The following is a 72,089-nucleotide window of genomic DNA, read 5'->3' on the forward strand; positions in this document are numbered from 1 at the left end:
CTTAAGTTAATTAGAAAGCTATTCATTTATTTTATTTGTTTGAGTGTTATACGGTAAGGGTGGAGCCATAAGGATGCTGAATACAATATGTCGATTAGCTTCTTACTTACGTAATTAACCACTTTCATATGCCTATAAACTTCCTACCACTGAAAATGCAATGCAAATAATGAAGATTTATATTCATAAAAGCATTGTATTTATATTGTAAACCGGAGTGTAACTGGAAATCAGGTGTCGCTGCTAGTTAACTTTACACTGTTATTGACACACTGATCTATCAGTAATTTCGCTACAAATATTGCTATTTTCCACATTTCATTTACAATATTTCACGATTTATCCCCACAGAAAAGCAAAATCACTGAGAACCTACAATAACGCTTAAAAATGTAGCCTAAATCCAAACTATCTCAACCAATATAAATAAAATTAAAATTGTTACCTTTGAATTGGCGAAAGTATATTATTTTGTCGAACTTTCGATCACTGTACCCTTTCTGTGGTCTTCCGGAGGGTGTGCACTTTTTCCAAAAGAGTGCAGATCCTTCAGATATTGATAGTTCCTCTTGTTTCTTGAGGGCTAATAAGTATTTAATTTGTATGAATAACACGAAAGAACTAAAAGGATGTGGTATAAAATTAAAGTTTATGATTTACCATTAAAAAAAGAAAAGAAAAAAACTAAAACAAGTGTTTTTTTAAGTTCTTTTGATGTTATGCACACAAATTATAAACTTATTGGCCGAAGAAGAAAGAAGAGGAACCATGAATCTTTGAAGAATTCGCACTCCTTTGAAAGCAGTCCATACCCCGACAAAGACCACAGAAAAGGTACAGTGTTTGAAAATTCGGTACAAATAACATACTAAACGGAAATCAAAGGTAATAATTCTAATTTCGTTTATAAAATACAATTTGCGCAAAATGAAACTTGTCATATTTCAACTGAAATTTTAACAATTTTGGGTGTACTGCTAAAAAGTAAGAGAGTATATAACATTTTTAAGATTAAATAAACTTAAAGCTGAACTGGATGTATAAAATGCTTAATAATCTACAATTTATTCAAAAACGAAACCTTACACTTAAGTGGTATATTAAAGCTTATATGTATGACAAAATGCACAACGCCTGCTCATAATCTAATAGATACATGTCAGAACTATTGAGCACGAAAAAATTAAGCACACTTTATCTTATTGAGTCAACGCTTACGAATTTCAGCAAATTCTAAGGTTTTAATTAGAGAAAGTTGATTACTGAACAAAAACACAATAGTCCTGATCTGTACCTAGTTTGACAATCATATATAATTTTAATGCAAATCTTGAACTCAACCTACTACGTTAAACTAACGGAATAATATTGAATGTTTTGTTCCGAGATTTTATTTTAAATTCAACTATATAAAGGAGGAATTTGGGTGCGGAGTAAGGATTCTCTCGCATTTCTGGCAAATGGTTCATACCAAATAAGGGCATTTCTCCACTAACTTTAAACAAATACCCAGAAGTTCCTAGAAATATTTTCTAAAATTTTCCTAGCCACAAACTTTCGGTCCTACATTATTATTATTATTATTATTTTTTCACAAACAAACCATGTGTGTTGCCATAAATATATTAGAACTATTACATTTAGTATCAAATATACACAACTTTAAAAATGTATTAATTTAAGTAAATGTTTTAAAACCTACCGATTGAAACAAGTAATAAAAATAAATATAAAAACTAATGCGATACGCTCACATTCACTGGAACCGAATATGCAATTAATTCATGAATGTATGCTTAAAATACATAGAAGATACTTCCATCTTAACTATACATGTACAAAGAAGGGACAAACAAATACACGTTCCACTGAAACGAATCCTAAGGAAATATTTCATACATCACGACTGGCAACAAATTCACTCTCGTGTTTCAAACGTTGTCCAATCTCGACAATTCATTTATGCACAGAACTCTACTGGCTAACACACAGTAATTATCTATAAATATCGCTGCCTGAAACTTACAAGGAAATTCATGTAGTCACTAAATGCATATATGTGGAATTGATGAATACCACTACACTTCATTCACTATGCTGTGTTTCATACACTGAGGCGGAGGAGTCACTTTTTCTTTCCCGTTTTTCACTTCAATGAATATTACCATGACTTTTTGTGTATAAATAAAACTATTCCAACATTATAAGAACACAAATATATCACTAGTATACGCACACAAGAAATACCACAATACGAAAGTATTTCATCATTTATCTTGTCATTTCATTCGTTTCAGTTGGAAAACTAACAATGAACTCATCACTTCTTCATCCTTTTAGCGGCATTTTCACCATTCTTATCCTCTGGTTTTGGCTGAAATAAGAAATAGTTTGATCAAGTTAATTTTTTTGTTTTCAAATCAAATTTATTACTATTATTAAATACAGTCATACGTTTCTTCAGATTTTCTGATTAATATGAATTGTAATTAAGCAGACTATATTTTATATTTTATTACTTATTTGACAGGAAACCTGAGATAAGGCTGTGAAAATTATGAGATGAAAATAACTGCTAGAAAGATAAAGGCCATGGTGATCGGACCGAAGCAGTCGATGTCAAATATAAAAGTGGGAGGGAGGAAAATAGAACAAGTGAACAGTTTTCGATACCTGGGTAGTATTATTAGTGATGATTTGAAGTGCGAACGTGAAATAAAAAGATAGGAATGGCGAAAGAAGGCTTTAGGGAGAAGAAAAGTCTGATTTGTGAGACCTTGAATAAAGAACTGAGAAAAACTCATAAAATGCTTCGTGTGGAGTATCGTACTGTGTGGAGCAGAAACTTGGACATTACGTAAAAGTGATGAAAAATAACTGGAAGCTTTCGAAATGGATATGTGGAAAAGAATGGAGAGAATTAGTTGAGTGAAGCAGAAAACGAATGAGGGTATTAGAAATGGTGGGGGAGAAAAGAACACTTTTAGATATTATTGAGAAAAGAGAAACTGGTTGATACATTGCCTAAGAAGAAATTGTATGAGAAACGTGCTAGAGGGTATGGTGGCAGGAAGAGAAGGAGGGGATGAAGGAGACTACAATTAATGGGTGATATAAAAACAGAAAGATTATACGTGAAGACGTAAAGGTTAATTGAAGATATGGAACATGAAGCTTATCTGCTGCGGAAAATGACCTGCCAATAAGGGAAGAATATAACACTACAACAGTAAAAGATGCCAAATATAACAAATATAACAGTAAAAATGCAAAATTTTGACAAGCTAAAATTAATGCTATGTATACCGGTCCAGTTAAACAAATTAGCATAAATAAAAGGGAAAGAACAATTTCTTAAATGAAATGATGATGCAGTTATTACTGAAAGAGTTATTTATTCGATATCAAGAATATTATAATAAGAAATTTCGGTAAACTTCGCCGCGAGTAAACTCTCTCTTCTGGACTTTTTAAAATTTCTCTTTAAATGAGAAATGGCATACTATGCTGTTGGGTTGTTACCGAAATATTTATTCCTTATAATCTTCAAGAGAAGTGATTTATGCCATATTATAACGTAGTTAATAAAATATTTCTTTACAAAATATGAACAAAATTCTCCTCTACGAACAGTGTTCCGGAAACTTATACGAATTTTTTTTAAAATAATAAAAAAAACTCCCCCCCAAATAAACTACACTCTGTTGATCTTTTCAGGGGAAATAACAAATGCCACATTATAGGCTTGTTAATGAAGAATATACAAAATCGCTTGTATCGTACTTGGGAAAATTGTCCGAAAAGAATCTCACCCCGAGAATAAACCAACACTTGCGGACTTAATTTTATGACAAATAACACATCAAATTGTACTATTAGTAATTTAGTATGTATTTACAAAATATTAATTAAATCACTTGATTTTTGAGAAAATTGTCCGGAAAAAAACTCATCGACAAGAATAAACTATCCCTTGTGGACTTTCGAGAAGCCACTTACTTCACCGTGTAGTGTTATTAATAAAATACATATTTATAAAATATGAACAAAATGGATATAATAGTTGCTGAGAAAATGGTCCACAGATAACCAATCCTCAAAAGTAAATACCTCTTCTGGATTTTCCTAGAGAACTATCTATACCATACAGAATTAAGAAAAAAAAAAGAAAAAGAAAAGAAGTTTTACGTCCCACGATTATGCCGGCTAGGCTAAATGAGACGTTGATGTGAAATGAATGAAGAATGTGGAAACGGGAGAACCGCGAGGAAACCCACGCACACGGTATTTGTCCACAAGCTGGACAGCTGGCGTAAGCTGGGATCGAACTTAGGGACACCACGCACCAGAGGTGAACATTCTACCACTGAGCCACCGCGGCCCCTAGAATTGTTAAGAAACACTGATTTATTATGACCTATGAACAAAATTGTTAAACACAATCGCAAACTTTCATTTTCATCTTTAATGAACTAACGTTTTAGTTTAAAATTTGGTCTCCATACGTTGAATAGTATGGCCTCTAACCGAGAGAACATATTTACATCGAGGCGAACATACATTCAAAAATCATTTTTCCGGTATGTAGGGGTCACGAAAATTGTAAATCTAATGAAACTTTAAATTACCATATTCACTCTTCTATCCTACCGTCGCTCCAAAGTAAAAATTTCAAGTTCTATATAACATTTGTTTTCAAATTTTATGTATTTGCCTGTTTTATGAACGAATTCCGAGGCACCAATAATAATAATAATAATAATAATAATAATAATAATAATAATAATAATAATAATAATAATAATAATAATAATAATAATACGTCTAACAGCCTCAATGGCGTAGTTTTTTTTTCTTCAAAAAATAAAACTAGATCAAATACATACATATTTCTTAAATCCTTATTTTTTTTCTATTAGGATCGTTCGGAAAGTAACCTCCGACTGGTTAAAAAAGAAACACCAAACTAAATAAGAATGTATTATATATACACATCTGAAAACTACTTCTTTGCTTTGTTTTTCAACGTAGTTTCCATGAACATTCGAACACTTATATCTATGCACAAGGCAGCATAAGAATCTCCCGCCTGTGACCGCACTTTTTAGCTCCTCATCACCTTAGCGCTTAGATCCAAGCCACTTATTCATATACATGAAGAGACTATAATCACGAGTTTCACGAACTTTTCCTGCAATTTTTAAACGAGTTCATCGGCGATCCACTGATGTCCTGCCACTCCTCTCTTCGTCATGAATGTATGTTTGTGCATTTTTAAATGAACGAACCCATTCACTTAGTCCCTGTACGGTACAAAGTTCCCGATAAATAGTTGCTGCTGAACATTATTTTGCCGTAAGAAAACGTATAACAACTCGCACGTCGCACTTAGCGGGGTTTTCTATTGGAGCACACATTTTGAAAATGAAATGAAATCTCAGTTTAACGTCCCACGGTTATGCCGGCTAGGCTAAAGGAGACGGTGCTGATGAGAAATGAATGAAACGGTGGAATGAAGAAAGTGGTAGGAAACAGGAGAACCCAGAAAAGACGTACACAGACGGTGTTGGTCCACAAAGTTCACGTGGCGCGAGCTGGGATCGAACCAGGGGCCCCACAAGCACCATAGATGAACGATCTACCACTGAGCCATCGCAGCCCAGCACACATTTTGAGACGCTACAAAAACGGAACTAGTGATAAACAATCTTCACTCTACCACGGATAAATGCAGGCTTTTGATTCTCCAGAGCACTTTTTCCAACTTTCTTCCTACTCCCAAAATTTAAGGTACTTTACTGAAAGGTGAAAAAAAAAATCTCGAAAACGGTCTTAACGATTTTCTTTGTATTTCATACATCAATATTTCATTAGCACACACATAAGCAGTTTCTTAGGGGAAAATCCAGAAGGGGTAGTTTACCCCTGAGGTGAGTAGATGTGAGAGTGAGGCACCCAGACGATTTTGCTCAAAAACGATTCAGGCAATTTTGTTTATATTTCATAAATAAATGATCCATTAAGAAACCTACAGTGTGACATAAATAATTTTCCATTAACCTTTACACATCGGGCAGGGATTTGAACGAAACCATAGACTTCAATGTTGGGGGGCCTGGTAACCTCCGTAATTATCACAGATTCCAACGATTTAACAGTCTTCTAGGCCAATTCAATGAAAAGATACCTGGTCTTACATGGAATAGTCCAGAAAATAAATTTACGTAAAAAAAACACGTATTTTACCACTATGCCCCCACATATAAGCAACAAGTACTTTTGCAGGGTATTAGCGTGTAGTGGACTACTTCATTGCTTCACATACCAATTTTTATGACTGTACCCCCAAGGGGAGGAATGCCCCCCAAAAGAACAAATAAAAAAATGAATTTTACCCTCCCCCTCACCGCCGTGGTACTCCTCTCGCATACATAAAATGCATATCGGTGGCAAAATTCATCCTTCAGGAACACATTGATACAAAAACTATTTTTTCTAACTCAATTAGGGCTGAGCTATTAAGATTTAAATGTTAAGCTCAGCGTTTAAATGTTAAAAGATTCACAAGGAGTTGTTTACTATTGGGGTGAGTTTTTCCCGTAAAATTTTCCCTGTAATGACTCAGGGAGTTTTCTTCGTATTTCATATATAAGAGTCATTCCATGTGAAATCAACAAAGCCCACAACTCGACCATCTTAGATTTTTACCAGATTTTAGTATTTCGTAGAGATTGTCGAGATATGGAATTGTGCAAAGTTGTAGCTTTCTGTGTGACCAAGTTTCGTATGGGGTCTCAAAAATACGAAAAAATTGTCCACTTTGGTACATACACCCTACTTTCGGACAACACTGCTCTTGATCTATTTGGCGTAGAGAGCTGATTCTTGTTTTGTTTGAAAGAGCATAAAATACGCTTTCCAACGATATATCACATGCCTAGTTTGGGAAGAATATCTATTTAAGGCCACTCAGTATGACCTTTTAACCTTGAACTTTTTAGAATGCATATCTTCGATTTTTCTAAAACTCGCATATAATTTACACACAAGCTTACTCTATAACATAACGGAAAGACAAGTTGGGACAGTAATGGGAACTTTCAATAAAATTGTTTTTTTTTTTTTTTTTTAGTAACAATTTGTTTGTACCAGACAGTTTTAATGTATAAAGCAGTTTGCAACACTGCATTTAATGTAATAATAATAATAATAATAATAATAATAATAATAATAATAATAATAAAGCGACAGCTATCGTGTCCAAGCTGGAAAAGAGTTGTTTTCTTTAAAAAAAAAAACGTACCACGAAAGCCACAGGAGTGAAGCTTCCACTTCGTATTCCTTATTAGTGACATATTTTAAGGCCATATGTTTTATATTTTCACTTGCCCAATCATATAATTGTTTTGGTGTTATTATCTGGTCACTATAAGGTCTTTTCAAACTTGCTCTTGCAGCAAGTCTCTTGCAAGTTTTCCGAGTCCATCACACGTACTTTTTCCATGTGCGGCGGCAAAAAACCTTCAACAGGTACGGAAAAATCGCTTTAATGTATCTAATATTGATGAAGTTCTTGTGATTTCTGTAATGAGATGCTGCTCCATAGCAGAAATAGAATAATTTTGTTAGATCTTCAGAACCGAATTTCTCTCTCAGAAAGGTAATAAGTATTTTCTGCAATAGGTGCATTAAAATTGTATCATGTTTGAGGCAGTCATATCCGACGATCACATTGTCAGTTATAACTGTAGATGTCTGGGGATTTCTGGAGTATAAGCAAAATAGTTGCTTGACCGTTATTCCAGTGGAAACCTTGTGACGCTTCTAGGGAAACGGACGAATAATTTTCTGAAAAATCGGAAAGAACAATACACTGTTTATCAAGAAGTTTTTCTTTCAGATTCTTAAGATATGAAGATTGTTGATGAGTAAGTTCTTTTGCTTTACGAGCCATATAGTTAGTGCAGTGAAATTCTTGCTGATGTTTTCTAACAGGTCAACTTTTTGGAAGTACAGTTAGCAATTTTACTTGCACACTTCTATCCGCCGTTCGAATTTTTTCTTTCAACTGCATTATAATTTCACTTTCTGCTGCATTTTGCTTCCCATACTCTGTAGAAATGTCTAATAATTTTGTGGTCTTTTGGCTGCGGTTCAGATTCTAACGCACTTTCTTTGACGCACTGCTCAATATCACTATTTCCAGCATCGGTGATGCTAATTATCACACTCCCTGTTATTACAGGAGTCGCACTCGCATCACAAGGTGTTGCTAGATTCTTCCGACAGGAATCACAAATTTTAAATCCATCTTTAAGCGATGAACACTTTGAAATCATCCACAGCAACATATTTCTCAAATTTCTTTTGAGATTCCCATGACCTTCTATATTAAATGCATTGCAGCAAACTGTCTTCTTGAATCTTGAGGATGGCATTATTCTGATATAATAATTCGTTAAATAAGACTGCCCATTGGAACACTGACTTAACAGACACCACAATCAAGCTTCTGTTTTCAAGTACAAAGTCAGCACCAGCACATAAACACCTCAATCGTACATTTGAACGTGTGGACTCAGTCCTCTATCAACACATTCCTCTAATTAACGTATCCACACCTCTCAATCTTCCAAACCTTACTGTAGCAGAGGACTGCGCAATCTATCATGCTGTTGTGCAATGCTACAGTGTTGCAAACTGCTTTATACATTAAAACTCTGGTACAATCCACGGCAAAAAACCTGCAACATGAGGATGTAAGTTTATTGTGAAACTACGCCTAACAGTACAGGGAATGAACATAACGTATACGTGGAACGAATCACACCAGGATGAACTTCGGCCTCCTCCCGTGCACACACATTTTGGAGCAAAAGACTTCGTCGTTTCACAATAAACTTATATGCTCATGTTGCAGGTTTTTTGCCGCGGATTGTACAAACAAATTGTTACTAAAAAGCAATTTTATTGAAAGTTCCCATTACTGTCCGAACTTCTATTTCCGTTATGTTGTAGAGTTAGCTTGTGTGTAAATTATATGCAAGTTTTAGAAAAATCGAAGATATGCATCCTCAAAAGTTCAAGGTCAAAAGTCACACTGGCAGCCGTGTGCACCAACGAAGTTTAAACGAGCGTTCACTTAAACGCGTTCAACATTAAACTTTCAAGTTTAAACGTGGTTCCCGAACTTTCGTTGCACCATTGAAAATCGAAGTTCAGTAAACCTCGTTTAACCGGTTAACTGAAAAGCTCGAGTATATTCGAGATTTTAATTTTACAAATAATTTAAAACCTCGAGTATATTCGGGCATTATTACAATTGATCACTGTTGAACAGTACAAAGTTTACAAGCTCGAGTATATTCGAGGTTTTATTGAAAGCAAATTTTAGGCTTACGTAAATCATTGTTGCCTTCAGTAAAAATAATCACATTGTTGCCATTCGTTTTGTTCCTAAAATGTTAGAAGATGTTAGATGTTTGAATTTAACAGTAAAAAAATAGGTAAAAATTGAAAGGCTCCTTTGGAAATAATTGGTAAGTTAACCGGTTAAGTAAACTTCGGTCAATTTGTAAAATCGACTCTGATTGGTTGTCATCTTTTGTCTCTAACCTTCGTTTAACAAAGTAACAAATGAAGAAAGCATACCGCGTGCCAGGGTTCTCGACTCTCGAGATAGTGTGCATCTCGACTGAATACATAATCAAAGAATGGACTAATAAATTATACCTGTAATAAAATAAACGAGTGATACTTGGTGTTGCGATATTGGTAGTAGATTTTAGATTAGATTGTAGCGTGTACTTTTACTATACGAATCCATAGTATAAGTAGTAGTAGGAAAGGGTTAGAGGTCCCGCAGGGGTTTGTTGGGTTCTGTTCTCGATGCAATTTTACTATACGGATACACAGATTGCAAAATGTATAGAGAAATATGGGCAAGTCTTTAATTTTTCCATTTTATGTCGAGAACAGAAACCAACTAACCCCTGCGGGGCTTCTGACTCGTTCCTACTACTACTTATACTATGGATACGTATAGTATAACTGCACGTTGTTCTCGACATACAATGGACAAATTAAAGACGTCTGCAATTTTTTTCATATAGTTTACAATCTGTGGATCCGTAGCCCCTATAGTAAAACTGCACCATAAAGATTACACTAAACTTAAAGAACAAATATAATGTGAATCTATGTGGACCAGTGGTGATTTCATGAATTGACCGGGGGAAACTTCGCGACAACCATGAAATTCCCTCATGACCATATATCCTATCATCCTCAATGTGGATTCCTAGTACATTTCATCCCCAGTATATTAAAATTCGCCACCACTAGAAAATAAAAAATGACAAAAAAAACTTCTGGAATCCACTGATGAGGAAAACTGATTCAACAGTTATACATATTTCATCGTGAAAACGTTATTCTAATGCCTTTTACATCCCTTTCCCTGTTGGCGTTTCCTTACAATTCGTAGTTAGCGTAGGTAAAGTTGAGGAGCGCTACCATTTATTCTTTCCATTTATGATCTAACGACTTCTGCATTCTTCGTTTCTCGCCTGTCCACCAGCTACGCACATATTTATAATATGCCTTCAAACTTATATGTTATAAATACAATAAGTGCAAAAACCACGCACGAATCTGTGCTAAATGGCCAAAACAATCTAAGTTTGTATCTATTCTGATTCGAAGCAGAGCACAATTTGAGGGATCACTCGTGATTTTGTCCGCGAAAGCAGGCACATTAGCGATGGTGGTATGTGCATAAGGAAAGACCACTGTGGAAAATATCACCTTCCTGTTTTGCGGTGCAATTTCTCAAAATCCATTCGTTACACATGTAAGTAATCTGTGATTATAGAAACAGCTTTAAAACGTATTGTTCATAATTATGCAATTATAATGCAAAACTAGCTTGTAGGCCTAGTGATCACCTACTACAGATTGGTATGTATTTTTTGTACTGATTTGTTCATCACTCGAGCAGACGGTTCTACCAAATTTTGACGCTTTTTTACATTTTCAGGTTAGATTAGAGCTTTCTTTTAGCATAGTATGCACTAAATGAAGAGCTCCATTACTACTTGGGAATTGACTAGGATGGCTCAGTAACGTATAAATAAAGTGTAGGCGTATAGCATAAAAACTACTGTGTATAAAACACAAACCAAGTTATGCTAAGTGGCGACTAAAAAGCAATAATGCTATCTAACCGAGTTGGAGTAGGAACGTAGTAGGGAGGCCCGAGCGGTTGCGTCCATAGGGAGCAGGCGCGTCAGCGACGGAGTATACACATAAACGAGAACAGTGGAAGAGCACACTTACACATACAATAATTTCTTTATCACTAATAATTAACATCAATATGCTGTGATAGATGGTAATTACTTATATTCACACTTTCATTCCTTCATGAAAAATACTTCACGTCGATTTTTACCTATAAATTTTCTATTTGGTAGAACTTTCCGCTGGAGTGAACCCTTAGTTTGCTTACACGTATACCTACCATCACAAATTTGCCTGTTCACTACGTACGCATCTCGAATATAGCCCAGCAGTTTCACCTTGGCGTAAACCGTAATATGTTCAAAAATAGTTTGTAATGAGTAGCTTGCGAAGTTTGGTGCGTGGTTTTGAGACGTGTGGCTTTCACTATAGTAGCTAAATTTCTATGTGTCTTATACAATTGTACGCAATTGGTTGATAACACTCTAGAAATAGCTGGATAATGAGTTTTACGGGGAATAACTCGATAAGTTTTGCGCTGTTTGCATGGAATTTTGACAAGAATTTATAGACATAACTTGTATGCCCTCCTAACGTGAACCTTTACTGGAAAATTATTTAGAAAATACATTGTCAAAAATGCTGAGCTGATTTTGTCAAAAAACGCACAGTACTAGTTTATTTCTAGTGGGTTCTCTATTATAAAGCTACAGCCTCGCAGGTTTTCTAGCTACATATCCTCCTTATTTCTTTTTGCTAGTTAACAGACTTTACCTGAAAATTAAAAAAGAACTGTATTCCTAAAACTTCAGAACATTTATTTCATTTTATTGATATACATTGTATCTAGGAAAAAATAATGAAACCACGAGCAGAAAATTTCTCCGATCACGAGAATTGTAATTTCATTAGTGGAAAAATACAAAGATGTTATTAAATGTAAACAGACTGACTTGGATCAACGACGTTTAAACCCCCAAATTCGGCCGTTCAAGTTAAAACCAAGTTCATTCACCATTTGACCGAGACTTATCCTTGAACGTTGTTGGTGCAACAGACATTTTCACTGAACTTGGCTATGATCCTCGTTTAACAGTTGAACTTCGTTGGTGCACACGGCCGTGGGTGACCTTAAGTAGATATTCTTCCAAAATTAGGCATGCGATTATTCTTCCAAAATTAGGCATGCGATATATCGTTGGAAAGCTTATTTTATGCTCTTTCAAACAAAACAAGAATCAGATCTCTACGCCAATTAGATCAATAGCAGTGTTGTCCGAAAGTTTCCCGTATGTACCAAAGTGGGCGATTTTTTCGTATTTTTGAGCCCCCATAATTCAGAAACCTCGCCACACAGGAAGCTACAACTTTGCACAATTCCTACGAAATCTCAACCATCCCTACGAAATACTAAAATCTGGTAAAAATCTAAGATGGTCGGGTTAGAAATCCCTGTTTAATTTCTTGATTTCACATGGAATGACCCATAAAAGTTTTTCTAGCAACCCTGTAATACGGTATGAATAATTTTCCATGAAAAAATCCGCTGGTGTGGGTTTGGACAGTTTTCCGAAAGCGTCTATTATAATTTTATTTATGTTTCTCAAATAAAATGTTTTCGTACTAACTACAGAGCAAGGAAGTTTAGTGCAATGGCCCGTGCCTTTTATTTCTAGATTTTAACATTAAACCCATTTTTATTATAAATGATATTAACGTTTCTAGATGCATCTAAGAGGATTATAACAGTAAAAATACATATGGAAAACGTTGGGCTCTGTCCAAACTATTCACTGTCAATTGATGTCAAGCTGCTTGGTCAAGAAAATGGCCAACTGAAACAAAATTTGAAAATAATGACACAATCATACTAACCTTCCTTTTCACCAGATGAGAGATGTCAGACACGGGTTTCGATTGATTCACAGTAGTGCGATCTGGAGACACGTCATTAACATGGGTGGAAGAAGTCCCAGGCTCATTGACACCACTTCGCTTTGTCGCAGGATCATTCCACAGTTTTAACAAGCCCTGCTCCTGAAAAGAGAACAGTTTATAAAATATTAGTTTATTAAAAGAAAAATCAGCAGCTGTACAAATACATTATATATAAACCAAAATCGAAAATATATGATGGTATGACAAAATCATTAAATGGAAAGAAACAGCTTTCAGTCTAAAATTATTACTAGTCAACATCGTGTAGAGATGTACACTCATGTCCAAAATGATTGTTGCATATCTATAGCTCTCTTCTTGTAAGAATATAATTTGATAATAATTTTGCAGGGTACTTTTAATACTGGTACTATGTGTATAATAGGGAAATGTATATTTGTGGTAAATTTCATAGGAAAAGAATTATAAATACGAAAATTAGAATGAGTAAAACAAAATATTGCTAAATGAGCAAGAAAATTTTTATTTTCGTTTTATTGTTCTTATTTACTGCTCTTTTGACATGAAATTTTCCACATACATGTCTTTGCCGATTATACAAATACTAACATTATAAGAAATACCGGGCGAATTCGTTATCAAATTATATTCGTACAACAACATATTTATAGACATGCGACAATGATTTTGGACATGAGTGTGCATTACAAATAACAGACCTGATGGAAAGATGCCTAAGAGAGCAACCTACCACACCTTCCTTATTTTCAGTTCCTTTTTAGCCCTCTGCACCGAGTTAATTGCCTACCGCACGCATCTTTGGTACACGGGGGCCTGAGTTTCATTCCTGCTGGAAGAGCATTTGAAATTTGAACGCATTACTGTGGTCCGGATTCTACCTTGAAGATCCGCGTATCATACAGCCCCGGTGCTGAAAGGGATACCGTACACCAAGCAACCTTTCTTTCTTTGCTCTCTACGTTCCATCGATGAAGAATTCCGGAACTGGAAATTTATTTTACGTCCAAGAAGTTCTAATATGCGTGGCTAGATGAACGCCTATGTATCTAAACTAAAGCACGTGTTGCACATATGGTAAGAGCCGGCCCGGCACTCAGGGTCTAGCAGCCCATTTTTATTCTACATATGAAGTAAGTTTTCTATATAAGGTAACAGTTATGCTGTTTGCTACGAATGGAATTACATATCAATCACAGTAAAACATTATGACTGCTGTTTTCAATAATAGAAGTAATTATTGTAACAATTAGCTCTTCCTAACGAATGTTCTGTGTGAAAGTTTTAAGTTGTTTACGTTGCAACTATAGAATTACTGAATATATTGGTATTTGTGTAACCCCATCAAACTTGAATGTTCTATCATTTTAAGCTTCCGTTCCATGTTGAGTGTTCTGAATTTGTTTCACACATTGACAGCACATTCCTTACTGAAAAACTTTTCCCTCCATGTAAGAGAACTACCACACTACCCTAGTCTTGCACATAGAACAAATTATAGAAAGTAGCAAAAGACTTTGTTATGTTAGTAATTTTTGGACATCAGCTACATGGTTTGTCTTATTTGTATATTCTTTGGAAAGTGGATAGAAGCCTTGCCCGACATATTTTTAAATACTGTTCAAGAATAGCCTTGTTAGTGCTACTTGATTTAATCGTTGGTTGCGGAATCTGCTTTCAACACCGAATCTAAGCTGGCAAGAATTATTGTAAATGTAACAGAATACACAATTTTAACTTACCATTCTCTCTTTCAAATCTGCAGTTTCTGCCACTTTTTCTTTGATTTCTGCAATTAAAGCCTGAAGCTCCTTTATTTCACCTTCTACGGTGTAGAAGGGATCTTTAGAGTATTCCTCCTTAAGCGCGGCTTCTGCAGGAAAAAAGGAAAAAATAGTAACATTAGCTTATATTGCTCACCATTAGTTAAATAGGAAAGTGGCCAACTTACAGCAAATATGTGTGTTTTGCAGAAAGAACTATTATGTGGTAATAAGTACTTAAGTATCAGTTTATATTTTATAAATAATATATAGGAAAAATTAGTTATGCAATATAACTACTGTACATGATAAATATCGTAGGTTTTTATTTCCACACTATGATTTAAATTTTATAATTTTAACATGCTAACTACCTACAAAACGCTATGGGGCGTTCTTTTCTTTATTCCACTTATGAAGACCGATTCAGATTAGATAATTCCAGGAAATACGATACACATGCTGTCTCACTCTCTAAACAGTACACAAACCGTCCTTAGTTGTACATTTAGAAATAGTAATATCATCTTGCTAATCGGTGTTGGCCAGCGCTCTTTTCCCGATCGTCATTTGTTGTATATTTGCTGCAAACTCCTTCAGAAGGAAAAATATCCGAAAACATAACGAAAACACAGGCCATCCATAGATTAACAAGAGAGTCTGAGCTGGACTACAACTCTAAAATTTATATATCGAGCTTTTCAATCTATAACAAAGAATATATATAAATAACAATATCTTCCACATGTTCAGGAAGGAAAAGCTGGAAGAATGGCCTTAGTTACTGAGTTTGGACTAAGTTACAAATTTCCTATTTTTATAGGTATTAAAAGTATTAGTGTCCCTGCTACAGGGTTGGCATAAACCATGTTTTTTATTGAAAAAACCAAAAAACCAGTTTTTTTTTTTTTGGTTTCAATAATTTACTCTATGTATTCATATTAGATATGGACAGAAATTAGTTTGTTTCGTCTTGGTGTTATTATGCAACAACAAGGTTATGCTGGAAGGGGTCACATAAGCTTAAAGCAGAATCCAAACAGTTTCTCGGATTACATCCAAGAGAAATTGTCCATTTCGACACGAAACCGGGACTAATAGGTCACAAATGCGATTGCCGACTCACTCACAAAGGACTCCTGATAAAAATACGTTGTACTGATCTTTACATAGGCCTAGTTGTTAATATAATTGTCAAGAGTCATTTCAGAAGGACAAAATGATAAACAGTTACACAAGTAAATCGGGAAACTCCCGCATTAGCCATTGGGAAAATCCTGTTATTACTTTAAATGTATTTATATGTAAAAAATTTTAAGGTCAACGTATCATAATCACTACGCTAAAACTGAGGTATTAAATTACAAATTTGGTATGTAGATATCATTCAATACAATTAAAACAAAGTCGAATCCAAGCTGATGTTGGAAGCTACGTAGGCAGTTGATACATTTTACCAATTTCTATCAATATATTTAAGCAACCTTGGCTTCTTTATAAAGATCCATTTATTGCATCTTTAAAAGAGTCAAAAGTGTGCCAGGGAGCACGGTGGCCCAGTGGTAGAGCACTACCTATGAAGGGTGGGATCTCAGGTTTGATCCCCGGCCAAGTTAGTTTGTGGTGGATAACCCTGTGTCCGTGGGTTTTCTCGGGGTACTCTCATTTCTTCATTCCATCAATTGTTCCATAATCATTCACTTGCCTTAATCATAGTCTCCCTTAGCCTAAAGGGCATAATCGTGAGACGTTAAACTCAAAGATTTCATTTCATTTTTCAAAAGTGTGTGAACCTGAATCCAACTTTCATCTCCAGTGATACTGTGTGATCAAAAGATGTCTCATCGTCAGCTCCATACTGGCTCAGAAACTCCCTGCACCCACCAACCCCCTCTTTCATTTTCGATATCAAAAGTTTAGGAACCCACCTCGTACACATTTTGCTGAACCTCAAGTACGTCACGAACAATATGGTAGGCTCATAATGCATTATTTCCATTATCAAGCAGTTTCACTTGCAGTAGCAGTCGGTCTCCCGTATCAAGTCTTCCACTTTAACAATGTTCTGTGGTACTGTTTCGTGATTGCAGTGAAAAAGAAACATGATCACAGTCCTCCACAATCGTTATGCTCTGTTTGAACTTCTCACCTGCTATTTTGTATTATTAGCTGTATATACAGTTTGACTGAAGTGAAATAGTCAGTAAACACAATTTGTATGGGCTTAAGTGAAGTGAGAAGGTAAGATAGTATCCGGAAATTACACAGTATTCTATTCAGGTGGTTTTAGCCGGGAATGGTGTCGCAATAGCAAAGAAGAACGAAATAGCAAGGAGTGTGCAAAGTGGAATGGTGCAGTGATTTAGTGATTCTAATCCAGATAGTCTTAGAAAACTGATTGCTAATATATGGAACACTTCTAGACTACTATTTCTCAAACATTATCGTAGCTTCCAACAAATGTGTAAGTGGACACACAAGAATTCCGCTCAACCAAAATTGCACGGATTTATTTATATCATGATGATTTAGTTATTTTCTAAGCTTTCATATAATACCGCTGCTTACTAGAATATCGTATAGGAAATAACTGTAGCAGAAGTTTGGCTTTTCTTAGGTCATGTTGCTATTAAAGGACTAGAAATAAACAAACATTTTGTTAATACCAATTCACAGAATTTGAAAAGTTCAGAAACCACTACGGTGTTCAAATTCCAGTAGCAGCAACCTTTTATTACCCTACAAGGCATAAACCTGAGAAGTAAAAAGCTGCAGTAGAGATTGTAGTTTCCACCTGTGCTATAATAATAGCGAATTGCATCCCAGATAATGAAAAATTTGCCACAAAAGTTTTATCGAAATAATTAATTTACTTTAATTTTATTATAAATCTGATAACTGTGCCCCCTCTTGCATTTATCACAGTCTCCAGAATGTATACATCAGCATCCAGTTTCAGTTTCGTAAAGTAGAACTAAAATAATAACTACATATTAAAAGGAAGTTTCAAAGTAGTATAAAAACATTTTTGCAGAAAAGCAAACCTTACAAGAACAAAAGTTTGAGCACAAAACAACTAAATTTACTGTACCTTTTTCTTCTTCGGTTCTTTTCTCAAATTTCTGAATCCTCTTCTCCAAAACACTGATCGCTGCATTATAATGTGTGATTGCTTTATCATACTGGTTCTCTAGAACGTTCGCAGTCCCTAATTGGTAATGTGTCTGCGCCAGTAATCTGCTGTCTTCCTCAATGTACAACTGCTGCAGCTTTAGACACTGACTGATATCTTCAACCGCTTGCTTGTAGTTCTCCGATTCCAAACTTATTTCTCCAAGTTTCATGTACGTGTCTGCCAGTTTCAGTGAAATTTTTGGATTAGAATCTGCCTGCCTGCAAAATGGAATAAAATACACCATTTTTAATTCCAGAACTAACAAATTTCGAATCACGTAATTCATAAAATATGTTCAAAATAATAATATACAAGCTCAACTTTAGAAGGTAATTAAGTTAGAAACAGTATAGATACCAACATACCTATTCCGTTCTCTGGGGATTTCAGTAAAGATAGATTGAAAAAGCAAAATTTGTAAAATGACAAAAGTGGAAAAAATTGACTGGATAATAGAAGACTCAAATTTCAAATATACGAGAATGTTTCAAGTAGTTTAGAATGTTCATAAAAATTAAATGAAATCTTTGAGTTTTACGTCCCACGTTACGCCGGTTAGGCTAAAGGCGGTCATTATGAGAAATTAATGGAATAAAGAAAGTGGGAGGAAACGGAAGAACCCTGAGAAAACCCACGAGCACGGCGTTTGTCCACACAAAGTCCACACGGCGCGAGCTGGGATCGAACCAGCGACCCCAAGCACCGGAGGTGAACGCTCTTCCACTGAGCCACCGCGCCCCCCTTGGAATGATCATAATTTACCCGATAATCTATACTTCATTTTTGCTTGTAATGCGATCGACTGCTTCCGTTTCTAACATACCTTTTCAGTGCCGGGAGCATATGAGACTATGTACAGCTTAAAACTGCAGAGTTACATTTATTCTTACTGGATATCGGATCTGAGTTGTCCACATCGGCCAAGAAAGCTAAATCTTTCAGTTAACGTTGTTTCACGATGAAAACAAAGTGTTTTTCTTTGTCAATATGAGTCATCGTTCATTATGAAGCACAAAGAGAATATAACAGAAAAACATTGCGATATAAATGGAATTTAAAATCAAAAAGAAAAAGAAAAAATACCGGTACAGGTAGTATTAACTTGAAATATTTGTAATACGCACTGAAGTTTTCCCTTACCTTTCAAATATATTTTTGGCTACCTCTAAGACCTCCCATGCAAGCTGCAAAGTCGTTATATCTTCTTCACCTGCAACAACAAAATAAGCTAAATAAGTCCCTCCAGGTTTTTTTCCTTCTTTTCTTCAGAAATGTGCTGTCATTGTGTAAGAACATGTTCAAAACACTACGCGACACGATACCACATCACACCCCACACCACAACATTCACGTGGTGAATCTAAAGAAAGAACACCAGAGAAACATAAACGTGTTCTTTAAGCTGTACGTAAGCGAACGGCTAAAATGGGAATGTACAGTCAGCAGACCTAATTTCAAGTAAACCAAGAGGCAGTCAATAATAATAATAATAATAATAATAATAATAATAATAATAATAATAATAATAATAATAATAATAATAATAATCTTAACAAAAGGGCTGGGAAACCTATTTTTACAACGAAATCTAACCTCCTCTTCTCCCCCCTCAAAAAAAATATTTTTTTTTTAGTTTTACGTCCCACGCTTATGCCGGTGAGGCTAAAGGAGACGGTGATGATGAGTAATGAATAAAATGGTGAAATGAAGAAAGTGGGAGGAAACGGAAGAACCCCGAGAAACCCCACGCACACGGTGTTTGTCCACCACAAGGTTCACTTGGCGGGGGCTGGAATCGAACCCGGGACCCCAAGCGCCAGGGGTGAACGCTCTACCACTGAGCCACCGCCCCCCCCCCAAAAAAAAAAAAATCAAAATTACTAGTCATTACACTACCTTGGAGATTACAATCTCCGGCATCAAGATGAGCAAAAAGATTAAAAATGCGGAGGACCACTACATTGCAAGTTTTTCAAGATACTTTAAACTGGAATACAGAAGAATAGACAAAAATGCTGAATTTAGTGTAACGACCTTACTCGAGTTTTCATTGATAACTACTACTTTCCGGGTCCAGATGTCCAAATCTACATTTATCAATATTCTTGATCATGCGAACGCCATGGCAATCGAACATTTTGGTGAATTAATGGATGTTTGAGATGTGAAGTGTCGGATTAACTTGTGAACATTTGCTTAAAAAATAAAAGATGTGTCAAACTGACGCATTCATGAAATTAAGAAACGTGTGATTATTATTATTACTCCAAAAATCTGAAACTGGTGAAGATCCCTTGGTGTCACAAACGTGTTTCTATCTTAAGAAGCTCACACTGCATTCTGTCATACCAGAAAAACTGAATACATTCGAAACTCACTTTATACTTCCCAGAAATATTTATAGAGAGGAAATGAATGCATAGGACTTCATCGAGTTGACATGACAAATTCTTTTAACGTCTCTATGGACACCAAACCAAAATGTTCTTATAAAGGTCATGCAGATTCTGACAAAAAAAAAAAAAAAAAAAAAAAAAAAAAAAAAAAAACTGACTCTCCAATAGGGAATTCCTACGAAACAGTCTGTTACTCATCAGTAGTCGACCCTTTGTGGATAGCAATATATGCGTGGAAGTTGGCAATCTAAGAACAAGGTAACACAATCGCTAATTCAGTGAGCTTCTACCCCGCATTAAGCAGATCCTACAAAAATTGTCAATTTTTTATTTATTCGATTTCATTAAGTACTACAAAACAGGAGCAATCTGTAAAAGGCAAGAATGACGACCTAATGATTTAAAGATTAATTTACCTTCATATCTCCTCAGTGTAAATTTAAATCAAGTTAGGGTTAAAGCATGTTGTTTGAGGCTCAGACTTTATAATAATTGCGTCTGTATATTCTAAATCTAGGTTTACACATATCTCCACATTCAGCCCGGAGAGAATTTACGCGTTTTCACACGAGAAATGTGAACCCTTCGAAAGGAGTGGGGAAGATCCCTGTATTTTTTAAGATATTACAGGATTAAACAGCTTGTCGTTTGGAACTGACTTGTAAAATTCAATCCTTTGGTAGAGCTGCAATGAAAGTATTAGATGAAACGTGAAAGTATGGGTGGTGTAAACGTAAAAGTATTGCTTCAGCATACAACTTTTATTTATAAGGAGAGAAAGTCCTCTGGATTCTCTCTGTTCTAGTACTCAGGTTACAAAGAACTTATTGTGCTACCTGTTTTCGCATATCTTGTGAGTAATCTTGAAAATTAACAGTGGTGGCAATAATGGTCGGCAGTACGGGGTTCCTCCGAACTTCAGAGGCTCTCTTTAAGTCTTGAAACACGATTAATATAAGGCTTGTTTTCTAATTCTGGGGCGGGCGGGGGAAGAACAGTTTTCGCCATCACTGTTTAACAATATAAAATGAAATCTTTGAGTTTTACGTCCCACTGTTTAACAATATAAAATGAAATCTTTGAGTTTTACGTCCCACTGTTTAACAATATAGTGTTATCTTTGTATCCGTATTTCTTGACAAACGTTATAGTATTGAACATCTAGCTTTTTAATGGCATTTGCCGGTTGATTTAGAAGGATTACGTCAGCCAGAAAGGAAGACTGACTACAGCTTAAAATTATGGGATGCAGCCTTGTTTAATATGGCTGCACATCTGTCAAAGATGAATTGCCTTTTAAAGTATTAAAATATGCTACATACGGTTGAGAGAGTACGGGTGGATAGTTATTTTCAACTGGCGTATACTTAAGTGTTTAACATCCCTCTTCATGAATTAGTGTAAAAACCATGATTTCCGACCAACTGTGGAGCTCCTTCGTGGCTAAGCGGTTAGCATAAGTGCCTTTGGCGTGGGAGACCTGGGTTCGACTCCCTGTGGGAGCTCATGTGGTTCGGATTCCACGTTAATCAGTAGGTCCACGTCTGATATCGTCGCCTGAGAACCAGAGGAACGCAACTCCATTTTCGCAGGTTTACAGGCGAGAGGACAAAAATATTATTTTCTTAGAAAGATGTGCTTTTAATAAGATAGTAATTGAGCTACATTACAACAGATGATCGACAAGGAGAATAGATGGCGTTACGTTCCATTTACACCAACTGGTGCTTTCAAAATTGTGCTCAAACATGAAGAAAACGAAAACTTCATTTTTGGAGTTACGTTTCTCTGGTTCTCATGCGACGATATGTCCTCGCTCCTGAAAGGGGCGCTAAACTCAAATTCAACTCCCACCAGCTGTCTTATCAATGCTATTTTCGACCAAAGAGATTTCAAACACACCTCATATTTCACTATCTTCTTAATATTTCAATAACGTAAATATTACGTAAATTATTTTTTATGAAAATATCCACAAGGGAAGTTTACTTTTCAGGAATGAGTTTTTCCGGACGAAGTTTCCTTCGAAAGCGCATATAATTTTGTCCGTGTTTCGCTTGAAATTCCAATTTCCTCACCTCCGCAGCTTGTTTACTGAAGTCCTGGATAATATGTTTTTTTCTTTAAATTAAAATAATATTGCACACTGACAAACTTGAAAAGAGAGGACGTGATCTTCGCGTGCCATTTCAATGGAAAAGAACTCGGTCAGTCAGGACAATGTGTAGACAATCAGTCAGAAGCTGGAAAGCACCTTTAATATCTCAAGACTAATCAGCAGAACTAGGTTTTAACAATATAAGTGCACATGCCAATAACAATATAACTTATTCTCAAATAAGAACTTCAAGGTTTTAATAGAAAATACTAGTGATTTTTTATTTAAAACAATCAATTGCTGCGTTGTTTGTTGAGTTAGAAACGAATTACTTCAGCATTACGGAGAGGGTAACAGTAAAATTACGAAGCTCTCAAAATATCTTACAAACCGTCTGAAATTTTGACTTGAACATATCCGTGAGGTGGTTTATAGTTAACAGAAAAATAAGAACTGTAACACGTTAATTGGATGGTGACACTACTTTACATTTTTTCTACAAAACCGGCCGTTGAGTTATACACAATAATATTTACAAGATAAATTAAATTAAATTGAATGAAGAAAAAACAACAACAACAACAAAAAAGGAAATCTGAAACACAATTGAAGACTCTTGTTTTTACCTTCTTTTTCACTGGAATCATCCTGACTACTTTGTGAAGTCTCAGCACCGCTAGTGGTTGTAGCCTGAGAGGAGCTACCACCAGTTGAAGAACCACCGCTAGCGGGTGTCGTGGAAGAAGCATCATTTGTACGACTGCCAACTGAGGCGGAAATAGTGTTCTGAGAACTTTCGTCTTGGGAAGTCTCATCCTGCGACTCTTCTGTATCTCCGTCCTCTTCGCCTGCCTCTTCATCCTCATTATTTTCTCCTGAACAAATATATATATATTCATCAATCATCATATAATAATAATAATAATAATAATAATAATAATAATAATAAACAGAAAACAATTTCAAATTTTGATTCACCTGAATGGAAGTTCTCCTTAATTTCAAAATCAACATAATGTAGTTCCGAAGACTGTTACTGATTAGTGTTTATTTTTCACTTTTATTCCTTTTCATCTGACACCTCTGATATATGGTTCACATAATAATGAGTCTTAACGAGTATAACTTTGTATGAAACTCAATGAAAGCTATTAATAAAGATAAAATTCTACGATTTGATACTCATTCGTCTTATCAGTGGTTAGTTTTTAAGGTATTTACAAAAAGTATCTATCATTTACTAAACGAACTATAGTTTCCAAGCATTGGTGGGCAGTACATCTGGAAATCAATTATAATTACATACGTACCTCCATAGCGTACTAATTAGTTCCATTTAGTATTATACAAATAAATAATTAAAAAAAAACTTCGACAATCATTCTATTACTAGAGACCAATTCTAGACCAGAAATAGTACAAGTCACTAACTAAACAATTTCAGAAGAAAAACTACGGTTAAGTGCACATGTAGTAAGCGATACGTAATATACTGCGAACGCCGGTTCTTTGTTTCATGCCGATTTTAGCTTTGTGCATTCCAAAATATTTCAAAATCCAAATTTACAGCTATACCTTCTATCACTTAAGGTTAATCTTAGTCATAAGATCAAATTCATTCTTTAATACAAAAGCTATTGACAAAAGAAACTGTAGATTTTCAGTGCTCAAAAAGCATAACAAGGCAGGGTGCTATAAGAATTAAAAAGTGGCAAACTCTGCTTAACGCAGCCAGAAATAACAAAGATGGTAAATCGAATTAATCCCTGACTACCACTCTCGCTTTTTCCTCTCTGAAAAATATATATATATATTTGCTGCTTAAACATATTGTCCTTGGTCGAAAACTTAGTCTATCTCCATGACTACTAACCGACTTTAAATGCAAGTTGGGAAATATATAGCCTAGGACATGTAGGATTTTTCAGAGTACCTCTCGTGGAGCTGACAGTGGAGTCCCAATAGAAGTTAAAAAATATCTTTTTAAAGAAAAATTCTGAAGATCGTTACCCATGTGCGTGGAACTATTCGAAAGTGTGCTTTTCTGGAAGCAATGACGTGCAAACAATGAATGAACGATAATTAGGGTACGACCAAGAGCTTATTTTAAGTACTTTTACGTTTCAAAATGTTGCTATATATTTCAGAAAATCAAAATTATTAACTGTACTTCAACAAAACTTGGCAGAAATACAGTCTAAGATATGTAATAAAATACTAATCAAGAATCTAAGTTAACTAAGGTGAAAGTCTAAAAATTTCCTTTTAAAAATTCGTGATTTCCAAAGGCTAATACTATTTTATTGGCATTATTTTTAAATTAGAGGGTGCAGGACAAAAACTAAGTTTAGATTCTTTTTCGGAAGCTCAAAATCTGTACGTAACAACTAGTTTCATGCAATTCTTTTCAAAGATGAATTTTGCTGAGCAGTGTAATTACTAAATGAGAGATGTATACCAAAATTACTTTTTAAAAAAATATATTTGTAACTGTCATTTTAGTTTAACAAGATGTCATGGAATGTGGATTTGTTTCGGTTCTACAATTTTCCCTTGCAAATTTGGGGGAAAAAATTCGCTTTCCAAAATATCCCCTTGCACTTTTTGCGTGTGTGTAACTGAAGAGTGATGGAGTCCCTCAAGTATGTGATACCATTCTGGCGAAGGTAGTACAAACCCCCCAAAGCAGAACAATAGGCGACGATGCGACAATGTCGCAGAAGAAAATGCGCGCTGCAGAAAGATTGTCTAACCTCTAGACGAAAATTACTGCCTTAGAAAGGTTATCTACTCTGTAAATAAAATTACAGTTGCAGAAAGTTTCTTCTCGGAGAATAAGATACGATTCAGAGCAATTCAACGTTTGATACGATAATATACCGATGAATCTGAGAGGCACGAAAAGGAAGACTAAGCGATATGTACACTCGCCAGTGCTAAAGTGCATGCAGCAAAGTCGAAACCTAGCAGACAGCTGTCTGGTGGCGGGATGCTTGCTGAGCCATTGCGCATTCGTTGGTAGTGCTGCCGTCTTGGTTATAACATGATTGTGATACAAAATGGATACCTCACGACAATTTGTGAAAGCTGGGGATCTCATAACTAACCGCCCTGCAGCCACTGATTTTTCGTTAAAGAGATTGGCACAACATATATGTTGAATTTATCTTACATTCAAATAAATGAAGCACCTGCTGGTTACAAGGGAAATAGGAAATTTTTGAAAATGGCTTTAATGTCAGAAATATAGCAGTCAATACAACAGTCATTTCAAGCCTATTTCTGGAAACAAATTCATGTCTAAAGAGGTGACATTCAAAGTTCTAAGAAGGATGCAGGGATCCTTAAATGATTCATCGCTATGTTTTAATATGTACAAGAGAGAAAGACCAAGTACTTAGAGTAAATATATGTATGGGATTTTCTTGGTTACTAATTCAGTTACTATACAGCTTTATAAGCTCTCTTTATATTTTTCCATAAATAAAAAATCTAATTAAAAAAAGGTTAAGAAAAATAGGACTGTAAAAAGTGTTTTTTATTTATGCACTTGAAAATTTTGTTATAATTTAGTACGCCATTACTAAAATGGCTACAGAAAGTTTTTTTTTTTTTGTTTTTTAATTTTATTTTTTTATTTTTCGCTAAGTCGTTGCAGAAAATTGAAAAGCGTTCTGCTTCGGGGGTACAAACTACCGAAAATAGTTCAGACTAAGACTAATTAAGTACAGGATTCAATACTTGGTAAGCGCAGATCTTAATACGTAGTGCATTTAAAGTTTTCAATACCGTAATTAAAAAAAATACCGTACAAATATTTCATCAGGCTATTAACTTTACTCTATTTTCTCTCGCTTGTTACATACTATTGCCTTCATCAATTTTCCAAACCACTTCAAAGCTATTTTCATATGTACTTATTGCCAACATGTTTCGTAAACAATTTTCAGCACACTTGTACTTCTTCACGAAGATCACAATGAAAACAAACAGAAATTGAAATATTTAATGAACGGATAACAAGGTACAAGATAAATTGAATGCTGGTCATCACATCAACTCTCAAATTATTTCTGGCTTCTAACGGAGTTCGCTGCTTCTTAATTAGTTTTTGAATTTTCCTCACGATCTTAAGGCAATACGGAACACATACCCCAACTAAATAACGAGCCCTGATCACGTGAGATAACCATTCGACTACAGATAAAAAATTTCAGACTAAATGTACTCCAAAGATAATGATTTTTAAAAAAAGTGCAGCTGGGACAAAATGCCAATTATTGTGATCATTGGCCATATTTCTTCATTTTTAATGGTTACATACTGTTCGCCGTTATCGTGGAATGCAGATCAACAAGATATGGAATTTAACGCTTCTCACAGGGTCGACCATGAATGGTGGAATAAGAATCTGGGAGTAGTGATGTGAGGTGGAAAATTTTCCGCTATATTTTTCCGGAAAATTTTCCGTTCTAAAGAATATCAGTAACCAAATAAGAATTCCTCAGCAATCATAAAATTGGTTGAATTCATGTATAAAAAGTTAAAAAGTGAAAGATCGTTTAAAGAATCTGAAAATTTTCATGACTCAGAAAATTTTCAGTACTGTGTGGGAACAAGTTAAACAATTTTTCATGAATTGAAATATTTTCTGTCTTATATGGAAAAATTGAAGAACTTTTTATGAATCGGAAAATTTTCATCGTTCTGAAGCAAAAAGTAAAACAACTTTTTGTGAATCCGAAAGTTTTATTGCTCTGTAGAAACAAGTGAAAGTAATTTTCATAGATCGGAAAATTTTCATGACGATGTAGAAACAAGTGGAAAAACTTCATAAGCCGGACAATTTTGGATATTATGTATAGTGATGTTAGGTGGAAAATGTTCCACTATTTCACTATTTAACTGTACATAGAGCTACAAAATTGAATTTCTGTAGAGGAAAGTTAGTCAGCAACAAACTATAATTTTCCAATTAGCTTTGGGGAACCGGAAAATTCTCTAATATTTCAAGTTGGGAAGTAAAATTTTACACAGTGTTTCTCTCTTCCTCTGCGAGTTCCTTCGTTTCTAAGTGGTTAGCATACGCGCCTTGGCATGGAAAACCTGGCTTCCACTCCCAGTGGGAGCTCATGTAGTTCGGATTCCACCTTAATCAGCTGGTCCCGTCTTATATAGTCTCGCTGCTGAAAGGGACGTTAAACTCAAAGCAACTCAATTCGACTCCTCTCTCTCTCTGTGTGTGTAAGTGTGTATGCAAAGTGCAGAGAACATACATCGAGTTCGTAGAGTACAAATATCCCATTCTATTATTTAAAATTTCAATTTATTAAAAGTCATGAATATTTTTCGATTCATACAAACATACTCCACTTATTCCTACATCGTTGTTTAGCCGTAACATTTATTTGTAATAAATAATGTCTTAAAAAGTTTCATGAAGTGAAAATCTAATGATTCTTCATTTCAAGAATGTTTCAAAAACTTCAATGCGTTCTTCCCTCAGAATCCACCTTTGATCTTACAATATTAGATTTCGTCAGTTTAATACGCATAAGACGGTTTTCTCATAGCTTTACTACTTTTATAGATTTAGATACAGCAACATTTATAAATAAGCAGATATAATATAAAGTGCCTACTGTAAATTTTTGACTACCCAAAATTCGAGTTTAAGTAACTCATGAAAGCAAATACTGACCATTTTCTGGAAATAAACATATATTCATTCAGAAGAGAAAGTGAAATATAACTAATATGGAAGCTGATTTGAGTAGTTGTTCTTCCAATAAAATAATAAAAGAAACATAAAAAGCTGCACTATTAGCGCTGCGTTCTAAAAGCAACAAGTAATTTCATTTTAATTTACAAAATAAAAAACATTTCTTTTATATGTACTTGTTCTATCAAATCATCATTATTTCTAATAGATTTTTATACATAATAATGGCAGTTTTACAATACACATATCTGCTCTAAGATGTTGATTATACAAAATTCCAATATTAAAATTATGATTTACGAGTGTTAAACACAATAAAATCATTTTTTCTTATTTTCTGTTACAAAAATAATCTTCACAAGGAACTTTTATGTAGTTTTTTCATTACATAGGTAGGCCTACATGTGAAGAAAATGAAATATTGTGTTTCTGAAATTGATAAATTGACAAAGGTTTCTTTTCAATTTCTTGTTACATTTCAAATATTGGAATGGGATATTTGTTCTCTACGAACTCGATGTATGTTCCCTGCACTTATATATATATATATCAATCACTGCACCTAACATCACTATACATAATAACCAAAATTGTCCGGATTATGAAAAGTTTTTTCACTTGTTTCTACATCGTGATGAAAATTTTTCGATTCACAAAAAGTTATTTTTTCTTTTTGCTTCAAAATGATGAAAATTTTCCGACTCATAAAAAGTTCAATTTGTCCATACAAGACAAAATATTTCGATTAATGAAAAATTATTTCAGTTGTTCCTACATAGTACTGAAAATTTTCTGACCCATGAAAATTTTCAGATTCTCTAAACGATTTTTCACTTTTTAACATTTCTATACATGGTTTCTATCAATTTTATGAATACTGAGGAACTATTACTTGATCACTGATATTAAAGAACGGAAAATTTTCCGGAAAAATATAGAAGAAAATTTTCCACCTCACATCATGGCTAAACAACGATGTAGGAATAAATACATGGAGTATGTTTTTATGAATCGGAAAATTTTCATCACTGTCTGGGAGTACCCCGAGAAAACCTACGGACACGATGTTCTTCACCAAAAGCTTACTTAGTCGGGGATCAAAACAGGGACCCCACACACAAGAGGCAATTGCTCTACCAGTGAGCCATCGTGCCCCGTATTTAAATGCAGATTAACCCATTTAAGGTGAGCTAGTGGGTACTACTACTACCCCCCCCCCCCTTAAAAAAAAAGGGCTTTCGCAGCATAAAGTGAAACGTACATACAAATTATAAGTTGACACTAATTTTTAATGGTTCCAAAGTTATTTCAAAAGAAAAAAAATATGTATATAAGCTTCTCCATGCAACTGAATGATCCACTGTAAAGGATTTTTTTTTTTTTTTTTTTTTAATTTTTTTTTTTTTTATTCAACGATGTTAGCTAGGAAGCTTCAGCAAATAATACGTAAGACCAAATACGGGACCTGAAACTCAAGGCAATTTGAGAACATAATTAGGAATTAAAGAAAAAAAAAAAAAAAAAGCTTATGTTCAATCGCAAGAAATAACTCCCTGAGACATACCACAACGTATTAAAATATATTTAATAATTTAGATATTCACAATGACAAATAATTTCTTTCTTTGAACTGCTGTGTATAAAATACAAAAAACTTGGACACCTTATATAGTGGTAACATGTATATAATTAATATAAGAGATGTACAACGAAATAATTTCATTCTCCTTATTTTAAAGGTGTTCCGTATAAACAAAGATCACATTTCCAAATTATTTGCATCTAATAAATATTTAAGATAATATTTTGCATGTCATTGTGCGTTGATAGTCATTATTTCTAGTTAGATTTTACTGCCTATTTCTTGAATTATAAATGTATTTCCCGTGCCTAAATATCCAGCCAACAGGGCTTAAATTTACATGTGATGGCTTGTACTGCACAAAGAATAGATAAAATGATCCATGTCTTTAAGTGATATTTTCTTTCTCACTTTGAAATTTGCTTTGGACTTCCCAAAAAAAAGTATTGACAGTCCCTTTGACAATGGAAACATGCCTTAAACTACCTTTAAATCATTTGCAGATTTGCATGAGGACGTATAGGGCTCTCACAAATTGCACACTGCACTCCGATACAAAAATACATGAATTCTCATTACTACATATTTTCAGTGCACTCACCTCCGGAAATTGCATTGCCTAATACACCGGTCTCTTCACGAGCCATCTCTAACAGGGCTCGACCATAATCATAATAAGCATCTCCACATTCATTCGCAGTCTCGCCATATTGTTCTGATAATAGCCTACAAGCCTCTGCCAGCGATGTTACAGCAGAGCCATAATCACAAACTATCATATGGCGCTTGCCTTGCACCAGATGATTTAAAGCCTGTTGCGCTGTGTCACTGGTAAAAGAAAAAGCAATAATTTAAGTAAGGAACATCAATAAATCTACAAAAAATCAAAACTAATGGAAGTAATAGTAGGAAGGGGGGGGGAGTAGTAGTTTACTTAAAGATATAATTTAACATAATATGCTGCTTTGGCAAACACTAATCGCCTTCATCGATAGCTGTAATAACTAGTATGTCCGATTGAACAAGCCAAAGATGACAAACTTTCGTTAATTTAAATCCTTTGTACTTGAACAACCTTTTATTATTATTATTAATAACTAATCTATTCAAAAATTTCAGAAACCATAAAAAAGACCTGGCAACCAAAATAAAAACTATAATCGCCAATCCAACCAGAGGATAAAGTTAAAAAGCATGCAAACTTATGACAGTCCGAGGAAACAACAGTTGAATGTACCCTGAGCTACCGATGAAAATGACAGTGTCTGCCAAAATAGTACAGTAATATTACAATACAATTTAAATTCAGTATGTGCAAGTTTTCACAAAATAATCACACTACTCCTTCCTGATTCTCAGTATTGGCTTTTGACAACCGGTATAGTCAATACTTCATGTTTTGCCCAGAAGGAATGGAGCCAGTGTACTTTGCACACGAAGTAAACCTTTGAAATGAGTTCTTTACTTTCTAACTGGATCAGGAGGGGACGAAAAATAAAAAGCTGTCAAATGAGTCTTGAATCCACAGCTTTTCAAAGAAGGTTCAGCAGCGAGGATTCCTTGAACAAGACTACACATGTAATTCTTGTGTTTTTCAGTACGAAGTTTTGTCCTTACACACACGGACGTCACATTAAATTACCCTGGGTTCAATATACTCTTAGTTTGATGCTTTCCATCTGATTCACTGGATGATGGTCTTCAGCACTGAATCCCATCAGTTAAACCAGTAATGAAAACTAAGGTACTGTGAAGTGTGAAATCAGTCATGAAAATGGTAACCAGAGGAAACACAAATACAAGCAACCAACATTGGATTCATACACCACACCAAACATTACTCAATTTTCGTAACTACCATTTGTCACATACTGAGCGCATGCTAGTAGAATATCATGAAGCAAGATCAATTTTGACTTAAGTAGTTGAAAGTTCTCAACATATAAAGGAGTTCTGCTTTAGAATACCTGACCAGCAATTTGCTTACGGACGAAATTACCACTTAGGGAAATCAGTCACTATGACAGAGACAATATTCTCCAGTGGATCATGACTCAAGTGTATAAAAATTAGTTGAGAACAAGTTACCGAAAGAAGAGCTCGTAAGTAGCCTAGTTACTTTATAATTAGTACTGTGCCAACCATCACAAAACTGTTAACACTCCATTCAGACTGCATTTGTATGAGCTATGTTGTGACACGTGCCTTACAAAATTATTGCAGCACACCTTGTAGGGCAAAACGTTGTTTAGGTTTGCCAACATGCGCCAGTGATCTTTACTGTAGTTACTAAAATATAATTCGAAAGGGAAATAAGACTGACTTCATAGCACCCGCTCTGTGCCACTTGCTCGCTCACGCTCTATACCAGTGGTCGCCAAATTTACGAAGCTTCTGGGCTATTGTACAGTTTTCAAATCCTACTGTAAGCTACCAACCAAAAAAACTACCAACTTTTCTTTTTTTCTTTTCTTAAATCTTACATTAAGATGGTTCAGCTCAGTGGAGGAATCAAGGTTAGACAGCCGGAGCGTTAACGCGATCTACTGAAAATGTCCCCGCGAGCTACTAGTAGCTCACGATCGACGGTTTGGCGATCACTATTCTATACAGTGCGTTCCAATTCAAGCATACTAAGTAAAAGGTTAAAGTAGCTATAAAATAACCAGGTCAAGTTCGATAATAACTGGTATCCCGCTATACTAATCTGTACCATGAACAAAGTTTGCCCAAGTGGGCCCAGCCCGAAAAAAGCCGGTGGGTTTTCTCGGGTTATACCCACCTGGATTTTTGAGCTTATTGTTGGTATAACTAAGGTGATCACATTGAAAGTGATTTTTATCAGATTTTGGTTTTTCCTTGGGCGAACTAGATGCTTTCGCGTTAAGGTATACAACACCTTTCAACATAAGACATTCATAAAGGGTTCTGAATGAATCAGAAACCTTACATTGAGGTAATTAAAGAAAGCTGCATTTTCGAAGAAGAACCGTCGTGAAAGAAGTGCTCGGAAAATTCCCGCAATTCAACTCTCCAAGCATCGGAAGTGAACTTCAACAAAACATCTGGCGAATGTCACTGAGGCTCTTGAGATGATTCGACCTACATTTGTTCGTTTGTCTGCCACTAACAACACATACTACAGGGTACTACTTTCGGTCTTTTAAGATTAAATTTTCAGGGTACAAGCACGAGACACACCCAATTTCCTGTATAGATTTCGGTGACATACCAACGTAAAATTTCGAAATGGCGGCATTTTTTTTTTTTTCCAAAATAGTTGTTATCCACGCTACAGGGTGCAATTTTCGGAACTTTTAAGTTGAAATTTTGAGAGTACAAGCATGAGACATTCTAAATTTGCTGTATAGATTTTCTCGGCGATCCAATGTAAGATTTCAAAATGGCGGTCATTTTATTCAAAACAGCAGTGAATAGAAAATTGTAGCAACTTGTGACAACGATAATCTTGAAATATAAAGCACATTTTAACACACTTACTTCAAAGACATTGAAACATTTCGGAAAAAAAAAAAGAAATAACCCATATGGGCTTTTTTTTTTTTTTTTTTAATTTTTCAAACCCTGACCGTGAAGCAGTGATAATTTCAGAAAGAAAATCTATAAAATTAAAAGTAGAAAGGAAAGAAATTTACAAAAGAAATGAACCAGTTTGAAGCAGTGCAATACAAAATGTTGTAACACGGCAATGACCCTTGCTACTTTCATTTTGATTAATCTTTCAAAAACACAAGTAAAATACCACTATTTTACTACCAAATTTTAACTCGTGCACATTACGAATAAAGCAAACAAACAAAACGTTGAAACATGGCTTACGAAATTACAACATTGATCTCCGAAAATAAGTAAAAGAAAAACTACGTAATAGTCATCCGTAACCGAGTAACTTAAACATCGACATACACCGAGTATCTCGACTACATATTCAACAACCAATCACAATGCTTTAAAAACCATAAATCATCACCTTAAAATTCAAATAATAGACATTTTGAAAAATCTTAAAAACCTTAGGGGGATGTATGGAAAATTGACCTATTAGCCCCCTCCTCCCAGTACATGGTAGTGAAACATATTTTCTCCGAAATCCGGTGTTGCCAAGAAATTCAAGCTAGTTGACAATTCTCGGCCAGAGGAGTGAGTATTCTTCTCTGTCATTTGAGAAAGGTTTTGGCGGAGAAAAAAAAAAAAAAAAAAAAGCGTAGAAACTCCGTATGGCTTGTTGTTTTGTTATTTGACACTTTGAGTGGGAAAATCTTCCTCTTTTAGGAAGGGATGAACTATATGCAAGAAGATTCCTTACTTTGGAGTGTGCATTCTTTTCAAGTTATAAACATGAATACAGCTATTGAGAAAGAACGATTTAATTCTAATCAAATAAAAATATCTGAAATGTATGATGTAGAAGTGTCTAACTTTCTCATTTACAAGTAACTTTCTCATTTACTTGTGTTTTGTCTAACTTTCTCATTTACATAATAGATAAGGCAACAAGAGATCTTATGAATAGTGCATTTTAATTATATTTTGCATTTTATTACATTATATTTAATTACTTTATTACATAATTACACATTACATCATTATTTTTATCAAATTCTACACCAGAGCATAAGTCGTCCTAATCAATTTTCTTTAACTGATTTTCCTTGTGACACCAGAAGAACATTACTATAGTATTAAATTTTCTTCTTTCTCTACCTTATTCGATAAAGATAAGAAAGATGCCTAGTGCTGTGTTCAGGCCATGGTTGATAGAAAACTAGTCTGAAAATGAAAGAGTAAAACGAAGAGAATTCCATCCAGTTGTTAGTGTTAAGTGTTGGTAAAAATAGGGAAGAGAAGAAGAATGTTAAGTGCGTTCTGGAGAAGTTATATTATAATGAATACGAATGAACAAGAAGAAGAGAAAAAGTAATTACAATTGATATATGTTATTAAAGTGAATAATTATATTTCAGTGCTAAAATATTAGCAGATCACCGCGTAAGAAATCTTCACACTTTGTAGCAATTCTGTTAGCGATAGCCGGGGGTGCATCCAAAAAGGAGTCCACCGGATTCGGACCAAGAACCTAAGGACTTCGTACTTCTTTTTAATAATATACCGTACTTGTGTTTTGTCTAGAACAGGTATTTGAATCGAAATTAAATGATAAAAGCTTAGGTGACCCAGTGCCATTTTTAAAACTTGATTTTAAAGGGTTTAGCAGCTTTTGATATATTCTATTTTTGAATATATTCCCCCTAGGATATGATTTTAATGAAAGAAACCCGACTCGAGTCAACTGCTACCTACATTGCAAAATCCATTTGAAAGAATCTATCAGTTTTTCTCATGGTAATGGGATAAATAACAGATGAGCTTGAGTGTGGAGAAAAATACCTCTTAGGATACTCATAATGAAAGGGACATGAAAAATCCAGCTCGAGCCAACTGCTGTTTCGAAATTCTTTTCAAATGGTTCAGCAGTTTTCTAGTGATGAAGTGACAAGACAGTCTTGATTGTCTTCTTTCCAAAATTTTAATTTTACTTTCGAGCAACAATAGGAGAGAAGAAAGTATAGCAGCCATGAGAAAATGGATATTTAAACGAATTTGTAAGTTGAATCGCCTCTACATGCCTCAAAACGGAGTTCTGGGCGTCTGTTCGTCCCAATAAAAATATGTTTGGTCGCCTAGAAGGCATAACTACGATTCAACGTATCGAGACGTAATTTTAAATTTAAGGTTTTTATAAGATTCTCTAGCGGCTTTTTTCTCTAGCGGTGTTGGACAAACACCGTGTGCATGGGTTTCCTCGGAGTTCTCCTGTTTCCTCCCACTTTCTTCATTCCGCCATTTGATTTATCTCTCAATCACCGTCTCCTTTAGCCTAACCCGCATAAGCGTGGGACGTAAAAAAATTGAAGTGAGAAAATTTATTGGATTGGCCTATATCTTATATATTGAGAAAATAATTATAGAATTTTTCCTCTTCAAGCGGAATTTTACAAAATGCTGGAGCAAGTGTCCACTTTTAATAATGAGTTTATATACTGTTTCATCTCCCTAACATGTCGCGAAATATCCTATTTTTGACATACATTTTAAAACCTATTCCTCCACTTTCGCATATATATTTTGATGACATAACAAGTGAGTATCGTTTCACTGTAATTAAAACTTCCAAACTATGCGAATTCAAGGAGATCAAAACGTATTATTAGGACACTAAATCGATTGCAAAAAGCAGTTTCTTGTTTTACTCATTTAAAAACAAATATTTTCCTCATTGTCGGTATTTTAAAAATAAAAGTCGCGCACGAATAAATGTTTATTTCTTTTCAGGATTATGTTAAACCGGAGATACGGTTAAACGGAACGGTAGTACAGTTTCAGGGTGTCTATTAAAATTCCAAAATGAAATTTCGTGACTTTTTCGTGACCTTTTCTTTACCAAATCATAAGATTTCCTAACATTTTCAAGAGCGAATTTGGGTGCGAATTAGGCCGAATTTTCATCCATGCTATAGAAACGTACTTTGCTTGCGATTTGGTAGCGTCTAAAGCCGGCCATAGATATTTTTGATGGTGAATTTTGACGTTTTATAGAACAAAATCTTCCAATCTGTACTTACATTTGCACAGTTAAAAAAAATCGTGACCCAAAGGCTAAATTTCGTGACTTTCATGACCGTTTTCTGATTTCGCGACTTTTTCGTGACTTTCGTGACCGATAGACACCCTGAGTTTATTTAATTAATATTTTTAATTTTATTGAAACAAAGTTGAATAAGCAAAATAAATAATAACAGAATTCATTCTCCTTAATAGTTTAAAGTGGTGTATATTTTGTATTTTAAAACATGCTTTTAAGAATAAATTATGACATTTGCATTATATAATGAATATTACACATGATTTCTTGCTATATATAGATCAGACAATAAAAATATCGTGTACTCTGAAATATTAAAATATTGATGTGGTAGTGTACTTCCTTTTTTCTTTTTTTCTAGCATTAACACAAAATAGAGCATCTACCTTTCGTTGTCGGGGGAGAAAAGAGCAAAGTGGAATCCCAAACTCACGGCAAGGGAGAGAAAGTGACCTCTTAAACCCACATGTGTAAGTCATAAATCAGAGTATAACGGAGACCAGAACTATGGCAACGTCGGTGGATACACATTTACTTACAATGTCACTAGTAAGGGGATACGACTGTTCGGACATTGTCGGTACCACTCACGAAGAGCTTTATTGTTTTTGGCACGACTTGATCAAGTAACCGTCAACAAGACAAAGCATATTATCTCGAAGTAGGTGTTAACTCGGGATTAAAACTCTTAGGGGAGTGAGGGAAACAATACAAACTAATGAATAAACATTAAAACTATCCATTATACTGAATTTCTTAATAGAGCAAATTAACATAAGACAAAGTAGTAAAAAGTTAGTGTTTCGAAATGTCTACTGACTAAACAAAACACACTCAAAGTAGCAAATGAAACCGTAGACATCGATGAGAGGTAAAACAGGGAAGGTTCCAGAATGCTGGCTCACACACACAGGTGAAGGTAGGTTAGTAGCGAGATTGGTTCAAATCGAAGCTCAGTACTCAATTCACATAGTAATGCCCACCGAGCGATACCAAGTTAGTTTAGCCAGGTTGATTACTTTCTTTATTACGGCTCAATGAGGACGCAGGCCAGTCTTCTAGAAACCAGCTGGTAAGACAAAGCAATATATTATACACTGAGGAGGTACAGCCCCCACGTAACTCCCAACACAAACTAAACAGATGTAACATTATTATAACTATGTTCAACAATTGTAAATGGTGTAAAATACCGTCACCGAACTACTTTCGTAACAATTGCCCTGAAGATACGAACTCGACCCAAGTACCTTACTAGTGGTTTACATAAAGCGAATCTATACCTGGTGGGCAGTGTGTTTCATTGGAAAAGTACTGTTAAATATTCTACACAGAAGAGCAGCGTAGCCTGTAACCTGTCTCAAATATAGGTTTCCTACTGGTCAAGTATCTTGCAAGGATATGGGCTCGATCCCTGGTAGAAGTGAACGTAGTACGAATCTTACATTATGCCGTGGATTCACGCTTACCATAAACTTGGTGATAAAACTGGACGCAAACATACAAATAAATAATCAATAAACATATAAATAAATACCAGACGTACATTATCACTTATCGTGTACATAAGCAATACTTAGACAAAAAGGAAAGTGCAAGGTCAATTTGCACTTCGAAAATCAAAGTACACTGACGTAAACCTTGTGCAAAAAATTGTTACAAGGTTCATTTTCCGGTTATTAAACTTATTTACACCCTCTGAAATCAATTTCAAACATTAACCATTACTTCCGTTTAGTACAAACATCACATGCTGACGGAAATATTCATCCTGTGTACCAGTAATGTTACAATGTCTTACACAGTGAATGCCATCAATGAATAATATACCATATCCCATGTAGTAATTGTAAGTGCACTTTTTTTTTTTTAAGCCACCAACATAAAACGAAAGATTAATCATGAATTGGATGGTTAACCAATGAGAAGAAAGTGCAATAAAAATACACAATAGCAAAGTTTCAAAGATCTGGAGAAAAACTTCAAAAACAGTTTAGCCTAACCTAACCATCAAAAACATATATTCGTAAGTAACCTGTAACATGTTAAGGTTTTCATGTTGTATTATACTCTTTTATATATAAGAAAAGTAATCTACGTACCTGGTGTAATACTTGTATTAAAGGACAATGATTACTTATTCTGCAGGAGGATCTGAAGCCTTCTGTGGACCGGGAGGCGGCTCCAGATATTCCTGCAGAAGCAGGAATTATTGTACTTTCATACAAATAATTTATACACCAGGTACGTACATTATTTATATACACGTACGTTTTAATTGGTAGATGTGCCCTCACGGTTAGTTTCAGATTAGATTAAACGAAGGTCAGTACTTTTACACTCATTCCATGGGAAAGTTCTGGTAGGCTCCGCCGGACCAAACCTATGAACTAAGTAAAAGAAACTAAACTAAACCTAACCTATTCATAAGTAATTAGGTGCTGGTTAAGTTTTGACACACACGTTGTTGCTCAAATTTCTCCAGACGACAGAAATAAATACAAAGTAGCAGAGCTGTATTGTGGGTTTATTAGTATAAAATCATTACAAGTACTGTACGCCGGATAAAGCAAGTGAGTGCATATAAAAGATTTCAATAGGCGGTGTATTTTTGCATAAAGTTGCATTTTCTGTTTAAAAGTGGAGCGTTACTAGGGTGAAAAAATGACGAAGTACTATTGAAACTTATATCATTACTAAACCCATTGTCTTTACTATTCACCGTCATTAACGCGCCCGTTCCTTCGGCCGCACCACCGAGTGGGATAACCAGTTTCGCCCTGCCCTTACTCGGTTAGATAAAACAAGTGCTTTTTACTGACCACCTATAAATAGACTGGTTTTTATTTTTGACACTACAGCTTTTAGACCATACATTCGAACGCCGTATTTATGCACACATCGTAAAGTAATAATAATAAAAATTCAGCAAGTGCTCCTGGTGGCCCCCTTGAATTATATCTATGCTAAATTGGGTAATGTCATGTCGTCCAGTGCAAACTCTTTGGAGATCAATAAGACGGAAATTAGTTGGAGGAATTAAAATTTTTCAACGATTATTTCGAATAGTGCGCCTGAACTTGGCTTGAGCGAGTAATTATTATGTTGAAAACCCGGCGGAGGTTAACGGAATACTTGTCTAATTAACAACGGTCTTTGTAAATTAAGTCCACCAATCTCTATGTTAATATGGAAAACGTATTACGTCTGTCAATGTACTTTAAAATAAAATCTGTGAATTTTACGTCCTACGGTTGTGTCATGCAGAGTCGGTAATAAGAAATGAAAAGGCCATGAAAAAAATAAATGCATAACAATTATCCTTAGTATTAGAGCAAAGTTTGTCATGCCTTTACGGTATTTCCAGGCACGCAAGTATGATACGCCCTTGTACTTCATACAAATATTCAAGAAACACTCCTAGTATAGGCTCGTATCACAATTCCAACGTATCCTCAGGTAGACGCTAGAAATTTTACATTTCCTGCTCTTGTTAAATAATACAAAAGCATTTCACTTAGTTTTTAATCTGTATACCGACTCATTTTCCGACTGTAGACACAAAAGTAAAACCTGAATTCAATGTATCTTACATAGCTAAGATACAGCTCTAATACATAGTCAATACATGCTCGTAGGAGAGTTCAGTACGTATCCCAACCTCTGAGAATTACTTCAAAATGTCTATCCAAGGAAGACAGATTTGAATGTACGTAAATAGTTCATGTGGATCGTCATAGAATGCGATATCCTTATTTACCTTACAGTGTAGACATGTAGTAGAACCCTATCTGCCATCATATTTTATTAACTTTCTGATTGGCGCCACTTTGAGCATACATCGAAACAAATACAAGGGCACAGCACTACGAAAAAGCCGGAAATCTTTCAGTTACATGTTTCTGCTCTGTTAGGCTAAAGGAGACAATGATTAAGGCAAGTCAATGATATTGGAATGAAAATGTAGGAGCAAATAGGAGTACTCAGAGAAAACCCACAGACACAATGTTGCAACATAATTATAACGGACATGTCACCATTCAGTTTACTTCATCCACATACTGCAAAATTTGTCATCGATTATAATTGCTAAAAATATAGGTGTTCACTTACAAAAATGGAACTTAACAATGACCATACTTACACTTCTTTTTTTGAAGGCGAACTTCTCTGTGAAGATGTTCGTTCACCCGTACTGACATCCATAATGCTTAAGAGAATACTTTAAAATATTACCAAATAACTATATTCCCTGTACGGAGAATTTACAAATCTTCAATTAGCACCTGAAGTTCCACTGACACGTTCACTACATCAATTCCCGCGTCCTTTTCCTAAAAACCACGTTTCGTGTGCAAATTTTGGAGCCACATTTCATCCACTTTCGCGCCCATTTGAGTAGTTTCTTCTGCCACAGACTATAAAGAAATAAAGAACTTAATAAACAAAATTATTTAAAAATCTACGGTCGAAGCCTTTGAGCTATGTCGGCAAAACACTAATATTATTTGTGAAGAACTTGATTATGAAAACAACACAATTGATTAAAAATGTGCAGTACAACGGCGGAAGTAAGAGAAAATGCATGGGATGGACGAACCGAGTTGCCTGATTCCGAATAACTTGTCATAATTAAGCCTCGCATTTTTATGTAATTACATATTTTAATTGGTTGCATGTAACTACGTCTTTGGCGCGGGAGACCCGGGTTCGATTCCCGGCGGGAGCTCATGTGGTTCGGATTCCACGTTAATCAGTAGGTCCACGTCTCATATAGCCTCGCTGCTGAAAAGGGACGTTAAAATCAAAAATCAAAAAGAAGCATGTAACTACACAAGAATGCAGATGTACATCGATCAAGAAATATAATTGATATGTAAATTTGATCTTACATATTTCACACATTGATATACATTTCTTGTGATGCTACATATTTTGTGTTATCGCGAACATTTTAAGAATATTATTTTTTTTTAAATTTACTTAATGGTATAAAAAACGGGAAGAAGACAGATGCTCGGTTTCATCTTGAAATTTGTTTTATTTCTGACAACATCTAATATAAATAAAATAAAGAGTTGTTTGTGTGTTTGTCTGTCTGCCTGCCTGTGTGCAACCAGGAAACCAGACGGGTGGACCGAGAGTTAACAAATTTTCGCCATGAGTACCTTGGTCCAGGCGCCAGACAAAGACGAAGCGGGTTTTTTTTTTTTTTTTTTTTTTTTTGTAAATTCGAACCAGGGGGTCTCAGGTGGGCTTTCCGGGACATGTAAAAGTAGTAGAAAATGATCGACATTAGTGTCTAATTCATAGTTTTCGCAGTCGTTAAGATCAATGGGGAAACTGCGATCGCATTCAGTCTATTTGACCGCGGGCCGGGGTTTACCGGGGGCGAGATACCGAGACATGTAGAAGTTATCCAAAATGGCCGATATTAGTGTCAAATCCATAGTTTTCGCTGTCGCTGAGATCAATTATTATTTTTCCATAGGCGTTGTCTTCCAAATACAGCCCAAGTGGGGTGGGTACCAAGGGCCTTTTTTTTTCTTTTTAATTCGAACCAGGGGTTTCTAGGGGCGTTTACCGGAATATGTACAAGTAGTAGAAAATGGCTATCAATGTTTTGTTCGTTGTTCAGTTTGTTTACATAGATATTTTATCTGACGCATGCAAGGGATGGGTATATTCAGCTAGTTATAGAATATAGGCAGGTTAATTCCTTGGAATATTCTGTTTTTTACCATTCCCGTGAAAAGAAATTAATTTTTGTTAGAATGTTTCTACTTTCGCGCTGATTTCAAAGAATCCAAGTGAATACGACAAATGATCTAATAGAACCTCTACCGGTGGTCTCTCCAACCTCTCAACCGGTGCATAGAATTCACCAAAGTATCCGAAATCAAATGCCTAAATCGACAGAAGTGACATTTTCTATCCTTGCTATTTTTACCGTAACTGGAACAAATATTTATTTTGTCTTTCTGTGGGAAGGGAAGCGCCTTAAGATGAAAGCATGCCTCTTCCTATCATTTGTTTTTCATCCAATTCACTCGAGGAGGACAAATGGCGTAAAGTATATAGTAACCGTGGGAATGAAACACAGTGAATCACAGAATCCGAAGCGTGTTTTGCTTCTGTCAAATTCAGATAATACAGAAACACGTTGAAAATGGAATTCAAAGATTGCAGACTAATTTGTACAGAACGCTACAATTGTCATTCGAACAGCAAGGAAAAAAAGAACTTTCAAAGAGAAATATTTCATGAGCATCCAGACTGTCTAGATCATATGTAGAGGGGGAAAACAAGGGAAACTGACCCAACTCGGATTATTTAGATTTTATTTATATTTGTTGACGCGTTCATTCATGTGGTCATGTTTGAATGGATATATATTCTTAGTTTAGCAGGTGCAGTTCTCTTTCCCACCCATAGTGACTTTAGTTTTACTCTGTTCATTCAAATCATTTCATAGTGTCTGATAGATTGTCCCACATAGAACCACTGCATAATTAAATACCCAGAACACTTTCTTCATCGCAATCGAAGTTGGAGTACCCATTAGAAGATATTCGCAACCTTATTGAAGTTGTTGTTGGTTTATTTATTTATTTTACTGTTAAACGAATTTACTTTATTTTCTTACTAGAATATAATCATAGAGTCGACAATAAATTATTTGCGGAATCGTGTGCAGAATTTACTGTGGATCGCATTCTGAAAGAGTTCTTTTCAGATAACGGCGATAAGATGGCACCCTAAGCGTCTTCACTAGCAGTGAAATTAAAATCGTGAGATGCAATAGATGAAGCATTTACAACTGATGGTAAAGTCGTAGTATGTACATCACGTGACAAAATATCGGATGCTCTATGAAATCACAGTTGTAGCAACATAAGAGAAGCGTCCTCCACATTAGAAACAAGGAACTGCGTTCCGGCAGAAAACATTCCTCTGACCCAAATACAGCAGGAGGATTCTACAACGTACTAATTTTCCAAAGACATTTGTCCTGCAATTGTGACTGCTAATACTCTTTGGTATAAACTTCAGGTAAACGAATACCGGACATTCCTGGAAAAATATTGTAAATTCCAAATTCCAGATGAATTGACGTTGCGGAAAAATTACCTTGATATTTGTTACCAGAAAAGTATAGAGAGCATTCGAAACGAAATACGGACTCGTACATATGGATGGCCGTAGATGAAACTACAGATTTACCAGGTGGCTATGTAATTAATTTAATTGTTGGCAAATTCGACGTTGAAGCTCCCACTCCACCGTTTTAAATTTCATCCCAGATACTAGACCGTACAGATTATGCAACAATAGCAAGATAACAGGGGGTTGAAAATACTTTGCCTCATGGAGTTCAAGAAAAAAGAGTGTTGGTTTTATACTCGGATCCTGCTGTATATATGCTGAAAGCTGCAAGAGCTTTAAAAGTATTGTTCACGAATTAAATTAATTTCACCTGTCTTGATCACGCATTTCAAGTGTGGCGGAGGAAGTGAGAGGCAACTTCCCTCTTGTGAACGAACTTATATCCAGTACAAAAAAGGCTTTTGTGAAAGCTCGACAGTGAGTGCAATGCTACAGACAACAAACGTCTGATGAACCTTTACTTCCTGTTACACGTTCGGAAACTTGGATGAAAACGATCATGTTTTAAAACGAACACCTTAAAGACGTAAAGTCTGTAGTTGACATCTTCCCACCGGAGTCTGCGGTTTCAGTGAGTGAAGCTTAGTAAGATCATTTAGCGGGGTGGTAAAGGGAACGACTTTATGGTATATTACGTAATGGTAGTTGTTTTTGAGATGTTGACAAGGTGTAGAATGTGTTCTAACGTTAAGTGGTACATGAGAAAGTAGGTGAGGGTGTTCCTGTAAGACGAATGACCTGTATCACGTGACATATTTATTTCTATCTTTTCTTTTTAATTCCCTCGTATTATTTCTTGGTATCTTATGCATACCATACTCGTTATTAAAATTGATTGTGATGTAATAAAATTACAATACTCCTTGTTAAAATATGCAAAGCATACGTGTTATTAAAATTGATTATGATGTAATAATTTTTACTCAAATAGAACAGCTATGCTGTGATCATATTAATTATTTATTTCATTACAAAATTTTTATTGGATCGTTTCCTTTGGAAACTTGTTGCTAAATTTATTGTGACGTAATAATTCAATCAAATAGATCAGCTATGCTGTGATCGTATTAAAAAATTGATGTGAACTTTATTAGAACAGCTATACTAAAAATAAAATTAATCTCGAACCCAGCTTTTTTTTACTTGGATCTTATTATTTTAATTCGATCGTATACTAAAGCATACTCTGTAGAATATCTATGTTGTGATCATATTAAAACCCCCTTGAAACTCGTTGTTAAAAATTTGATTGTGATTATATTAAAATTCCGTTATTAAAATTGATTGTGAACATATTATTTATTTGTTTTTTATTGCGATACGAAAGCCATTTACATAATGTAAAACAGAGCTTCTCCGTGGCTAAGAGGTTAGCATACGTGCCTTTGGCGTGGGAGACCCGGGTTCGATTCCCGGCGGGAGCTCATGTGGTTCGGATTCCACGTTAATCAGTAGGTCCACGTCTCATACAGCCTCGCTGCTGAACGGGACGTAAAACTGAAAATCAATCAATCAATCAATAATGTAAAACAGAGACGCTGTGATCATATTAATTATTTTCTTAATTGGTTCGCATGCTAAAGCATACTTCGTAGAACAGCTATGCTGTGATCAATTAAAAGTTCGTTGAACAATCTTTGATCCAATAAAAAATTGTGGGAGAGAATAAACTTTATTCAATCGGGATTTGTTTCTTTATACATCGTATCTTTTGCTCGACACTGTGTGTGAGCGTACTAACATGCTTGATGCTGGTACATACACAGAGCATGGTTTTTGCACATCCTTCCTGGCTGAAGTCTGGAGACTGAATTTTTCGCGCGCTTTTGAAACACGGTTGTATGGACGGATGTGAAAGTTGGTGATGTACCTTATTAACATCACAGAATACTACCGACGCATTAGCAAACAAGTTTGGTGCCACGGTGGATAGACATCAGGGAATGCTGACAACTAATAGAAAAGACGTTTGACGCCGCGTTAGGTGAACACGTAAATACCTTGTGGTTATGAAAATTCTTTAAATACAGGTTTTAAGGGGAAAATATATAAAGAGACATCATGAAATCATATGAGAAAAAGAATCATTGCAATATTGGAGCATCATCATCTGATGCTGAATCAGAAGAATACGAATCATCTTCAGATGAAGAATTTGATGTTGACGGAATAGAATCACCAGTGCTAAGTTTCCGAAACCCCACCCTCACTAACATCTCTATTATCAAGAGCATCGAGGTTTGGGAGTTTAGACTGCTGTTGTAATAGTCAAAAAGTGAATCGAGAACGTATAAAGAAGGCTATTGAAAAATGGAATTTTAACGATACATTAATATACGACGGTTGTAGAGAAAGATCCTATCATGATTATGAGCATGATTGTAAGAATGTACCCTCAAAATCATTGGAAACCCGAGCTTGGACTACTATAGCAAGCCCTAGTTTTGAAGATGTGATTTACTTCTATGCAAATACACACATTATTGGAATATTAACAAGAGAAAAAATTGAAACATACGTGGAATTATTAAATGATACAGACTATCACCCTGAATTACTGGATTTTTTCTTTAAAAAAAGACAGACGGAAATCGGACAATCCGAATTGAAAAATGTATTCTAAAAATGGTAGTGTTTCATGTCTGTTATGAACTGGTGAAAATATTAATGTGAATTTTGTATTTAAAACAATAAAAGTATACTTACGTAATAATAATCCAATTGAATGCGTGGAATGTAAATTGAATATTTTTCATGATTATACTCATCTTCATAATACTGGAACATTTGTAGCGAAGCACTTATCTCTTGATAGAAATCTTACTGAACTCTTTGAAGGTCTGAACAAGGACATAGTGAAATCTCATTTATATGCTTTATGAGGAAAACTTGTGATCTTTTTAAAAAATACGGAATTTGTTGTAGAAATTATACCATTCTTCATTCAATATACAAATGAAATTTCACCATGGGTAAATCAGTATATTGTTGACTGTAATGTACCATTACAGTTGAAAGTAATGGCAATTTTTTTTTTACGCACCCTGTACCTAGCAATTTTTTTTTTAATTCAATTTCGGTTTAGTTACACAATTTACTTACTCTCTTTACTTCGAATTAAATATAATAAACCCAAAGGTTTTGTTAGTAACCATATTCCCACTGTATAATATATTTATTTATATTTTGATTGAGTGTAAATCCCATTTACGGATATATAACTTGAATAGTTACAAGGTTTACCATTCTGACGTCATACCGGAACATAGTTCCGTTATTGGATATAAATTTCCTTAATTTCAGACCAATGTAGATTTTGGCCAGGTACCTAATCTTTCCCTCACCCCCTCTCACTAGTCCATAGTCACTTTCAGATCCGGTTATATCTGGATTTGCCAAATTTCCATTCGCTTTGTAATTTCCGCGGCTAAAGTTTTCTTTCTGATTGGAGGAATTCTCTTACCTCTGGCTTTTTCGGCGCAATGTTATCAGAACAATCGACGACACCCTACAAGGAGCAGCTTGTGAATTTTGTGCTACATATTTTTAGGGAAGAATTCCAATTTACAAGGACAACTAAGGTAACATATAATGTAATCCAATAGTTAAAGATTTACAACAGAATAGGAGCCCGAAAAATCCGCAAATTTTGGTAAAGAAGCTGCAATTCAGTGAAATAACAAATTCCAGTTCTGTTTACTAGGAAGCCATGTTTGCTGCCTATCGAGAATAGACAACAGTGAAAGAGTGACTTTACTTTTTTTTTATTTCAAACTCAAGTAGGGATTAGGGAAATTACGACCTGTTTGGTGCATGTTGTTCGTGTATTAAGTAAATGTGACTTTCTATTATTTATTCAGTAATCGCATGTACGTAGGTTTGATGGTTGTAAAGTGAATAATAATAATGGCAGCTTAAGTTAGCTTAAAAGGGCTCCTATCCCCTTTTCCAAATTGAACCAGTTTCTAGCGGGGGAATGGGTTAGTTATTGTTCGTTTTAGGGCCTTTTCCCCTTTCAGGGGAAGGGTCCCTCCATAAACCTCGTTAAGGTGCCCCCCGGGCATCAATTTTTGGCAATCATTATGTAAACAATTGGTCAGGTCAATTAGACCTAGTGTTACCTTTCTCATTTTTGACCCCCTTTAAATTAAATAGAGCCGACTGTATATATATCGACGAGGGAGTAATGTATTTTAAATCTAATGTGTTAGGTTATTTTCGTCAACGTGCATGTAACTAAATGGTGCATGTTTAGTTTAGTTAGTTGTCTTTATGTATAATACTAACAGTGGTGTATGTAGTTAGTAAGTTTGTGTGAGTGTGTGAATTTTCGATTTGGACAGTGTATAAATATGCTTTAATTTAGTACCATTTTTCTAACATAAATAAACCAGAGTAAATATTAAATTTCCGATTAATGAGTACAAGTATATATTTCAGTACACGGTAAATTATGCCTCCACTACAGCGCCATAGCGTCAGTTTTCGGTAGTCAATTGTTTGTTGACATTACGACATCGCATAACTTAGTGATCTAGATTGTTTGATTTTGGCCATTTATTCTCAAATTACTTCCCGTGGACATGGTTTTCGGTTCGGATGAGTATACCTTCCTATAAGATAGCATGAGATCTTACTGTACTGAAAATTTCAGTTTGCTAGGTCCAATAGTAAATGAATAATCCGCTGAAATAAAGAACACCTATTTTCTTAATAGAAGTAAAACCCATATGCTGTTACTGTTTGTTTAAAAATGTAGTATTAAATTCTTTTTCTCTCCCGTGGCTGTAGAAAATTCCATTGTTGCTTCAGTTTTATCAACAAATCAGAAATAGATTAATCGTTGACAATTTAACTTTCCGTAAATACATGTATGATTTTTTTTTTTTAAACCTGCAAAGTAAATACAATTTGGGTGCTTCGAAATAAAGAGTACGTGGTTCGATGAATGTGATCGTGTGGTGGTTTGAGCGTGATAGATTGTGATAGTTATATATATATATATTTATTACTGCGTAATGTAAATATGTGTATGGCCTGCGTGAAAATGTACGAAATAGGGTGTTTATAAAATATTAGTTCGTGCGGAAATTAGTAGATAATGAATGAATGTAATGAAATGTTAATAATATGATATATAATATGAATAAGATGATGACCCCTATAGTTAAATGAATAGGCCTAGTGAATTTTATATAGTGAAAATACGAATATGTTTACGAAGAAAAAAAAATATATATATATCTCTCGCGTTTTGACTTCCACACCAGTGCATTCATTCAACCGAGTTTGCTACTTGGATAGTAAATTATAGTTGGGAATTGTGTGTTACTTTGCATTTATGTACCTCATAATAACAGCCCCAGATCTTAAGCCTTTCAATAGATAGAGTAGTATCATATGGGAATTACTTCTAAAGGTTGACAGAAATGATAATTAAGAAAACCAACTGCTATTTCCTGTGATCATCGAAAAGTACAGGTTTCGGTCAGTTGTACCTTTAACATTCATAGCCTCTCCGAGATTTTTTTTTTGTTGCTTACCTTATTTATTTATGGTGCAGTGTTCATATAACTCAGTTCGGACTATCCGATTAAATTAACTGCTACTAAATTTAGCGTACCCGGACGTCGACCCCTAGTCCCCTTAAGTATTTTCATGTCTTTTCTTAGTTTAATTAGATGAGGGAAATTAACGACGTCCCAGACGGTGGCATGTCTGCGCTGGGTAGCCATCGGTGATGTTTCGGTAATTGAAATCACCGATCCAAAATTCAGTTTATTTATTTAATTTTTTTTTAATTTTGGCGAATTACTAATTAGGGATACCTTAGCTATTACTCTAATTTCATCCCTATTCTGGAATCTTCTAGTTTCCAAGAGGTCGGATGATTTTTTTTTTTCTTGAAATTCTAAATTAGCGCCTTCTCTAACCTTCCGGACGATTTCCGGGAACCTGCTGGTTTGGGCCGGATACGGGGATCGGATTTCAATCTTACAACCAAATTCTTGTGGGATTGGGATCTGATGGACACAGAACTTGCATCCTTGGCAGCAGGGCGTTCCTTGAGTCTACGTATTTGAGTAGACCACCCTTTTGGCATGTTAAGAATATTTTGGCTATGGATTTGTTGAGATAGAAATTCGACTTTTGTCTTTGTAGCGTTAGTTACTTCTCACTTAAGTCTTTGGCGCCACTATTCTTCGTCTTCCTTCTTCTCTATCTCTCTCTGTCTTCATTACTTCGAGATTTTTTTTTCAAATTTTTCAACCGCCCCCCCCCCCCGATTTCTGAAACTCATGAAAATGTACAATATTCCATATCACTTATTTCGATCGTATGTACTAACTGAGACATCGAGGGATGCAATTCGTGGAGGTATTGCAGCACATCTCGGGACCATTTTCGCGATATTCAATCCACCACTGGAGAAATTGATGGGAAGGTACACTATGCTTTCGGATTCCTAGAAACATTCGTTATTCATGGATCATACAAATTATATCCATTGACAACTGATTTCTGGTTTTTATTTCTATTGATTGGTCATATAGTGTGTATGTATTAGTAGTCTGGGCCCACTAGTTTCCAATAACATTGATTTTTTTTATATACATCTATATATGTGCTTACATAGTTTTAAAAGTTACGTGCCTGCTCAATTTGTTACATTTCCACCTCTTATGTCACTAAATAACACCAACTATTTTTTATATATATATATATGCGGATCTTTAGTAAATTGAAAATGATTATTGATTATCGGGTTTATACATATAAAATATAATGTTGCAACCTTATGAAGGAAAAAGGTGAATTTTGATAGTCAGGGTTTTGTTTTGTCTTTGAGCCAAATAAATATAAATATTTATAAAATATGAATACTTGTCGAATATGAACGGTTATGTAGAAGTTAAACGTCGACGAAATATTAAGATAGATATTAAAGTGAAATTTATTGTATTGATTAATATGAATACATATATGTATATATATGCGAGTATGTATGTAATGGGCTCGATATTTACCCTGGTCTTGTTAGGTTGCCATAGATTTTGACACCCGGTATTAACCAACTATTTGTGATATATAGTATTACCGCGTAAATTGTCATAAATTACTTTTTGTTGAGTTGTTATTAATTTCTGTAACTATTAAAGTGGAATATAATGTTAAATACTGCATGTGAATAAAACAAGTAGCGGGTCGTAAGATAAATAAGAATAACCCTAATCCTTACCCAAATTTACTTTGCGAGTGAAATTAGCAACCTACGAAACAGTGCGCCCCTCCAACGACTTTTTCCATCAGTAAAACATGGAACAAATCCTTCCCCTACGATCGGACACCAAACTATTCAGTATCTAGAATTTTTGACTACAAGATCTATACTAGGGAAAAATTTAGTGATCTTAAATTCAACGAACTGAAATCTGTTTAATAAGTTAATGCGAATACCGGAATATGGAAATATGTTCCCAATATCTGTGACTGGATTTGATAAGTTTTCCTTAATATTGACAAACTTTGAAATTTTAGATAAAGTGCGTCGAGTGACGAAATGAGAAATATAGATATACATATATGTGATATGAAGCAATTAGTTGTCTATAGTTAAAACAAAAACAATTGAATACTCTCATGGACACAAACCACAGTGCATAAAGAGAGTTGAAGAGAGAAAAAAAAAGGAGCTATTATCGACGTGAGAACAAAGACTCATAAAACTGTCGATATGTCTCCTATTGAGACAAAGACTCAATAAAATATTACTAAAGTGTTTTTTTTTAAATGATTAACCAATTATTTTTTTTTCTTTTCCTGCAATGATATGTATTCATTGCACTGAGTTTTAAATATATATTGACCCTTGAATTTTTTCCTTGTCTCGTCTTTGGTTTAATTCTCTTTCATGTAATCCAACTTTTAATATATATATATAAAAAGAGAAATGTGTTATTTGATCTTGTTGAAAGTAGCGAATTTCTGTGCATGTTTATGAAACATTCTTTTCATGTATTAAATTTTTTCTCTGTTATGTCAAACTACACCTTCTTCTATTGAAATGTAATAAATGTCTATAGCATTGTAGTTAGGTTAGTTTAATTCAACCAAATACAACCCGAAGTATACATTGTCCTGTATGAATGTGTGTGTGAGTGAAATGTAGGTTTAGTATTAAGTGTACCAATTATCTTGTCATACATATGTGACTTATTATAATTATTGGTAGTTATCAATTGAACTCATTGAATGTTAATACTAACTTAAGTTGGCTCTATGAAGGAGGTAAAAAGGACTGAAGTAGCCTGAACGAATGATCATCATGAGAGAACTGTGAAAGTCAAAATCTTCGACACATATGTGATACTCTGATTTTTTTTTCTTTCTGTGGTCGTTTCTAACATGCCATCAACTTCGTCGTTCATTTTTCAAATATTGAATATTAGTCTAGAACTTCTGGAAATATTAAAAAAAAAAAAAAAAGGTAAAATTAAACTTTCTCATCTATCTCCGAGCTAGATTGGGATAATTTGGTAGTTGGGGTCAAATGGATCTAGGTCGGGGATGTATGAGTTAACATGTGTCTACCGTTGATCACGTTAATACCAGATATTCAACTAATAGCTATTGGAAATGATCACAATTAGATAATTATTCGCTTTCCTTTACCATATTCCTTAAAATATCTAGTAACAGTTTTCCCTTTATCACCTTCTTACTTTACATCTTTCCTCTTCTATCTTCTTTCTTTTCTTCATCTTCTTCTTCTATTTTTTTTAATAAAACTGGAAGGGGGGTCGTGACTGGGAATTCTATATGTAATAAACACGGTCATGTATTTATTTATTTTACTTTATTTTCTCTAGAAGTCCGAAAAAAAGAAAAAAAAAGTTTTCTCGTTTCGATCGAACCTAGTATGTTCGAAATTAAGAAATGGAAATTATATTCCAATGTAATTAGGCATAAGCTGATAGCTTCATGAACATCCCCACCAGGGGTGAAGGGTTCCCACTCACGACTTATTTCTGTGCATCACCTTTGTTGCAGATTTTTTTTTTCTCAATCAGTTGTAGATTGACGCGCAGCGACAGGATTCGTTGTTATGGCAACAGTGGTTGCTGTGGCAACGGCCCCATAAGCCAGTTTTATGACATTGAAGGTTTTAAAGTGTCTGATAACGAATTTATTATTCGCAAGTTTTGTCTAATCGCATACGATGATACAGTAAATTTCCATTCTTTGGTAAAATCACCAATAGAATATAATTCATTGTCATTAGGTTGTCAAAAACAAATTGATTGGTTAACATTCAATTTACACGGTTTGAAGTGGGATAGCAAAACTAGATATACTGTATCATTCATACTCAACCTTGGATATAAATTATGTGCAAAGAACTCAACCTTTTATGTAAAGGTTTAGAGAAATCTCTTTGGTATAAGAGAATATTTCCATTAGATAATGCTATTGATTTAGAAACGAAACATTGTCCTTCACTAAGTGAATTGTGTGGAAACACATTTAATGAATATTGTTCCTTGAACACAAATATTGTAATGAAATCAGGATGTGCATATCGTAACGCAAAACAATTGAATTATTGGTGGAAATATGAAAGATCAACAGCATTGACTCGTGTATTATCAAGATTGTAATGAGGAATTATAAATAAAATGCAGAGATGTAATTTCTAAAAAATATTGTAATATTTAAAAAAATTGTAATTAAAAATTGTATACATAAAATTTTTTGTGTATATAATAAAAAATAAAAATGTAAATATATAATAAAAATCGAAAAATATGTTTGTTTTCTTTTTAAAAATCTGTTTACATGTTTATAAACGATATCATCATTTTTTTCAAATTTTTCTTGTTAAACATTTTTAAACGCTTTTGAAATATTTGAGTGCGAATAAAATGATGCAAAAAGAATAAAACAAAATATCCGCACAACACAATCGTCGTTCTGATATTGTTGAATGTTTGTAAAACATATATCTTACTGTTAGTATTTTTTGATAAAAAGTTTTTTTTATTTCCTTGGGAATGTCCATAGCAAGACTATCAAAGTAATTGCCTTGTTTTTCTCATTAATGTACACTACAACCTAGTGTGATCCATTTCAATTGGATGTATTAAGGTTAACCACAAGTGCAACAGATTGTTCTACCATTACAGGAAGTTTATCAATGCGGTAAGGCAATGTAGCACTTGACCCAGTTAATTTATCAGTTACTAACACTTTTAGCAATTCGTCACTATACATGATGAAGATTATTTTTCTTAATTCTAGTAGGTATGTAATTATCACTCTTTTTCACATGTAAAACATAATCATACAATTTTGCATATTCACTAGACAGTAATGCCCCATGAACACTGCACCTATATTGTCCGAAACGGGTTTTATTATGCGCTCACTTGTGAACTTGAAAACTTAATGCAGTATATTTGGACAGTCTATTTCTTCTAAATTAGTAACATTTCTTTGAAGAATTTCTTAAAGAAAACACTTTCTAATTATACCGTAAGTGCAAATGCTTGTAGTGTTTGAACAATATGATTGAAGTATTTCCTTAACATGAGAATACTCTACAACGCGTTCGTGCCAGGTAATGCCATACACATTCTCACTTAGAGACTTGTTTGTGGTTATGATTGGCTCAGATAACTTATATATTTTATATGGTGATTTAAATAACCAATTTTGAAAAAAGAACATCAGGATTTACAATTGCTAGCTCCTATACAATAAATTCATCATCATTATTGTGGAAAGCAGAGAAGTGCACAACAACCCTCATTATACTCAACTGAATAAATTTTACGGTTCGGAGCGCCGTGGCTCAGTGGTAGAGCGTTCATTCCCGGTGCTTGGGGTCCCTCGTTCGATCCCAGCTCGCGCCGTGTGGACATTGTGGTGGACAAACACCGTGCTCGTGGTTTCTCTCGGGATTCTCCCGTTTCCTACCACTTTCTTCATTCCACCATTTTACTAATTTCTCATAATCACCGTCTCCTTTAGCGTAACCGGCATAACTATGGGACGTAAATCTCAAAGATTTCATTTCAAATTTGACGGTGTTCTCAGTATAAATATTTCTCTTTTTGTCTACTTGTGCTAAGGAATCGATTGTGTGTATACAATGCATGTAACAGGTTCAGTTAAAGTTTCTGAAAATACATTTAAATTTACAGTGGAATCACGAAGTACATCTCATGTATTGTCATCTAAAGTCCCTGTTGGAGACAAAGTAAAAGCATACAGAGCATATCCATTAGGAATTTCTTCAAGAGTATTAGTACGTGAATAATTTAGATAATATATGCCAGTACCTGATATTAGAGTATAGTAAATTAGAAGGTTTAAATCATTATTAAAATCAGGGATGAGGTTGTTGGGAGGAAATGATTTTGAGATTGCAGTTTGTTAACGTGAAAGTTTCGAAACTCACAAAGATTAAGATGTGATTTCCCATTGAACGCTGTGTTGTAGATGAAACCAATAACCGTGCTTTTAGGAAAATTACCCAGGAAGAGATTATCAAGGTTGTAAGACTTGACTTGTGCAGGAATTGTATAAGATCTTGTCTCTACTCTTGTGAGAGGTAACTTGGCCGTTTCCGAAACCATTCGCGTATTTAATTGGATAGCTAAATATGCAGCTACATCAATGCGAAGCACATGAAGAATAACATCCTGAAGTGAAACTTTATAACTTGTATTTTCAGGAGACATTAAGCAAAAGTTATCTTTACTGCGGTGTAGTTTTACACGTAAACTTACCTTATTGGGAAGCATACGTTCTAAACTTACAATGTCATTATAAAGATGTCCGTGCATTTCAAAAGATTTAGTGTTTTTACCATATTAGCACGTTTTTCAAAGCAGCATTTGTATTATCTAATTTATTAAAACGTTTTGCAGTGTCCTTATGCAACATGACACATGCTAAATGTGTTAGAGAAGCATCATAAGAATAATTTAATAATGTTTCAATGTATGTTCGATAAGGATAAGATCCTGATGAAGAACTGATCAATTTATCATCTAACGAAATATAATTATGACTAAACAATGAATGTAAGTAATTATTTACTGGTGGTTATATTTGTACCATCAGGTTTGTACCTTCGAACGTACATAAAGATACAGATATGCAGAATGAATAAATTCGCCTGTTTATCCAGGAATAAAAAATCAATAGGTCCTTCTGAGGTTAATGTATAAATAGGACGATATTCCGCATTTGTAGTTGCTTTAATAGCTGTTTGTGTTATAGATACAGAAAATAAATCAAACTTATTGGTACAACATTCAGAACTATCTACATTTAGGAGCGACATTATAAAAAGATATCATTAGATTGTTTATGTTTTGTTGGTGGTCCAAGCTTTACAATTGCGGGAGACTTCCTTTTGCGTGACCGTCTCTTACCGCTACAAGTTAGCAACTGTCTAACTTTGTTAATGGCTTTTGTCTTTAAATTATCACCAGCTACTTTTACACGTGCCCGAACAGATTCTTTAAATAGACGATTTTCCAATACCTCACCTGCAACTTGTATACCCGTTTGTAATGCTTTACGCTCTACAGTTTTTGTACCTTGTTTAAGAAATGGTAAAGCAAAACGAAATAACTCTAAAGAAAATACCAATACCATGTCCCCTTTGATATACAGGTCCGGAAAAATATGGTGTTCGACGATCACGATGATAAGAAACACGTCTTGATCTCATATTATTATTATTATTATTATTATTATTATTATTATTATTATTGTTGTTGTTGTTGTTGTTGTTTAGCACATGCAGGAGAGGGATTAAAATGTACTGTTACTGTCAGTGTCCCAAATCGGAATGGCAAATTTCGCCCTGCGTGATCTTTTAAAAGTATTTAAATTGTGTTAAAACAAAATTTTGCAAGTGGTATATAATGAATATCTTCAAAGATGATTGTTTGAACTTTTCAGTATTTAATATCAGAGATTGTTGCTATATGTAATCACCTAAAAATTGATATTGTATAAAATCTGCATAAATAAAAATTTGATGTGGAAATCCAATCTCTCCGTATGGCTGTTTGAGTCCCCGACGTTCTTTTACAAGGTCAGATTTTTCAGTAATCCCTAATTGGAAAGCTAATGTAGGTGACAAGTAACTGATTCTACACGTTCATCACATTCAACATGTAAAATATTTGAAATACTAAATCTTATAAATCTTGATACTGTGTTTAATTCATCTATTAAATGATGAATGGTTGCATAATATCCAACAATAACTTTACTTTTCATAGGAACTGCAGTTTTAAATTTATACCGTATAACATCTTCACCTTTGGTAACATTATAACATATTAATGAAATATGAACTTCACTTAACCCCACGTACCAATCGGATTCTCATAATCGTATATTATATTTAATTGATTAATAAAATTTGTTGGGTTATTTGTAGGATATGCATTTCTACTAGCGTTTGAAACTAATGTAATATAAAAGCTATCATCAATACTTTCAGAAATCATTTTCGGTTAAAGTGAAGTGTCAAGCTTGAAGTCCCAAAACAAAATGGTAATTTTAAACCGTGTTCATATTTTAAGTTTACTTCTATCGTATCAAAATATTTCTTTTCAACTTTAACATAATGCGGTGTGTGAAACACAAAAGATTTTACCTGACGTTGTTGTACATTATATGCACTAAGTTTTTGAACAATCGAAACTATATTTTGTTGTTGTTTTACAGTATCAACGCATACATTAATTATATTGGGAATATTATAATCTAAACTACATTGAAATTTTCCACGTGTTAATATAAAATCAACATTTCTAACTTTTGTGTAAACAACATTTTTAATATCAAGTATATTTTCATTAATACATCCAAAAATATATTGTAATCCCGGTGTAATGCCAATCATAATTTGATCTTCTAATTTTAAAGAATGTTTAACAACAATTTGATTTTTAATTTGTAAATATTGTAATATACGAACGTTTTCAGGAATCAACTGAAGAATAGATTCAATAGAAGAATAAGGTCGTGGTGTTATTAGAACATGATGACGTTCAAATTTATCATCGTTAACAGTAGTAATTATAATTTCTTCATTTTCACCAACATTAAAAAACTACACGGAATATTAATTTGTGTTAATGTAACAACCCATTTCCCATAACTTAAATCAATAGGTTGTCCTAATTTAACTCGAAATGAAGCTGTAGTATTATTAAAAAGCAAAAAGATTACTACTTGCATTTTAAGGAAGAGTAAGGTAAAAGTTGTGTGTAAAGTTGGAATTCATCTTGTAGACGGAATAGAATCTGATCAAATCCACGAATTCATACTTGACGGATATCCCAACCATTTTACATACATGCAACCGTTTCTATGTTTTAATACTTTTCCAGTTAGATAAGTTTTCTTTAAATTTATAATTACTTTTTGTAATTCTTGTGCATAAAATATCCTTTTAGTTTTTTCGCCTTTCCAATCTCTTATAAGCGACTGGATTTTATTTAATACATTTTTCAACAATAAATATTTATTGTGACCATTTAGGTAAATATAATTTTCTAATACATGTTTATACGTACTAACACGGACATAATCACCAGGACTAAATTTACAAGTTTTATTCTTTTTATTCATTCTATTTCCATATAATTTTTACTACACTTGATCCACATTGGAGTCATTTACTTATGCAGGCGCCATTATAATACTTGAATGATATGACTGATTATAATTATTTACAATTTGATCTAAGACATTAATATATCGATAAGTATTCTTTGCAGTAAAGTAACGATACAATTTTTCTTTTAATGTTCTTATAAATCGTTCTGCTAAAGCACATTTAATTTCGGAATGAACACCATAATGATTAATTTCATATTCTCTAAACAATTGTTTTACATGGCGATTATAAAATTCACCGCCTAAATCTGTTTGTACGTTAAACACGAGTAACTTGAAATTTTTTTAAATTTTAGTTATTGCTTTTGCCATTTCAGGAATTTCTTTATTTCTAAGGGAACACAATACGCATAACGTGAAAAAATATGAATACAACATAATATATATTTATAATTATTATTATAATCTGCAATATTTTGCATATATGCTAAATCAATTTGTAATTTTTCATTTGGTGCACTAACATAATACTTTTTATGTTAAGAAATTTACGAGACGGTGCTTGTAATGTATAAGCATCTTGAGAAGCTAACCATTTTTAATTTTCCTTTTAGACAAATTTGTTTTACGATGTAATTTTTGTATACTTGATAAAGAATCAGGATTTGAATAATCATAATATATTTTTGATAATTTTGTCAATTTTATATACTATATTCCTTCAAATTTTTAATTAAATTAGCTACTGCTGCAGGAGTAGATGATTTTCTTACTTTACGACTTAATTGTCTTTTACTACTTCTACCAGTAGTAGTAGCAGAAGTAATATTCACTTTTGATGCTGGTATGCTAATAGGTGTGCCAATAATTTCTTTAGGTTCATTAAGATCTTGTAATAAATTTTTAAATTCATGAATACATATTGGAAATTCATGAATACCTATAGGAATATATACCAATATTTCTTGAATGTTTCCTTGTACGAACAACGTTATTTACTAAATCTATAATATTTGAACCTGGTACTGTTTTTCCATGGATACGTACTATACCAGACTTATCCCACTGAATTTTATCAGAACTTGTCAACTGTTTTAATAGTAGATCTTCTTTCTTACGTAGTGTTTTCTGTACTGATTTTAAAATGTCTGATAGAAATGGTAAAATAGAAGTCTTATTATCATGTTGAAACGTTGATAATGATCATGATTTCAGTTTTTATTCTTCTTCTTTCTGCATAACAGGTAATGTAATAGGTTTATGTTAAGATGAAGTATACTGTAAAGAACGATGAAAAGCTTGTTGATATAATTCCCACTTTTGTTGTACACTAAGATCATGACGTTTTAAAACATTATTCATGTTTTCATCTAAACGTGACTGATGTGAATCTATAAAATTAAATTGGATCGAATTTCATGTACATCATTTTCAAGAACTAAAGTCATTTTACGTAATTCTGACATTGTTATCGACAAAAATACTAATTCCTACTGCTGCAATAAGTGGTCCCAACATTAATGGTAGAAGCGCACCAACTTTTTCTTCCTTAATGCCGCTCATTGTTGAGATAATGCACGTAAGATCTGTTCATGTCTACGTAAACGTTGCTTCTGACGAGAATTAAAAGGGATATTTCTTTTTATTGTGTTTTTAGCTACTTGAGAAGTTGTCTTATTAAATCCCCTGATGAATTTTGTGTGATTTGTTTTCGTTTTGTACTTTTGCATTTGCGCAGAGCACGGAGCGTGTTGTAGAGTTGTTTCGCCTTCAACATCTTGATTCAGACTAAACAAAAATTTCTGTATGCATGTCTTTTACGTTAGCGTACACGTGCATGATTACATTAGAAAAAATATTTGTAAGTATTCGCCATGCATAGTTTGTTTTCTGTGTTGAGTCAAATAATAAATAAGATTGAAGCTCACGTGTTACTTCCTTCAAACACATTCACGATTTCTGTACTAAATAGAGGCATTATTTACCTAGTTAAATATTGTATTTGTAATTTATCACGAGAATCTTTAAATACTATAATATAATGTGCATTTAAACTAATATCACGTGCATGTTTCCTTTCTGGAAATAAATTTTGAATAATAAATATTCCATTCAACTCTTCATGATGTGCATAATTTGTAAATAAATGATAAACATCACCATTAGTTTCGGACATTAATAATGAGTTTTCTTTAATTTCAAAATTATCAATGTCGGGTATCCCATCCACAAAACGTATTTTTGCATGTGTATCTAATTTTGGTATTACTGCTCCATAACACAATACTATATCATTAAATTTTATACTAAACATTTGATCAGTTCATTAAGTAACCGATTTATAAAACAAGTTTTTCCAGCCATAGACGGACCAGCGATTAAAATAGTAGAGGGATGTTGAAACTTTAACATTTTGTTCTCAAACGAATGCATACAATAGAGCTTTTGCTTTATATACACACATTCAGAAAGAGAGAAAAGAAATAGAGTTGAAATATTATAATAAGCGTAATATGTAAAAAAAAATCTTGTTTTTATTTTTTTTGAACTTTATAGAGAGATGTCTCAATCAATTCGAGAGCAAATAGTGTTTGAATTAAATAAATCTGCAAGACGTCATTATCCTCGAATACCTGTTATAACGAAGGGTATCCATGATTTATGGCAGGGGCTGATCTGGTTGAAATGAATAGTTAGAAGTTAAAAGGATTAGCGAAAATTAACAAAAACTATATTTATTAACTGTGATAGATACGTTCTTTAAATATGCTTGGGATATGCCTGTCAAAAATAAAACTGGGAAAGAAATTACACAAGCATTTACAACAGTGCTGAGAAAAGTAAACAAAACCCCAGAATTTTTACAACCTGACAGACGTCGAATGTTTGTAATTCAGAGTTTCAGAAAGTAATGAAACAAAATAACATTAATCATTATTCCACGTACAGTGATGTTATAGCAAGTCTTGTCGAAAGATTTAATTGAACATTACGTAATCTTATGGGACATCAATTTACGCTGCAAGGAAATTATAAATGGATTGATATTTTACCTGAACTATTAAATAAATATAATAATACAATTCATTCCACCACTAAAATGAAACCAGTTTACGCTATAAAAATCGAAAACGAGGAATATTTATTGAAAAACATATATTGCAAAATTTTTTCTGTGAAAAATGTAAACCAAATTTAAGATCGGTGATTATGTAAGAATACGTAAACGTAAACGTCCTGGTTTTGACAGAGGTTCTACACGTAATTGGACTAAAGAAATTTTTCAAATTGCTAAAGTTTTTCACACTTATCCTTCTACATATCATCCAGTAGACACAAATAACAAAATTATTAAAGGAAGATTTTACGATCATGAATTACTATTAAGAAAATTTCCGAAAACATTTAATTGAAAAAGTTTTACGAAAGAAAAATAACAAAGCGTTTGTTAAATTGTTAGAATTGCCCTCAAGTGATAATTCGTGGGTTGATTTTTTCTTCAATAGTATAATGGTATTATCTTTAAAATAGTCTATAATAGGGAGAAAAATTGCAATGGAAAATTCGTTTTACATGTATGTTTGCAGGTCCTACAGGCTGTGGAAAATCCTACTTTATTAAAACATTTCTTGAACATTTCATTAATTTATTTAAAAATAGTGTATGCTGTTATGGTGAATGGCAGCCATTGTATGATACTCTATAATGATACAAGTTTAGAGAAGGGTTACGTCAACATGATGAATTTCAAGCACACGAGGATGCACATCTTGTAAATATTGATCATTTAATGCGTGAGTGTGACCATCGAATTGTAGACATTTTTACCAAAGGTAGTCATCACAGAAATTGAAGTGTAATATTCATAACACAGATTGTTTTAACCAACAAAAGGGAATGCAGGATATTTCGTTAAATTGTCATTATATAGTATGTTTTAAAAATCCTAGAGACCAAGCTCAAATTAATTACGTGGCACGACAATTGTATCCGGTAACACAAAATTTGTTCACGAGGCTTATCAAAATAAGCCCGAATTGCCCATGGTTGTTTACTTTTTGATTTAAAACAAAATACTCATGATGAGACCGAGTTCGAGCAAATATTGTTCCATCACCAGATTTTCAAAAATCGCTACCCACACTTATGTATATTTATAGTGATATTTTAGAACCACAACTGGTAGGTGATACTTTAGTTCCACTGCTACGTATTATAAATAATAATGTTAGAGAGTATGGTATTAATAATGTACATATTTTTGAAAATCCTCACTATGTCCCATTGCAACGTAAACAATTTGATCAAATTATTATTGATTTAAGAGATAGTACAGGTAATCCACTTCCTTTCCAACATGGTAGTGTATGTGTAAAATTGCATTTTCGCAGACGTAATATGGTATTGTAAATTTTACCATGTGTGAATATTAATAGTAAGAAAAAAGACAAAAATGCAGTGTGAGTGTATAAAATCAGAATTAGATTTATTTGCTGGTTTACCCACTCAAACCAGTATTATAGGTAATAAAATAGTTCCACATAAGCCTGTGGCTGCAATATCTGATACTGCACCAATAGAATTTTTAGTGTCTGTTTATGGGCACGACTATATTGATTTACCGCATACAATGTTACATATTAAATGTAAAATTACTCAAACAGATGATTCTAATTTAACTTCTGTCGATAAGAAAATTGATCCTGCAAATGATTTTCCTCAATGCAATGTTCAGCGAGGTGCAATTATATTTGAATAATCAACTTACTTCCTACTCCTCACATACATATCCATATCAATCATATATTGAAAAACTGCTAAATTATAATGCTAATGCTAAATCAACGCATCTTCAAACATCAATGTGGTTTAAAGATACTGCAAGGCATATGGACAGTGTCCGATGATAATGTAGGATTTAAACAACGTTTTCCTCTCACTACTTTAAGTCAGTCATTTGAATTATTGGGTTATATTCATGCTGATATTTTCAATTCGGAGAAATTTCTACTGAATGGTGTACAACTGCGTATTAAACTAATTCCAGCTAAACCTGGATTTTTCTAATGGGTGAAGCAGATGCTGAGGGAAAAGTTGTAATTACAGATACAACATTGCTTGTGAAAAAAGTTGATGCATCACCCCCGGTTAAAATAGCACAAAATAAAGTATTAAAAAATCCTAAATTTAGAATAAAATATCCTATAACAAAAGTACAGGTGAAGACAGAACCTTTGCCACAAGGAATTATGGATAGTACACTTCCCGATCTGTTTTTGGCATAGTGCCTAAACGCATTATTATTGGATTTGTTACTAATACTGCTTTCAATGATACTTATCAGACAAATCCGTTTAATTTTAGCATTTCAGTATGTCATTTTCTACATTGTATGTTGATGGAACGCTTGTACCATCCAAAACCACTACAACCAGATTTTGATAATAAGCTGTATATACAAGCATATTTTACGTTATTTATAGGTTATGGTATTTATTATTCTAATCAAGGTCTATATTTCACTTGTCGAATATCCTCATGGTTATACTCTACTGTTGTCTAGCTCCCGATTCTAGTGCTAGTGGTGCATTTCATACTAGTCCACAGCGTCAAGGAAGTACACGATTAGAGATTCATTTTAAAGAAGCATTGCCATCTCCTGTAACATCAATTATTTAGGGTGAAATCTCCTCAGAACTAGAAATTGATTTCCAGAGAAAAATATATATTAATTATTTTTTTTTAAAATATTAAATACCCTTGAACTTTATGAGGCACTACAACAAAATTTGCCTAAAAATCATTTTATAGGTGTATATGCTGCAGATGGGCTACCTCCGTTTATTCACACATTTCCGGCAGCCATAATTATAATAAACCTGGTGAACATTGGGTTGCAATTTACATATCTAATATGTGTGTGGATGAGTATTTCGATAGCTATGGTGCACCATCTATATACAGTATCATATAAGCTTTTTTAAACGAAACTGTTTGTTTTAGACATGGAATAATACGCGAATTCAAGGTGATTTTTCCCAATTTTGTGGACATTACTGTTTTCTATATCTAGCATGTCGTGCATCTCGTTATTCACTACACGATTTCCTAAACGTATTCTCACTCACCACTACTGATGATAATGATATTATGCTTATTCGTTTGTCAAAATGTGATGGTCACTGAAGTGAGATAAGGTTATCCGTAAACCGTGTGTGTGATGGTCACTGGCCTCAGATTAAGTTCTCCGAAAACCATGTGTGTGTGTGTTGGTCACTGGAGCGAGATTAACTTCTCCGTAAACCATAAGTGTGTGCTGGGAGGTTGCTATTTTTTAATCTAAGCTATTGTCTATGTTTTTAACTCCGCCAGTACCGGTCCCAAGCCCTGGATGAGAAAGGAGGGAATATGGGGGTAGCTACTGTAATCGCCCGGGTGTCAAGTTGCTGTTCGGGCTTCCATTTATTTGTAACCAATTTAATTCGAGGTCTCTGTTTGGGTGAACATTTATTTGTAACCACTCCGTGTAATCTGGTCGCTGTTTGTGGTTCGTGGTCCTACCAATAAGTATTCTCCTGAGACTGGAACTTACCTGGACAGGACGAAGGACCTCTCCAAGAAGATTACAAATTGTTCCCAAATCGCTCGTCGGTCTCAATGATGAGATGAGCATTAGGCGCCGAGAGGTTCGGGTGTCTGGTCTCGAAAACCTCACGGACGATCAGACGGTCATCCAGACCATAACGCACACAAACATCACTCATAGAAACAACGAAAACACACTAGATTAAATAACACTATACTTACTTATTAGAACACTATTATATAAAAAATAACGAAGAGAAATTAACGCAACACGACACAGAATATGTGTAATAATTTTCATCACTGAAATCACACTTTGCCTTTTTATGCAATGTAGCCCTTCATATATATATATATGATTATAATTCAGATTTCACTACAAATGCTTCTCTCACACCATTGACGCACTTGGGGGATTAGCTTTTGGGGAAAAGTTGTTAGGACAATTCCACGAGGGATCAAGTCGCTGCGCCAAACAATCGTGAAGCGTAAAGATGAATTTTCAGCAAATTAAACAAGAAATTCTCTAAAGTAGAATGCTGATGTTGGAGGACGCGTATATATCTGACATGTACGCACAAGGTCTGCGGACCTGGGACTTCGCTAGTTGGGGGCTAGCCGTAAGAAAACGTCCTTCACCGGCTAATAGATTGTGCTCCTTAACACAATTAATCCTTGATTCCCAACGCAACGTGCGTGGTGGATGCATACAGTACCGGAGTCAAACTCTCTGAGCACCAAAACTCAAGGTACGGGCTGCAGTGGTCGATTAAAGAGGGTTGTCAGTTCATTCCAAAAATCACTCAGTTAGATCACCTGTATCCACATGCAAACGGAATATAGAAAACAATTTATGTTAATTTTAGTTTACTGCCCACAATACACTAGACACGGTGATAGACACTAGACACTAGCTCGTTATCTGGGGCGAGAAAGTACAGATAACGAGCTGCGAAACAACGCAGTTGGTGCCACTTTGGTCACTGGAACATCTGGTCAGCCCGTATTTCTCTAAACTACTGCAATATTTCCATAAACGATTAAAGAAAACACTTAATTCAGTTCCAAATAACTGCTGAATATATACTGTGCATATAATAAGTCAGGGAGAAACACTGAAATGGTTTGTCACTAACTGAAACGTCAATGTTTTAAACATATATATGAAAAAGCGATGAAAGACTTCTTTGTCCAATTGTATGGGAAAGAAGCAATTCCCACCGAAGAAAGAACTTATATGCATCGCAGAATAAAGTACAAATCGAAAATAAAAATCAGTTTTTACGAAATATACAGAGTATCCACAAAAGACCCTTCTATAACGTGGTAGCGGTTATACTACCACCGTAAAAGAAAAAATCAGCTCTGCTATGTTAAAATAGGGGTTGAAAAATGTGGTCATAAAAGGGAACGAGTACACCTACATTATGTTAGTAGCCTTTCTGCTATGTTACATAAGGATTAAAATGTGGTATACTCTTTTATCAGCTCTGCTATGTTACATAGTTCTGTTCGCAGTCTCTTTGTTCATAGTCTCATGTTACATAGAGGTTGAAAAATAAGTCATATTCTTTTATCAGATCTGTTAGGTTACATAGGGGTTAAAAATAGGCCATACTCTTTTATACATAGGTGTTCGTAGTCTCTGTGTAATTTCTGTTATGTTAAAATAGGGGTTGAAAAAAGTGGTCATAAAAGAGAACGAATACACCCCTAAAAAGGGTCGTAAAAGAACGAATACAACAATGTAACGGAGGACTAAATTTCTCGACTCCTACCGGGGTCGTGTGACATCGCGTATCAGGCGTAGTGATGTGAGGTGGATTTCCGGAAAATTTTCCGCTATATTTTTTCCGGAAATTTTCTGTTCTAAAAAAAGTCAGTAATCAAGTAACAATTCCTCGGCAATCATAAAATTGGTTGAATTCGTGTACAGAAATGTAAAAAAGTGGAAGATCGTTTAAAGAATCTGAAAATTTTCATAGCTCAGATAATTTTCAGTAGTACGTAGGAACAAGTTAAATAATTTTTCATGAGTCGAAATATTTTCTGTCTTATATGGAAAAATTGAAGAACTTTTTATGAGTTGGAAAATTTTCAACATTTTGAAGCAAAAAGTAAAACAACTTTTTGTGAATCGGAAAGTTTTATTGCTCTGTAGAAACAAGTGAAAAGAATTTTCATAGATCGGAAAATTTTCACCACTATATAGAAACAAGTGGAGAAAACTTTTCATAAGCCGGACAATATTGGATATTATGTATAGTGATGTTAGGTGGAAAATTTTCCACTATATTTAACTGCACATTCAACTACAAAATTGAATTTCTGTAGAGGAAAACTATTCTGCAACAAATTATAATTTTCCAATTAGCTTTCGGGAACCGGAAAATTTTCTAATATTTCAAGTTGGGAAGTAAACTTTTACACAGTGTTTCTCTCTCTCTCTTCATCTGCGAGCTCCTTCGTTGCTTAGCGGTTAGCATAAGCGCCATTGGCATGGAAGACCTGGCTTCGATTTCACTGTTCAACGACGAAAATGTAAATTGAACAAAATCAGCTAATTCTTATTGATTTTGTGGTGCTGATCGCGAATTTCAAAGTTATTTTCGAATATTAGCTCTACTTTTCGTTTTACAGGCATGTCTAATAATAACGCTTTAAAAATAAATATATTCGCTTCGTTTGGGGTAAAATCTTACACCGATCCGGCAACATTGGAGAAACTATATGAACGCTTGGTTTCATTGTGTTCCTTATCTCAGTGGTGTTCTGCTATTGTTAGAAAAGACAGGTTTAGTGCAGTTATCAGCGTTTTGGGTGTGACGTTTGTGTAGTGCAGGACATAAAAATACAACTACAAGTACGCAAAAATACTGGTATTTCGAATGTATATTTTTAAATAGTTGTCGGAACTATTTCAAGTGACATTTTGAGGATTTCAATAAACAAAAATGCCGCGAAATTGTGTAAACAGTGCGGATAGCTTCTGCTACGTGTGTGGGGAAGTGACATTTTCCTCACAAAAGCAGACTATAACACCACTAATAAGAAAATCCTATCAATATTACGTTGGTTGTAAAATTGGAGGCCAAGATAAATCTTGGGCACCCCACATTGTGTAGCTATAACACTTGTGCCAGCAATCTAAGAAATTGTATTAATGGAAAGGGGCGCTCAATGCCTTTTGCAGTACCCATGATTTGGAGGGAGCCAAGCGACCACGTCAGTGACTGTTATTTTTGTATGGTTCCTTCCGTCAAGAAGGGAATTTGCACGAAGAAGAAGTGGACCTTGATCTATCCTAACATTCCTTCTGCAATGCCCTGTTCCACATGGAGAAGGACTACCTGTTCCTGACCCACCTAAAGAATACGATCTTTTTTCTGATGATGATCAAGAAGTTGAAGCTCCTGAATCAAGTACTTCGAAGGACCCTACGTTTGTTGTAGAAGAACCTCCATGTGAATCACATAGACCTACTCAATAGGAACTAAGTGATCTAATCAGAGACTTGGACCTCTCGAAAAGCAAAGCCGAAATTTTAGCGTCACGCTTAAAGCAATGGAATTTATTGCAGGAAAAAGTAAATATTTCACTGTATCGGAATAGGGAGAAGATGTTCACTTCATTTTTTACTATGGAAGACACAATTGTGGCATGTACAGATGTAAATGGTCTCATGAGGGTACTTAAAATTAATTACGAACCTACGGAGTGGAGGCTCTTTATAGATTCGTCCAAGGTGAGTTTAAAGGCAGTGCTTTTACATATTGGAAATGAACTTCCTTCAATTCTTGTAGGTTATATGAAAACTTGAAACGTTTACTTCAAGCCATTAAATATTACGACTTTCAGTGGCTCATTTGTGGTGACCTTAAAGTAATAGCACTCTTGCTAGGTATGCAGTTAGGGTATACAAAGTATTGTTGCTTTATATGTGAATGGGACAGTAGAGATCGTGGATCTCATTACCGCAAAAGTGATTGGAGTACCAGAGAAACTCTTCAGCCGGGAGTGAAAAATATGCAGCATGAACCACTGGTAGATCGTAACCGAATTTTGCTTCCCCCTCTACATATTAAATTAGATCTTATGAAAAGTTTTGTTAAGAGCATGAACCAGGAGGATGAGGCCTATAAGTACCTAAGAGGACAATTCCCTCGATTAAGTGATGTCAAAGTTAAAGAGGGTGATTTCATAAGGCCACAGATTAGGCAACTATTCAAAGATCAAAAGTTCGACGAAATTCTCCAAGGTGAGGAGAAAGCTGCGTGGGAAAGCTTGAAGAGTGTTTGTTCACAGTTCTTGGGAAGACACCGAGCAACAAATTACAAACAACTGGTAGCAAAGTTGTTATTGTGCTACGAAAATCTTGGTTGCAATATGTCTCTGAAACTCCACTTTCTTCATTCACATCCAGAATTCTTTCCCGAAGATTGTGGAGCAGTAAGTGACGAACATGGTGATCGTTTCCATCAAGATATTGCAGCCATGGAGAAGAGACATGAGGGAAAGTGGAGTTCTAACATATTGGCCGACTACTGTTGGACTATTGCAAGGGATGCTCCAGATGTAACCTACAAAAGGCAAGCCAAGCGAAGACGCTCAAAATAAAATAAACATAATCCTGTACAAGGGATCACTTGAAGCTTTTGTCTACATTGCAGTGTAGTTCTTGCACAAAAAGGTATTTGTACATATTTTTAATGTTTTGATGTTAATACTGATTTTTATTTTCTGTATCGCTGTGAAACTGGTATTTGCGCAATTTTGAAAAAGGAAGTACAAGGGTATAGAAAGCTATAGGTTAGGGTACTTATTAACTCCCCAGCTTATCCAATCACAGTGAAATAGATAAAAAAAAGTGAAATGTAGCTTTTACAAGGATTTTGCTTAAATGTTCTATAAATATTAATACATTTGTATATATACAGCTACTGTTGTACAAGGGCGTTTTTTTCACAACCTGAGTTAAGAAAATTCTTCTATTATCATTTCCTTTCATATTATGCTTAAATGAATGTAAAAATCGCAATTTCAAAGAATTTACATACTTTCGATCAAAATTTGTTGAACAGTGTTTCCAGAGGGAGCTCATGTAGTTCGGATTTCACGTTAATCAGTTGGTCCCGTCTTACATAGTCTCACTGCTAAAAGGGACTTTAAACTCAAAATCAACTCAATTCAACTCCTCTCTCTCTCTCTCTCTCTCTCTCTGTGTGTGTGTGTGTGTGTGTGTGTGTGTGTGTGTGTATTTATATGCAAAGTGCAGAGAACATAAGTTCGTAGAGTACAAATATCCAATTCTATTATTTAAAATTTCAATTTATTAAAAGTCATGAATGTTTTCCGATTCATACAAACATACTCCACTTATTCCTACATCGTTGTTTTGCCGTAGAATTTATTGGTAATAAGTATTGTCTTTCAAAGTTTCATGAAGTGAAAATCACTATGCAGAAACAAGTGGATAACGATCTATCGATTCTTCATATGAAAAATGTTTTAGAAACTTCAATGCGTTCTTCCCTCAGAATCCACATTTGATCTTACAATATTAGATTTCGTCAGTTTAATACGCATAAGACGGTTTTCTCATAGCTTTACTAATTTAAAGATTTACATTCTGTAACATTTATAAATAAATAGATATAATAGAGAGTGAGAGACAGAGAGAGAGGGAGAGAAACATTATGTAAATTTTTACTTCCCAACTTGAAATATTAGAAAATTTTCTGGTTCCCGAAATCTAATTGGAAAATTATAATTTGTTGCTGTCTAATTTTCCTCTACAGGAATTGTATATCTCAATGCGCAGTTAAATATAGTGGAAAATTTTCCACCTAACATCACTATACATAATATCCAAATCTGTCCGGATTATGAAAAGTGTTTTCACTTGTTTCTACAACGTGATGAAAATTTTCCGATTCATGAAAATTCCTTACATTTGTTTCTACAGAGCAATAAAACTTCCCGATTCACAAAAAGTTGTTTTACTTTTTGCTTCAAAATGATGAAAATTTTCCGACTCATAAAAAAGTTCTTCAATTTTTCCATACAAGACACAAAAGATTTCGATTTATGAAACATTGTTTCACTTGTTCTTACATAGTACTGAAAATTGTGTGAGCCATAAAAATTTTCAGATTCTTCAAACGATCTTTCACTTTTTAACATTTTTGTACATGATTTCAATCAATTTTATGAATTCTGAGGAACTGTTACTTGATCACTGATATTTGTTAAGGACGGAAAATTTTCCGGAAAAATATAGAAGAAAATTTTCCACCTCGCATCATAGCTAAACAACGATAGGGTAAGTAGGTATAAGTTGAGTATGATTTTATGAATCGGAAAATTTTCCGTTTCAAAATTTTCCTGAAAATTTTCATCGCTGAACAGGACAGACAATTCCTCAATTCATGAAAAATTGTTTCACTTGTTCCTACATAGTACTGAAAATTGTCTGAGCCATGAAAATTTTCAAATTCTTTAAATTATCTTTCAATTTTTAATATTTCTTTACATAAATTCAATCAATTTTATGAATACTAAGGAACTGTTACTTGATCACTGATATTTGTTAAGAACGGAAAATTTTCCGGAAAAGTATAGAAGAAAATTTTCCACCTCACATCACAGCTAAACAATGATAGGGTATATAGGTATAAGTGGAGTATGTTTTTATGAATCGGAAATTTTTCCGGAAAATTTTCATCACTGATCAGGCGGCACTGGCAAAATCGTTCTCTGCTTCAGTCGGGACTGACGAAATGGGTGTGAGCTCAGTGGCCCAGAATCGGCATTTTACTACTGCTACTGTGCAGACGTTTAGTGCGGAAGTTAGTCAATAGTCCCTGAGAGCTAGTAAATTTTTCAGTAAACTGGAATTCTTTGGTTAGATATCTTATTGATGAATCCCAAATTGCGCCAGTGCTAACAATGAAGATAGCTGTAGTGATTCAGAGCCATCAGGAACTGATATTAATCAAAGTTCACTCATAATAAAACCGAACAATATTATAAAAACTGTCCTAATTGTTGTTTATAGTCCTCAAGAAATATAATTTGTACACAAATGCCTTTCCTGGACTCTTTCCTGTTTACAAAGTTATACTTAT

General features: G+C 34.3%; 1 protein-coding gene across 1 annotated transcript; it reads right to left on the reverse strand.

Moving 5' to 3' along the window:
- Window positions 1–2,129: 2,129 nt before the first annotated feature.
- Nasp (Nuclear autoantigenic sperm protein) lies at window positions 2,130–40,982 on the reverse strand. Its single transcript, XM_081761413.1, has 8 exons — window positions 40,703–40,982; window positions 30,496–30,722; window positions 23,217–23,465; window positions 19,237–19,306; window positions 18,013–18,314; window positions 14,901–15,031; window positions 13,117–13,278; window positions 2,130–2,374 (listed from the first exon to the last, which is right to left on the reverse strand). Exons 1-8 carry the CDS (start codon window positions 40,762–40,764, stop codon window positions 2,321–2,323), a joined length of 1,257 nt encoding a protein of 418 aa, XP_081617539.1. The 5' UTR covers window positions 40,765–40,982; the 3' UTR covers window positions 2,130–2,320.
- Window positions 40,983–72,089: the final 31,107 nt, after the last annotated feature.

This window comes from Thermobia domestica, chromosome 6 (genome assembly GCF_964235325.1).
Source record: "Thermobia domestica chromosome 6, izTheDome1.hap1.1, whole genome shotgun sequence".
Lineage (NCBI taxonomy): Eukaryota > Metazoa > Arthropoda > Insecta > Zygentoma > Lepismatidae > Thermobia > Thermobia domestica.

Bases quoted from the DNA above. Each gene is read 5' to 3' on its own strand.
- Nasp (XM_081761413.1), bottom strand. From the start codon at position 40,764: ATGGATGTCAGTACGGGTGAACGAACATCTTCACAGAGAAGTTCGCCT. The intron at 30,723-40,702 runs GTAAGTATGGTC...TTCTTTTACCAG, and splicing joins TCGCCTTCAAAAAAAGAAGT to TGACACAGCGCAACAGGCTT. The intron at 19,307-23,216 runs GTAAAAACAAGA...TTGTTGTTGCAG, and splicing joins TGATTCCAGTGAAAAAGAAG to GTGAAGAAGATATAACGACT.